A 72,089-nucleotide genomic window follows, 5' to 3' on the forward strand; every position below is an offset into this window, starting at 1 on the left:
AAGACGAGACCACGGCGATGGTAGAGGAGATTGAAGACAGGCAACGTATTATTCAGTGAACTAAATAGTGGGTTGACAAAGAAAGCCAAAACAGGTAGCTTGGGAGTGTGTCGCCGCTGCAGTGAACCAGGTGGGGCAGCAAGACAGACCTGTAGCTGATGTGAAAAAGAAATGGTCTGACCTTAAACTGCAAGGGAAAAGAAGAATAGCCGTACATAACCAGCAGGAAAATCACTCACGTCAGGTCGAGACTTGGCATAGAGATACGATAATTTCCACGTATTTGGGCTGCAATCGGTGGTGCAGTTAACTCTAATGAATTTATCCTCTGCAGCAGAGGTAACTCTGGGTCTTCCTTTCCTGTGGCGGTCCTCATGAGAGCCAGTTTCCTCATAGCGCTTGATGGTTTTTGCGACTGCGCTTTCAAAGTTCTTGAAATGTTCCAGATTGACTGACCTTCATGTCTTACTCTAATGATGGACTGTCATTTCTCTTTGCTTATTTGAGCTGTTCTCGCCATAATATGGACTTGGTCTATGGACCATAATATGGACTCAGAAGTACAACATTCATTTGTTTCTATTTGTTTTTGTTACTTTTTTTATATTGATGAGTCTTATTTTTGTATATATTTTTTATATTTATATAATTTTAAATGTTGTGATTATTTATTTTCGTTGTTCCAAATGTCTGAATAAAAATGATAGTTAGTGCAGAATGGTCCCAAATTTCTCCCTTGTTGCCAGTGTAGTGGAAGATGTGTCCATAGCTTCTCTTCCGGTACTCATCTAGAAGGACATAGAGCATGACAATAGTCAAAAGTGGGCATGCAGGTTGGACAGAATAAGATAGGCCAGTACAAAGTGTGCGAAATGTCAATTGATGGATGCTGATTGCTCACCTGTGAGTAGGTACCGCTGCTCATAGGTGCCATTGCCCATGCTGTTGTAGTGGTCCAGTATTTGGGGAAAGTATTTATCTTTAAATTGGGGTTTTGGGTCAGTGCTGTGCTCAGGATTCTTGACCTAATAAGCATGAGATGTTCGGGGGAACAAACCCGATGTCTTACCTGAAAACGCCTGTACGTGAAAACGCCTGTACGTGAAAACGCCTGTACCTGAAAACGCCTGTACGTGAAAACGCCTGTACCTGAAAACGCCTGTACGTGAAAACGCCTGTACGTGAAAACGCCTGTACCTGAAAACGCCTGTACCTGAAAACGCCTGTACCTGAAAACGGCCCTTGCGTCTTGGAGTAGAGGGAGAGCAAAACAATAATGCTAATTAAACAGAGTTGGCATCTTGAAAGGCCTGTTGGTGAAAGCCTCAGCAAATAACTGTTTTTATGAAATGTTCATTGTCTGAATCATACAACATAGAGGTCAATTAACAAACCTGAACCCAGGCAACATATTGGACCCTATGCATAGTGGGAGTTGTAGTTCTTTCAATCGACTCAGGTGTGAAGTCCTAAAAGGCACTATCACAAGAGAAACACTACTAAATATTGCCCCACTAAGGTATCCCATTATGGCAGCTACAGCATCCGCCTCATGCGGGAATACATTACTTTTCAATACCTGACTAATTTGTCCAGACACTGTCAATAGATATCAATGAGATGTGAATGTTGGTGGGGAAAAAAGTATAGTTTCTGAAGACAATGTGAAAATCTCTGTCAATGAATAAAAAATGTAATTCATTAGAGATTACTGTTGAGTGTGAAAACTCTACTAATAACATTAAGTATCAATTTGGAGAGGTACACGCACTCTCGCTCACTGTCACTTTCTCTGTATCAGTATTATCAATCGAGTTTGATTGTGCTTGCATGGTTGCCGAGTCCATATCGGTAAACTACAGCAGGCTGGGTTTAGTAGACCAACGTTTCTATATTGAGATGAACTGAAAGACATGATATACTTTACAAGGAGGATTTATTACCTCCAGTCAATTGATTTTCTGAACGCAAAGATCAAAGACGCAATGATGTCTTTTATCATACGATTTTTTTGTATTTATTTTATTTTTTAAATCAGAGGAAGAAAAATACTTTTTATGCAAATTACAACTTTGCAGGAAGGTAACATTTTATTGCAGATACTACAGCCTAGGATTTGAATGAATAACATTGAGAACGTATACCATTCAGAGTGTCTCACAAATTATCAGGGAAGGACACACAATAGAAACAGGACACCTCAGTCTTCCTTTTTACATAGAGTAAAAATTCATCCAACATTCGTCCAAATAGTCATTCTGTGAATTATTTTGTATCACAGAAACAGTCAATAAATAATCATTTCATAAGTCCTCAATATTTCTGTTATTCTTTATCTGTAAGGGCTTAGAATATCTATATTTATTTTGTTTGCATTCATCTTTCAGACTTCTTTTCCTCAGTGATACTGAGTAAAATATATGCTCTGTATGTATATATATTTTTTAATTACTGTGGATCATTGTGAAACCTCTTATCCGAATGGCATGCTTAAGATTTTTGAAACAAAATCCTGCTTATAAGGGAAATGCATATTCATATTTACATTGAAACACCCGGCCACAGGCTCAAACAGTTGGAAGGCGATAGGTAAGTTCATTTGCAAATGTTCCCTCAGAATAACATCTGAAACATTTTGACAACCCGGCCATTTGTTGAACAACTAAAAGTAACAAGGGACACAGACTTACAGAGACTCGAGCCCAGTCTATTAACTGCCCATCTCAAAGCTTGGGTTATGCTGTACATTACCCCCACCCTACTCCCTAACCCCAACACATACACGCTCCACACACATACAAACAATCAAATCAAGAGGCTTAGCACCTAATTTAGCTGATTCTCGGTTTTGTTCAGATGACCTGTTTGAAATGTTAACATGGAAACCAGCTCATGTAGTATATATAATATTCATACATACTGCATCCCTGACCACAGATGGGAAAAATAAGCCTGACTTTTATGAATGTCGACAAATAAATGCAGTTCTTGAATTCGCTAGAGTATTTAACAAAACTCAAAACACATTGAAATAACACTGGATTTAAGAATGTGCTCTACAGAATGACTTAAATCACGGTTTGTTTTTACAAGATTATACCTGTTTTCTTTTAAATTCAACTATAAACAAGATTTTGATGAAAGATAATATGAAAATTAAAAAGGCAAAATTTCTACAAAAATAAATACCCAGTGTACGTCGGAATAACTTGGTATACTGCAGACATAAGCACTACATAAAGAAAATAAGCAAAGCTACAGTATGCCTATAAGTTTCACTTTCCCCTGACTATGGCCTGACACCTTGGATCCAACATTTCTGTAAGCACATGAAAACAAAAGTATAAATAAGACATGAATAAATAAAAACAGAATGAATAAAACATAGGCAATTCTTACTGTTAGTATAAAAGCATTTAAAAAGATCCTTCGGTCAAATCAGTTCATAGCTCTGTCTTTTTGTTCTGTTTTCTCAAGAGTGCCTTTTCATACAAAAATATCAAAATCAGTCCATCTTGTCATAACTCTCTACTTGAACTGGTCAGGGATATGTCCGATCTGAGACTGCATGCTGCTGGTTGGTGGACTCGAGATGCCCTCTGACCAGTCGGACATGTTAGAATGCGGGGAGGAGCTAGACCATTGGTCGGGAGACCCGGGGGAGGGGGTTAGAAAGGGGTGGTCCGGGACCTGTAGCTGGTGGTTCGGGGTGTTGTCCATGGGGCCGGAGTAGCTGTGCTGGGAGGGAGGGGTGAGGTACTGGGTGCTGGGCAGGTTCTGGCTCATGATCTGGGTCTCCTGGGGTAGGATGGTGTGGATAGGCATGGAGCCCTGGTTCCCTGTGCCCTGCTGGAGCTCTGAGCCACTCAGCTCGCTGCTGATGAAGTTCTGGCTGATGGAATGGCCACTAGTGCCAGTGTTAGAGTTCTGGTGCTGCAGCTGGATGCTCTGTTGCTGCTGCTGCTGGAGCTGCTGCTGCAGGTTCTGTTGGTGCTGCATCTGCTGCTGCATCTGCTGCTGGGCCTGCTGCAGAAGGTGGGGCTGCGAAGCCAGCCGGGTGTTCTGCAGGCCCTGGTAGCTCATCATCTGGGACAGGCTGGTGGTGGGGAGCCCGTTGTGGAGAGAGGTCATCATGCCTTGCTGCCCGCCCCCCTGGTGCAGACCGCCCTGCCCACCGACAGGACCAACCCTCATGGGATTGAACTGGCTGGGCTGGCCCATGCTGGCGTGCATCCTGGAGAGCCAATCACACTGGCCATTCATGCCCCCTGAGCCGTTGGAGCCTGACACAGGAAGGTGGGTGAGACGGGGCGGGAGTGGGTCGAACTGCATGTGTGCCAGCTCCTGCTTGTTGGGCATGCCCATGTGGTTGACCCCCATGTGGGGGTCGGACATCCCCTGGAGGTGGTTGAGCGACATGGACGGGGACTGCTGGAAGGGGGATGTCATCATGGGAGGAGACGCCACGTCAGAGATATAACCGTGTGGAGACTCCAGGGAGTCCACCGGGGACAGAACAGCTGAGCTATCCAGCACACTCCCTCCCTTCCCATCCTGGGAGGCTTTCTTCTTGTTCTTCATGTCCTTGCCGTCTTTGCAGCCGATGCCCTTGGCGCTGGGCTTGCGGGCCTTCTTGCCCTGGACCTTCATGCTGCCCAGGTAGCCATTGGGGGAGCAAAGGGGGGGGGACAAGGTCGTGCCCATGGAGCCTCCATGGCCATGGCTGTGCACGGGTGCACTGCGGACCAGGTTGTACTCATCCATGAGACGGACAATGTCGTGGTGCATCCTCTCTTGCGCAATGTCTCGGGGCAGCCGGTCCATGTGATCAGTTATCTCGCGGTTAGCAAAGTGCTCCAGCAGAACCTTGGCGGTCTCGTAGCTTCCTTCCCTGGCAGCAAGGAACAGCGGGGTCTCCTCCTGAGGAAGACACACAGTGAAAAACATGTTTACAGTGGGCCACAGACAGACAGCTCTCTCTTGCAAAATTGATTGTATCTCAGTAACCATGTTTATATCCTTAGTTTTTATGCGAAGTCACCATATTTTTAAGAAATCACGACAGCTGTGATGGAAGTTTCGGTACAATTTGATAAACGCTGACAGATAATTTATTTGTTCGACATGGTGGGAAGTTTTCGTGTCGTCAAAAGTAATTATGCGAGAAATGGCGGTGGAAACGCCATAATATCCATCATATAGAAGTAAACTAGGAGTCACGGGATGATATGGTTTATGGTCCTCCCACTACAACCCGGGAAAGCCTGCAGTTTATTGGGCTACAGATGAAATAAGTTCTGATGAACTTCACAGGGTGGTGAACGTGCACGGTGATGAGCTTGATGCTCCTTTCCAATATATATCCAGGATCTTATTTTAGTGACATGATTATTGATGCTTGACTGCCGTTTGATAAATACAAATATTCTCGCTGTAATCCATAATAATGTCGTCATGTAGACTAGCCTACTCACACTGTATCTGTGAGCTGTTGGCTAGAGCCCATGTGTCAAAACCAGATGAGGCACACTTGCTATTTAACGCAACAGCTTTTGTGACAGAACTATCGGTAGAGTTGAAAATGCGATGGAAACACACTGAACTTCCGATTTTTATTCGGTCGATGAAAAAGTACTGTACATTTGTGTGCACTACGGCATCACGCACAGATTTGGAAGCACACCCCTGGTGGGAAAACGCTCACCCTTTTTTTTTTAGCTAATTTTTTAATATTTGCATGAAAATGTCACCAATTGGATGGGAACCGAGCTACTGAGATTAACCTGCATGAATAAAGGTTCAATAAAAAGAACAACGTAGCTTATGGAGGCAGCTTCTTCTATGGTGTCTTATCAGGCAGAAGAGATGCCTTACCTTGTTGTTCTGCATGTCCTTGTTGGCGCCGTTCTTCAGTAGTACGATAGCTGCTTCCACGTTGTTCACTGCTGCTGCCCAGTGCAGAGCAGATTTGCCTTTGTGAAAGAGAGCGGGAGAGACAAACGTTCAGTTCACATTAAGCCATGCCTGTCTGAAACATGACTATCATTTCTTTCCAAACCCCACATTATTTCAACATTTTGTAAAAGAACATTTTTTTATTTTATTCTGCCCATTTCTAATGACAAATGTAACGTTTGATGGATCGAAAGTGCTCCACTATAGCTCTGGTTGAAAGAGTACGATGAGGCCAAGGAGCCGATATCGACACAACAGTGACATAAGAGCCCTACCGAAGTCATCGATAGCGTTGACGTCAGCATGGCAGTTAATGAGCTCCTCCACCATGCCCTCCACTGCCAGGCGGGCTGCCAGGATCAGAGGGGTGGTGCCATCGTGCATGCGGGCATCTAGGTCTGTGGCACGATTCCTGATCAAAATCTACAGGAAGACACGAGCTGGTTAACCTTGCATGAGATTATCTATAGAGATACTAAGGAAGAAAGGTCACATTGCCAATCCAATACAGTAGATCTCTTTGCTACTCAAAACCACAAATGAGTCTGCATTTGACCCTAACCTGGAAGACACCCTGAGCGTCGGCAGCCACGGCAGCATGTAGCGGGGTCTTGCCCATGTTGTCCTGGATGTTGGCATCTGCACTGGCCTCCAGCAGACGCTTGGCAGCGTCGGAGCGGGCGTAGCGGGCAGCGAGATGGAGGGCGGTCTCCCCCGTGCGGTCCGTCTGACTGTGGAGTTTGGCACCCTGGTAGATGAAATCACTGATCACGTTGGCAGAGGCGTCTTCCTCCTCCTCGCTGTTGCCGGTTTCCAGACCTCCACCACTGCAGGAGGCGATCATCAGGGGGGTGAAGCCATCTGGGCAGAGGGAGGGAGAGACCATACTTTAGGACCAGGGGAGTTGACTATATCTCAGCATTGGCAGTCAGTGCACTAGTGCAGGGTCAGCATGAGACGGAGCCCAGTTCCTGGTACAAACGGTAAGAGTCAGTACTTCAAAGCACAAGGAAGATCAAAACAAAGCAACAAACAAATCGAATGTGGATTTGATGCGTTTGCCTGTGTGTATCATCACCGCTCTTTTCGATAACGGATTCTGATCAAGCCCGACGTTGGGGAGCTTGGGGAAACGGGCCAGGCTATGTGAAACCTAGGCAGCTGGAAAACTGAGCATTATCATCTCTGAGGGGAGGCTCAGCCAGTCGACCTGGATGGGTTTCTCCTCTTCAAAAGAATAGCGAGCCCCAGATCTCACAGATTCAATTCGGGCTCATTGATCGGTTAGGGAGAGAAAACGCGTGTGTGCTGTGCTTTAGTTCGAGGAGCATGTTACTGTTGATTTTCTTAAAATACTCTTCAGGGGGCTTGACACTTAATAAAAGGGTGTTCTTGTATTTTGGCCCGTTATTGGTTTTATTAATAAAGCATATGAAGAAATAGGCCTATTAGTGGTCCGATGATGAATGTAAGCAGGAAGGGAGTTTTCCCCTGGGCTCAGGGCTTCTAGCCGCATGCTTTGATCTGGATCCCCGTACCCCTGAGGACACAGGGCTTTAGCTACTCCTACACACACACACACACACACACACACACACACACACACACACACACACACACACACACACACACACACACACACACACACACACACACACACACACACACACACACACACACACACACACACACACACACACACACAATCTTGCCATTGCTCACTCAGTCAGAGGTGTAAATCAATCAACTAATAACTGAGGCAGAAAAATACCTTAAAATATGACCATAAGTTTAGTTTGACGTCTATACAAAGCAAGATGTTAAGGTAATATAATTCAATTGAATAGGAATACATTTTTTGTGAGTAATACAAATTATTAGAATGATCATATTTAAATACTTTTTTTTTATATTTGTTTCCACATCTTTCCTGACACTTCTGATGACATAATTATGAAGACCTCTCATCTCTCCTTTTCTAACTCTACACCAGTACTGACAACTGAAATGTGACCCCCAAAAAATACTTGGTACATGACCTCTGCACCGTAAATATAAAAGTAGCTGGGGAAAAATACAACATTTCCATACAACAGTATTACTGAAGTCCTACACACCTGATACACACCGAATTAAATACATACATTCTATATTCACCAAAAATAATAAAATTTCATGAAATGTAATAATCAACTCAATCCTTGTCAGTAGACATTGAGGTAAAAAAAAAGCTCCCCAAAATCAGTCAAATTCACAGCTAAAATCTGTCTTAATTTCCCTAACGATGAAAAGAGTGGCTGTAAACACACCTGGTCCCCGTACGTTGACGTCCATGCAGTCGTTCTCGATCTCCCCCTGAGGTGGTGTGGGGGCGATGGAGGGGATTCGGAGATCAGCCGCGTCCAGGTGCTGCTGGGTCCACTGGCGGTGGTCGGTCTGGTCGTCCAGGTCCAGCATCGCCTGCTCCTCAAACTGCTGGAAATAAACCCGAGGGGTGGACGGACAATCAATTAGCTCACACCGCATCCAAAGCCTTTCATCTCAAACCTAGTTGAAAACTAAGGTTTAATTAACCGACTTGTATATATTCAAATGCTGACAGTCTGGAAAATAAAAACAAAAACCAACACAAAGGAGACTCTACATGTTCAATATCTTAATATTAAATTAAAGCAAATTCAATTCAATAGCCTATGTAAATGTATACATCTTGAAACTAAACTGGAATCAAGTGATATTTGAAGGCTATTATCAGTGATGAAGAAGAGAAAATCCCTGACTGAAGATATTTTCTTCATATATTTCTTTAGGTATTTCTTATGAAGTCCATGTTCTACTCTTATTCCTGTCTTTCCCTCCAACAGTAGGTCCCAATGCCAGTATGTGGTGTCCTTAGACTCCTCACCCTAAAGCGCTTGGCGTCTGAAGGCTCCTCTTCTCCCCATTCATTCTGGTTGTTGTCCATCAGTGATATGTCCAAGGAATTTTTCAGTGGCCTGTGGTCAGACAGAAATCCCATTGAAAATCCGGATGCAGCACGTGAGCTAGCCAACTATCCCAGCTGAGCCCTCTTCCTCAGTGGCAGTGCACCAACACCGAAACAAAAGCATTGATTGAGCCCCCCCATCCTGTCTCGTCCCACCACTATCGCCCAGACAAGTCAATTAATGCACCCGTTACCTAAACCTGCTGCAACATTATCATTAATGATCCGAACCGTTCCCCCCTCTTTCTAATCGCCAACTACACCCCTCAGCCCCAAAAACTCTCGTTACCACTCCACACCCTGCTACGACCAAATCCACGAAAAAACAAACTGTGACCCATGGTGGGAAAACAATGTGGTGCCGCATGGAAACCCGGGAAACTTACTTCAATCCCACCGAATCCTCCCCGACGGGCTCCCTCCTCTTCTTCTTGTTGGGCTCACTGGTCTTGAAGCCCTCCGGCAACCACAATTGGCCGTGCTCGCGACGACGCTTCCGTGAGGCGACCATCCCCACGCCTGCGAAGGCCAGGAGAGCCAGTCCGGCTAGGACCACGTAGATGGGATAGAGCTCCGACGGAAGCTGGGGGTCAACCTCACCTGGAGGGGAAAGGGACAACATGGTAAGGCGGACAGCAGCGGAGCCTGAGAACCCAGATAGGCAGGCAGGCAGGCACGCGTTGGGTTGGTCGCAGGAATACTAGTCCTCCTCTAGTCTAGTGAAACCCTCTCCTGGAGCCTGGTCCTAGTTGTCCATGGCCAGAGCTATAAGGGGAAGGAGGAGCGCCGTTTGTAAAACAAGGTTGGTCCTATTCTGTAATCATCAGAATTGCTAACCACTTCTCATCAAATAGAGCTAGAGATAAAATAAAATATACAAAAAAACACCTCCTCTCCCCTCTCAGCCCAGGGTGCCAGGAGACAACTCTACCATTTCTTCTTTAAGGGGAAAAAAGGGAGGGATTAATGAACTTCAAATTACTGCACGCGCTTTAAGCTGTAAAGACGAAGGATTTATTAGGATTTTCAAGATAACAAAGACTCCCAACTTCTAGCACACTCCCGATCAATTTTTCCCCTTCGCTTTTTTCCACTAACGATTTTGAAATGATAAACTCTCCCAACCCAAACCCTTAGAGATGCATTAAGTCCTGGTATTACATTCAGCGAGGTGAAGGTTGCAGCAGCCTCACACTGTGGGATGAAGTGTGTGTGTGTGTGTGTGTGTGTGTGTGTGTGTGTGTGTGTGTGTGTGTGTGTGTGTGTGTGTGTGTGTGTGTGTGTGTGTGTGTGTGTGTGTGTGTGTGTGTGTGTGTGTGTGTGTGTGTGTGTGTGCGCTAGAATGGCATGTGGATGGGGTAGGGGGGTGGATGAGTTGATTTACGGCAATTAACCAGTTTGGAGCCTGAAGCCATTGGATTTAAACACAGACTTCTGCATTGATTGTTTAGTACATGTGATTCAAAAGTACATTTGTTTCATTGTTGAATATCAAATACACAATCAAAGAACACCCCATCGTCACAGTGTGGTGTTGGAGGGTTAAGACCTAGGGGAGAAAACCTTCACTGTGTGTGTGTGGTGTCTGTCTGTCTGTCTGTCTGTCTGTCTGTCTGTCTGTCTGTGTGTGTGTGGGGGGGGTGTATGAGTAGGGGTACAGTTAGGGGTTAGGGGTACAGTCCCCGGCTGTTTCAGCAGTACTCTTGGCCTGGTGACTGTTAGAATGGAAGGAGATAGAAACTCACTGTGAACCGCCTCTATGATGTAGGGAACGTTGAGGTTCCCACTGGAGGCCAGGGCCCCTAGGAAGGCTGCTACGTCAGTGGCACTCTGGAAGCACTCCGTGGACTGCTGGACGCACTGGCGGTTGTCAATCTCCAGGTACACTATGGAGCTGTGGAGGACAGAGTCATGTGACACACGTTAGACCTGATCTAAAAACCTCAGAGAGAAGAAAGGACAGCTCAGTGGTTCCTGTTCAGGGAACTAGCAGCAGTTCTTCAAAAGACAGACACCAGTTTTCCAATGGATGATTATACAACACATCGCTACCAAATACGTGGAAGGGCAGTTCACACAGAAACTCGCTCGACTTCCACGTAAATGGGAGGTTCGCATGAAAATTCCATTGAAATCCAGATTCCAAATGACGATTGTTCCCGAACATTTGTCTCACCCTTTGATCTGCATGGGGTCCAGCTCCCTGCGTCTGCGGCTGCTTCCATTGGCTATAGTATACATGCTGTTCTTCATGGAGCTGAGAACAGTGTCAGGGATCTCTGTCCAGCCCACCGAGCGCTTCATGTTGTGTTTCTTCAGCTCCTGCTCACTGCCGTAGTACGGGTAGATCATCGTCTGTCCCTTAGCGTCCTGCTGGAACACCACATTGGTGTGGATCACGCGGCTCAGCTCGCGCAGGAAGCCAAGCGAGTTGTTCCGGAGCTGGTCGGGCATGATGTGGACCACGATGACCAGGCGGCCCACCGCCAGCTTCTCTGGCATGTTGTTGGCACAGTCCAGACCGTCCCACTCACACTCAGCGTTGTTGCAGCCCTGGTCACAGTGGCCGTCTGCATAGTGGTCTTTACAGTACTGGTCGTACAGAGGACTGGAGGGACAAGAGGAAATAGTATTATTCAGTATGGCTTTTAATGGGATGCGTATTATTTCAAAAGAAAGCTCAGACTGTTGTTCAGGCCTTGAACTGCTACTCAGATTTGATGCATTAGCTGAATCAGGTGAGTTATAGTAGGTCTGGAGCAGAACCCTGCATAGCCAGTAGGTCTCAAGGTGGATTGGCCTCCCCTTATCGAGTATTGTATTCAGCCCTGGATGGCAAGCGTCTCACTCACTTGCACTGGCCCTCCAGGTTCTGACAGTCAAAGCCGTCGTAGAGACACCCGGCGTTGTTGCACTGCTCGTCACACTTCCCGTCGTTGAAGTAGCGCCAGCACTGCAGGGACGACGTGCAGTTCTTCCACGGGTCGTTGAAGTTGAGCGAGCAGTCGCCCCCGTCCCAGCCACACGCGTGGTTGTTACACAACATATCACAGAACTTGTTCCCCTGCGTTTCCTCACACTGGGGGATCTCACAGCTCACCTCCACCTCCGGCGGGGGGGTGATGTCACGGCCGAACCCGCCCAGGAAGCTGTAGTCCAGGATGTGACATAGCAGGCCGTTGAAGTTGGTGGGGCAGACGCAGTGGTAGTACGGAGCCTCTGAGCTGTACTCACAGGTTCCCCCGTTGTAGCAAAGGTTGGTATTACAAGGGTTGTCTGTGGGGTATTCACACTCTGGCCCCGTGAACGAGGAGGTACAGAGACACTTTGGGTTCTTGTGTCCGGAGACGCAGGTGCCACCGTTACGACAGTGAAGATTGCCACAAGAGTGGGCATCGTACTCACAGGTGGAGCCAGTGTAGCCCTGTAGAGGGGAAGGAGAGGAAACGTGTCAATGTAGTAATACTATTTATGAAATGCATTACAGCATGTTGAATGAATGAAAACGGTGCAACACATCTGCTGGATGTCTCTTATACGGTGTCTTTGGCAGAACTATGGCAGCAGCCGTGGTTGTGTGGGAACTTACAGGTGGACACTTGCAGATGAAGCCGTGAGGAGTGTTGCTGGCTACGGCACATGTCCCTCCGTTACGACAGGGTTTGCTCTTACAGCCGTCAAACACCGTGTCACAATGCTCTCCTGTAGGGTCACAGAGAGAGATGGTTACAGCAAGGACATGAAACGTTCCTTTATCAATAAGACAATCACAGGTTAACGTTTAATGCCATGGAGCAGGAGTCTCCAACCCTGTTCCTGGAGAGTTACCCTCCTGTAGGTTTTCACTCCAACCCTGTTCCTGGAGAGTTACCCTCCTGTAGGTTTTCACTCCAACCCTGTTCCTGGAGAGTTACCCTCCTGTAGGTTTTCACTCCAACCCTGTTCCTGGAGAGTTACCCTCCTGTAGGTTTTCACTCCAACCCTGTTCCTGGAGAGTTACCCTCCTGTAGGTTTTCACTCCAACCCTGTTCCTGGAGAGTTACCCTCCTGTAGGTTTTCACTCCAACCCCAGGTGTAACTAAGGCAATTCAGCTTATCAACCAGTTAATTATTGGAATCAGGTTTGCTAGAGTAGGGTTGGAGCGAAAACCTACAGGAAGGTAGCTTTCCAGTAACAGCGTTAGAGAGTCCTGCCATATGGGGTAAATACTTATCATTTGGGACTATATACTACAGAACAAATGATAAGGTCATTTTTTTGTTGTTGACATTTCTCATGCAAGTCCAAGGTGATTCGTCTCGAAAAAGACTAGTCTTTGCTTTCCCATACTCAACCCCATGAAATAACTGTAATTAACATGAAACTAAACCCTGCGCTGCAGTCACTCTCCAGCCTGGTCCATCACATCACCCTCCTGCACGTTAAATGTTACCTGTGTATCCAGTACGGCAATCGCAGCGGTAGTTGTTGGTGAGCTGGACGCAGTTGTGTGTCCCGCGGGGGTCACATGGGTTGGACAGGCACTCGTTGACGTCCCCCTCACAGCGCTCCCCTACGTAGCCGGCGGGACAGATACAGTGGTAACCTCCCACCCTGTCAACACACTTCCCCTTGTTGAAGCACTTGGGCTCGTTGGTGACTTGGTCTGTGAAGGGGTTGCAGTCGTCTATGTTGATCTCACAGTGAACGCCTGAGAGGTGGAGGTCAGGAGGGAGGGAGGAAGGAAGAGGGGAGGAACAGTCAGCCTAAACACAACCTAAATCCTACGACCTGCAATGGTGCAATACACATTTGAATGTACAGTTTTGTGGTGTTTTCTCTTGTTTGCTCCCTATGTAACCACACTTTTTGGGGGGCAACATTCATTTCAACAGTACTTCAGCTGACCTACAAGAAACACACCCTTTATGTCCAGGAGATAAATCAATCCTGCATTTGACGGGGAGGAGAGTTTCAGACATGTGCTGGACACTGTTAAGCCCTAATTAATGAAGTGTGGTGGATTTGAGAGAGGTAGGTAGAGAGAGAGAGACAAAGAGTGGGAGTACGGAGAGGAACAGAGGAGACCAGAGGAGTGAGGGATAGAGAGTAAGAGAGAGTGGGAGGGTGGAGAAAAGCAGAGGAGAGGAGAGAGGTTTAGAGAAAGAGGGAGAAGAGACCAGAGGAGAGGATGGAGGGAAGAAGGAGGGAGATGGTGTGTGTGGAGGTGGGTGGCGGGGCTCTGACCTTGGGTTCCCCTGGGACAGGAGCATTTGTAGGTATTGATCAGGTCAATGCAGGTGCCCCCGTTCTGGCACGGCTGGGAGAAACACTCATTGATCTCGTTGGAGCAATTCGTCCCGACGTATCCTGCCACGCACTGAGAGAGGAGAGAAAAAGCCAAACCAAACGACTGACATGAAACAAGGCCGTTTCTGTTTACCTGGCTGTTTTTTGCCAGTTTTCCACACAGGTCAGCAAATTCTCCTTCCTCAGAGATCTCCACAAATGAGCAGTGTGTTGGTCTGTTAATAAACAGCCTTCACCAGTCTAGGTTTAATAGGGAGAATCACTTAGAAAGGACACCAACACACTTATTTACACGACCCAAAAACGTGACGATCATTTCAAATAGTGAGAATGTCTGACAATGTTTCAGACCAGGAAACACTTTAAAAGAAACATTTCTGGAGGCGTAGAATCCCTGTTCAGCCTAGATATCGGTTTACCATTAGGTCACATTTGTGATGCGTTTCACCCAGGGCCTGAGAAATAAGTGGAGAGTGCTGTGTTCCCCGTGAGCAGCCTACCTTGCAGGAGTACCCTCCTAGGAAGTCAGTGCAGGTGGCTCCGTTCTGACAGGGGTTGGGGGTGCACTCATCCACCTGCTCCTCACAGTAGCTGCCTGTGTAACCCGCCTGGCAGTGGCAGTAGTGGGTGTTCCCCGCGTCCAGACACTGGCCTGAGTTACGACACAGAGCAACTACCTCCACACCTGGAGGCGGGAGGGCAGAGAGAGGGAGAACATGTAGCCACGTGTTTATGTTACAGGTGTGAGATTGATACTAACACAACAACAACGAAAACACATCCAAACTCATACATGCATGCGTTCACGCACACACACACACCCTCCTTCACACTCGCAGTGTTACCTCTCTGTTTGGCAGCCACCTCGCAGGAGACGCTTGGCACATCGCAGTAGAGCCCTGTCCAGCCGGTCTGGCACTCACAGCTGTAAGTGGTGCCAGTCTGCCAACAGGTGCCCCCGTTCTTACAGGGAGACGAGTCACACCAGCGTACCAGATTCTGCGGAGAAACAGACACACCATAGACACAGTTAGTCACTAGGTGAGTAGATAGGTGAAAGTGACTGGAAATGTACACGGTTGTTTCACAGCTACAAACATTATTATAGCTGACGTTTGTAGTGCGCGTTAACTTAAACGTATTCATACCACCTCTGTTCAGCCAAGTATTTGATTCCTAAAAGCACATGTTATTTGACAATAGCAACATGGTATATTGCCTACAGCAAGTATAAAGTCACATTTTTACTGGGCCTACACTGTACCTGGCAGTTGAGTCCAATGTAGCCCTGGGGACAAGTACACTTGTAGGTGCCATAGCTGTCCTGGCAGGTGCCTCCGTTCAGGCAGGGCCTGGAGTCACACTCGTTGATGTCGTGTTGGCAGTAGCTGCCAGTGAAGCCAGGTGGGCACAGGCAGGTGTAGGTGTTGATGCCGTCCAGACACGTCCCACCGTTGAAACAAGAGCTGGGGATAAAAGACCGTCAAAACATCAATCTAGCAATACCAGGCGTATCATGTGAAAGCCGGATTCAATGTTTTTATTCGTCCAAATTAGTAAAGTGACTTAGTAAGTGTGAACTTCTTGGGCTATAACAGGATAGTCATTTAGTGTTATTCAACTTTCTGCCACAGGGGGCAGAAGTGGACAGGAGAACAAAAAAGAGGTAGGTCAAAGCGATATTCATCGTTTGTGACAGAGACGCAACAGGCCATGTGACGAAGATAAAACAGAAAGAAACAGGAGTCCGAGCTCTCTTCACCTCTCAGTGCAGTCAGGTGTGTTGTTCTCACAGTGTATCCCACTGAAGCCAGAAGGACAGGTGCAGGTGTAGCTGTTGACACAGTCTGTACAGTTGGCTCCATTCTTACATGGGTTACTGTCACACTCATTGATGTCCTCCTCACACTTAGTGCCACGGAAACCAGGCAGGCAGGTGCACACAAAGTTGTCCACTTCGTCCCGGCAGAAACCTCCATTGCTGCAGGGATCTAAGGACGAGAGCAAGGAGGGAGAAAAGTTAGCTGATAGCTTAGCACACTGGCTGCGGCTCAATAGTCTCGATTAGCTTCCTTTCTTGTATTTTTTTTCTCCCCCCCACTGATCACAAGGCAGATGTTATAGAGATATTTTAGAGGCCTATCTAGTTTTTTAAAAACTTATCAGTCATAAATAAAAGAGCCAAGGAGAGGGAACAAATTTAGAGTATTGAGACATGGCCACTGTCTCATATCCACCTGTTTTCATGAGGAAGTCATGAAGATGAGAGGAAAGGAGACTTACTGGGCTTGCAGTCGTCAATGTTGGTCTCGCAGTTGCGGCCAGCGTAGCCGGCCTTGCAGCCACAGCGGTAGTTGCCTTTGGTGTTCTCGCAGGTGGCCCCATTGAGACAGGGGTTCTTCACACACTCGTTAATGTCCACCTCACAGGTCTGGCCTATAGAGGGTAGGGAAGAGGAGGGAGGGGCGAGGCTTACTACACATACATCACTGAGATTTGCCCATTTTTTAAAAGATATTTTGTCTATTTTCATATGTGTATATAAATGCATAAGAATGACACAATCTACTATTAAGATATTGCTCACTCACCTTGCCAGCCCTCTGGACACACACAGGAGAAGTTCTCGTAGTCCTCAGACTCCTGACACACACCTGCGTTCTTGCAGGGTTTGGTGCTGCAGGGTGCCAGCAGGGTCTCACAGTTCTCACCTATCACACACACACACGCGCGCACGCACGCACGCACGCACACACACACACACACACACACACACACACACACACACACACACACACACACACACACACACACACACACACACACACACACACACACACACACACACACACACACACACACACACACACACACACACACACACACACACACACACAAACTGTTAGATAATGGACATAAACTATGCTCAATATTAAAATTCTCATATTATTATCATGTCTAATACTATTGTTTGCCGGAACCAGAGTATCGTGACAAGAAGTAGTGGGTGTCTGGATAGACTGCCCTACGTAGATAATGCTTTCATTGGACATTTAAACACTTCATTCAGGAGGATATCAGGAGGCTTCTTGCCCACAGTGTAAAGCTCTGTGAGTGTTCGAGAGCAGAGCTGTTTGGGCCTGCTGAGACAATTCCCTTTCTGTTTTCACGGTACCCGGCGTGGACAGGAAGTAGGCTGACGTTTCCTGCTATTGTCAAGGCATTTGCTGTTCTGTGAGACAGGAAGTCTGCAAACAGGAAATGTGTCAAGCAGCCGGGTCGTTCGTTCCCAACCCCTATTATTTCAGGTCCCAACGCTGTGTGAATTTTTCCAAAAAGACGGGGAATAAATAACAAATGTGCCCAAAGGCAGTCCATCATTATCTGTTTTTTCAAATAATACAACAAGGGAGGAAAGGAAAGGACGTGAGGACTGCTGAAAAATATTGTGTTATCAGGGACACTTGCGAAGTTGTCATGGCGGGCCAACGTCAACACACCAGACGCTGGAGTCTTTTAGCCAAGAGGAAGGATTGCTGCTGAACTTTCATCGACAGCTTGCTCTTCCAGAGCATGTTTTTCCTGTATGTCCAATGCCGTAGAGAAGCAACAACGTAGCGCCCCACAGGGAATAGAAAACAGCACACTTAGACAGACAGACACTCAGACAAATATTTCACAATAGACAAATATGTTCATACCGGTATATGGGAGTAGGCAGTTGCACTTGTAGCCAGCGACATCATCGATGCAGGTTCCTTGGTTCAGACAGGGATTGGAGGCACATTCGTTGATGTTCGTCTGACAACTTGGACCTGGAATCAAAAGGTCAAGAAGATATGTAGCACATGAGTTGGAGTCTAGACGACCACACACACAAAGACACACACACACACACACTAACTCACCAGTGAAGCCCACTCTACATGAGCAGACGTATCCGCTGGTCATATCCTTGCAGGTGCCTCCGTTCATGCAGGGGTTGGACTCGCACTCGTTATTGTTGATGTCACAGTTCTTGCCACTCCAGCCATTGTCACACAGACAGTTGTAACTAAGGATAAGATGGAAACGCTCAGTATTAGAGAAACATACATTATATTTCACTTTGATACTGTATATTCATAGTTCCATACCATACATGTAGGGAAGATTTGTAGATGTAAATTAAACACAACTATGTAATTTCCTTCAGAGGAGGAGCCATGGAGACAGATGAAAGAGGCAGACTCACCCGTTGACCTTGTCTTGACAGTGGCCATGGATACAGGGGTTGCTAAGGCACTCGTTGACCTGGAAGAAGCAGGTGGTGTCATGGTAACCCTCCGGGCACAAACAGGTGAAGCTGTTGATGCCATCGATGCAGGTGCCACCATTGTGACACGGGTTGAGGTCACACTCATCAATGTTGATGTTGCACATGGTCCCTGTGAAGCAGAACCCATGAACATGTTTACTTCTCTGACCCCTCGTATGGTAGCGTCTCAACTTTATACCACTAGGAACATTTATGGTTTACAAGCGCATGAAATTGGTTTAACAAAAATGATACAAATGAATAATGCTTTATGGTTAGACCTAGCATAATATTATGTTGTAGTCTTTGGAGTTTGGACTTTGGTTAGATTTTTATGAAGATAACATTTTGAAGTAAAACACAAGGCACAACCCATACGACACCAGACAATGGACCACACAATGGGCTCTATGTCCCCAAAGTAAATGCATCCATCTCGAGAAACATGGGGTTTTTAAGTCTGCTTTTGTCGGCCAATTGAAGCACCGCAGCCATTCAGCATAGACCAACTTCTCCCCTTTTAAAAGATCAACTTTCAGGACTCTTTCAGGGGATCTTTTCTCCTGTGAAAATCCCCGGTGGGTGTTGGTCCTTTCGGGGCCTGGCGAGAGAGGCCAGCTTGTGTGTCTCGGCAGCAGGTTGGGGACAGGGAGGGGCTGGAAAGTGACACCGCCACGGAAGGCCTCAAAAGGAGTGCGTTCGCTCGCCATCTGTTACCCCTCCCTCTCTTCCATCCCTTCATGCTGCCCCCTACGCCCTTGTTGTCCTCCCCTCGCCTGAGGTCTGAATAGGAGACTAAAACATGCACGGCGGTAGGAGTACCCCCTTCAAGTCTCCACCTGGGTTGCCACAGTCGGACAAACTGGTCCCCTACAGTATCTACTCACCACTGTAGCCGGGCTCACAGGCACACTCGTAGCCGTTGATCTTGTCGAGGCATGTCCCGTAGTCACATGGCTTGCTCTTGCAGTCGTCCAGGTTGACTTCACAGTTTATACCTAAGGGGCAAAGAAATTTGCATCAAAGTTTCTATAATTACATTTTCACAGATGAAAGTACATCTGGATGATTTTATTGTGAAGGCCAATTTTGAGTTAAGAGGAGGAGTATTTTAGTGTGTGTGTGTGTGTGTGTGTGTGTGTGTGTGTGTGTGTGTGTGTGTCTGACCTGTGGTGCCCTTGGGGCAGGTGCAGATATAAGAGTTCTCGCGGTCCTGGCAGATGCCCCCATTCCGACAGGGCTGACTCAGACACTCATTAATGTTGGTCTCGCACAACCGGCCCATGTAACCAGGGCGACAGTAACAGGTGAAGGAGGCCAGGCCGTCTTTACAGGTACCATAGTGACAGGGGGCTGAGAAACACTCATTGATGTCAGTCTCACAGTGTTGCCCCGTGTAACCTGGTGGAAAGAGAAGAAGTTGGTCACTGTCTCATTTCTCCCCATTTTATTGAGGATGCATAAAATATTCAATCAGTGTTGGTAGATTTAAAAAAAATCTTTATTGTTGCTTTGTTGCTGCTTTGTATACCTTCAGTGCAATCACAGGTGTACTTGTTGGGGCCGTCCGTGCATTTGGCGCCATTCTTGCAAGGCGTGCTGGAGCACTCGTCAATATCTATCTGGCAGAGATTCCCAGCAAAGCCTAGAAAAACAAGAAGGGTGGGGGTGAGTTTGTGTGTGTGTGTGTGTGTGTGTGTGTGTGTGGGGGGGGGGGGGGTGATCTCACCAAGCCCAAACTATTCCCACTCTTGCCCTGGAACATACATTATGCCCGCAACGACAGAGGTGGCTGCATATTAATCAACAACTCTGCCGTACTGCAAGCTTTCTGTTTTCTTTTATTTCTACTCCTTTTCACCACTTCTCCCCCCAAAAAATGCATCTGAGAAAGGGGGGTATAAAAAGAAGGGGCGAAAAACTTCCAAGGCCTCATGACCAGGGGTGAGAGACAAAGGGGGGACTGTCTGCTCAATGCAACGCGATGCCGAGCCGGTTGCCTCTTTTGTCCCCCAAAACTTTTCCATCACAATGTGCATTCTCCCGTCTTGCCCCCCTCCCTGCCCGCCGCGCCCAAAAGGGCCAGCTTGACCTCTGAACTCAGCTATTCAAATCCATCGTCATTCAAAAAAATCAACCAGCAGGCTCCCATTTTTCTCTAGTTATTCTAATCTGTTTTAGTTTGTTTCTTCTTACAATTTCTGTTGCTGGAGCACATTTACATTCTAAGCGGAAAGAAGATGGATTCTGTTTGATAAAGAGATTAAGAGACCCCCCCCCCCCTATTGGAACACAGGGGGGTCTAAGCCAAGCAGCCAGCCAGACATCCCAGTGGTCACTAACCCAGATAGGAAGTGGCTACATGTCTAGCTGTTTGCTCTGCTCCCAGTGGATTTTCCCATTCACAACACAGAGTCCCTTTTGCTTTAGACTGCCCATGCTAACGTTACCTCACACACATCCCAGAGAGGAGATTTAGCCCAGGCTCCTGGAATCAGACATTTCAAACCGCCCCAGTGGGGTTTCCATGGAGATGGTGTGTACAGAAATGAAAGGAGAGGACCCTACCCTACCCCAGCCTGGGCTTACACAGGAACAAATTTACATCTCAAGAAGGCAATTCCCCTCTCTCCCCCCTTTAGAGCATAACCGTCTATGTGTCTCAGTCCCCTCCAGTACCCCAACACCGCCTCCTACCCCTTCCACTTTCACCACTGTCTCATTCAGGCCTCTCTCCTGCCCTGTCCCATATACATGGGGGGGCTTTTCTTGTGTTCTCTGCTGTACCTCCCTACAATTAATTCCTCAGCTTCCTAACTGCACTTTCTCAACACAAGGAGCCTCCTGCCTTTCTCTCTGAACGGTCTTTGATCCGAACCGACTGAGAACTGCACTATTTTGTTCCAGAAATACTTCCAGCCCAGTAGCTCTGGTGAAAGAATGAAAACAAAAACACATTTTAGAGGGTGAGAAACCTTCCTCTGTGTCGGTTGGCCTCGCGTTTATCCATCAGAGCATTCCTCTGCTCACAAAACCCTCAATGTCTCTTGTCACATAGTCTAACCCCACTGGAACCCCTGGAGAAATACCTCATAAAATTATCTAAATTCAAAACTTTACTACACACAAAACTGAAAGCAGCTGCTCCAACTATACAGAAATTCAATACGTGGAAACACAACACTATTTCAGCTGATATTCTTAGTCCTTCTTTCCTTAGTTGTCAATTAACGTACTTGTAGCTAGCTACATCCAAACCAAGTTGAACTGCACACTCATCAGAGTTGAGAGTAAAAACTTGTTCAAAGTGTCAACTTCCTCATGGATTTTCCTCCTCGTCGGGAGCTGGCCTGGTAAAGCCTGCCTGAGGCAAGGATTAGAGTCTGCCTCCCGCGCCCGTCCTGTCCGGGGGAGGGGGGGTGATCGACCCCCCTCCTCCCGCTACGACGCACCGGGGCTCACCTGTGGGGCACTGGCAGTGGAAGGTGTTGATCTTGTCGATACACTTCCCATTGTTTAGGCAGGGGTTGTTGGCGCACTCGTCCGTATTGATCTGGCAGAACAGTCCCTCGTAGCCTTTAACCAATTAGCAAGGGAAAGTTAGTCAGTGTACAGTAACATTGCCAAATTTCCTGACTTTACAGCTATTATGTTTAGAGTGTGGTCACCCTTTTGATTAAAAAGGTGTCTTTAAACTTGCCAGTAAGAAGAACTTATACTGATGTTGGTAATTAACTGTGTGTGTGTGTGTGTTACCTGGCATACAGATGCAGTGGAAACCTCCTATCTGGTCGAGGCAGGTGGCTTCGTTCTGGCAGGGGTTGGAGAGGCACTCGTTGATATCGTGTTCACAGCGAGCCCCAGAGAAGCCGGGCTGACACTTACACTGGAACGATCCCTTGGTGTTCAGGCACTTCCCTCCATGCTCACAGGGGTTACCACCTAGACACAGAGCGAGAGAGAGAGACACGGAGTGTACCTTAACAAACACATTGCAGGGCGTGCTCCTTCGTGCTGCTCTGTGGTGGTTGCTACCTGTCTGTGTCTCTGCCCTTGAGCGATTCACATTTCCAGTTCAAACTAACCAAACCTATTCCTGTAGTGATCTAATGTGTGTTCAGATCAAATCACATTTTATTGGTCACAGACACATGGCTAGCAGATGTTAATGCGAGTGTAGCGAAATGCTTGTGCTTCTCGTTCCGACCGTTCATCAATATCTAACAAGTAATCTAACAGTTTCACAACAACTACCTAATACACACAAATGTAAATAGATGGTATAAGATACAGTATATACATATGAGATGAGTGATGTAAGATATACGTAAACATTATTAAAGTAGCATTTTTTTAAAGTGACTACAGATCCATGTATTAACATGGCCAATGATTTGAGTCTGTGTGTAGGCAGCAGCCTCTCTGCGTTAGTGGTGGCTGTTTAACAGTCTGATGGCCTTGAGATAGAAGCTTTTTATGAAAAGCATCCGTCACTGGTCTGAGTCTACTTACCCAGCGAGCACTCGTCAACATCCTGGTCACAGGCGGCGCCAAAGTAGCCCAGGGGACAGGTGCAGATGGCCTTTCCGTTGACGGGGTTGGTGTCACAATTGGAGCCTTTCTGACATGGGTTACTGATACAGGCGTCATCCAGGTGACACAGCAGACCTGGCACAGCAAAAGAACAACAGGAGACGCTGATTGGTTTAGTCGTTGCAGTTATTTACTTCGTTAAAAGTTATTTATGTAGCTGTTGCTTTTCAACCGTGTAGTAACTATCTGTGCTGTCGGCACTGGACGAGGAAACGCTACCTATTTAGTATCACTAGTGACCACAAGAGATTTTGCATTAAGTAGTAGATATGGGGCGGCAGGGGTAGCCTAGTGGTTAGAGCGTTGGACTAGTAACCGGTTGTGAGTTCAAACCCCCGAGCTGACAAGGTACAAATCTGTACAAATCTGCCCCTGAACAGGCAGTTAACCCACTGTTCCCAGGCAGTCATTGAAAATAAGAATGTGTTCTTAAAACCTATTGATGCTATGGGGGCGCTATTTCATTTTTGGATAAAAAGACGTGCCCGTTTTAAGCGCAATATTTTGTCACAAAAAGATGCTCGACTATGCATATAATTGGTAGCTTTGGAAAGAAAACACTCTGACGTTTCCAGAACTGCAAAGATATTCTCTGTGCGTGCCCTAGAACGTGAGCTACAGAACCAAAACCAAGATGAAACGGCATCCAGGAAATGAGCAGGATTTTTTAGGCTCTGTTTTCCATTGTCTCCTTATATGGCTGTGAATGCGAGAGGAATGAGCCTGCCCTTTCTGTCGTTTCCCCAAGGTGTCTGCAGCATTGTGACGTATTTGTAGGCATATCATTGGAAGATTGACCATAAGAGACCACATTTACCAGGTGTCCGCCCGGTGTCCTGCGCCGAAATTGGTGCGCAAACCTCAGCTGCAAGTATTTTTCCATGGAATTCAGAGAAGAAAGCAGGCTTCCACGAACGATATATCAATGAAGAGATATGTGAAAAAACACCTTGAGGATTGATTCCAAACAACGTTTGCCATGTTTCGGTCGATATTATGGAGTTAATTCGGAAAAAGTTTGACGTTGTTGGTGACTGAATTTTCGGTTCGTTTCGGGCAGCCGAATGTGATGTACAAAACGGAGCGATTTCTCCTACACAAAGATTCTTTCAGGAAAAACTGAACATTTGCTATGTAACTGAGAGTCTCCTCATTGAAAACATCCGAAGCTCTTCAAAGGTAAATGATTTTATTTATTTGGTTATCTGGTTTTTGTGAAAATGTTGCGTGCTAAATGCTACTCAAAATGCTAAGCTAGCTTTGCATATTCTTACACAAATTAGTGAATTGCTATGGTTCATAAGCATATTTTGAAAATCTGAGATGACAATGTTGTTAAGAAAAGGCTAAGCTTGAGAGCAGGCGCATTATTTTCATTTTATTTGTGATTTTCAGAAATCGTTAACGTTGCGTTATGCTAATGAGCCTGAGGCTTTATTCACGATCCCGGATCCGGGATGGGGAGTTTCAAGAGGTTTTAACTGACTTGCCTGGTTAAATAAAGGTAAAATAAATTTTTTGACAAATTTAAAAAATATATATATATATACAAGTGTGCAAAGCTCAGGGTCCGATAAATGGACAATCTATGAGAAATGAAGAAGATCACAAAGTCCATCGGCTCACCTGTGCGACCATGGGGACACTCGCAAAAGAAGGACGCCACACGGTCGTGGCAGACGGCCCCCTGATAGCAGGCCGCATTGGCACAGTCGTCAATATTCTCTCCACAGTCATCCCCCGTCCACCCGTTGACACACACACACTGGTAGGCACCGTAGATGTTGTGGCACGTTCCACCGTTCTGGCACGCGTTGGGCATCAGTTGACACTCGTCAACGTCCTCTGTACAGAACTGGCCTACAGGGGAGAACATGAGGTAAATGCACTTATCAACAAGCCACAGTGCACACACACAAGTCAAAAGAGTCAAAGAGAGACAAAGATGAGTGCTAATCATAAGAGTCAAGAGAAAGGAGGCTTCCATTATAGAGATCGGAGTAGGGTAAAAGTTACACCATAATCACTGATGCAAGGTCAGATATGTTTTTATTAGCCCAATGGTCTTGGTTAGGATTGAGGGTTAGTAATCTGATCCTAGATCTGTATTTATGACAAACTCCTACCGTGAGTGTAGAAATTAGGGGGGGGGTCTGTATAGTTACCTGTGAATTCAGGTTTGCATTGACAGTTATAGGTGTTAACTCCGTCCACACAGGTTCCTCCATTCTGACACTCGTGTCTTGGACAGTCATCAATGTTGGTGTCACAGTTCTGACCTGAGAAGCCTAGAGAACACAGGACATTATGTTAAGTACATACATATTACACACTGTAGTTTTTAAATAAGTCCCATCTCAACAGGAGGGGTCATGTTACACTTCCTTGGCTTCAAGTTCCTTGGTGTCCTCATCACTAAGGACCTATCATGGTCCAAACATACCAACACAGTCACTAAGAGGACACAACAACTCCTCTCATGAGGGTGAAAAGATGTGGCATGGGCCCTCAGATCCTCAAAAAGTTCTATAGGTGCACCATTGAGCATCTTGACTGGTTGCATCACCGCTCGGTACGGAAACTGCTCGGCATCCGACCGCAAGGCACAACAGAGGGTAGTATGTATAGCCCACAACATCACTGGGGCCAGGAAAGTCCTACAAATGGTCAAAGACTCCAGCTACCCAGGTCATAGACCGTTCTCTCTGCTACCGCACGGCAAGCGGTACCGGAGCACCAAGTCTAGGACCAAAGGGTTCTTTAAAAGCTATCCAAGTCATAGACCGTTCTCTCTGCTACCACACGGCAAGCGGTACCGGAGCACCAAGTCTAGGACCAAAGGGTTCTTTAAAAGCTATCCAAGTCATAGACCGTTCTCTCTGCTACCACACGGCAAGCGGTACCGGAGCACCAAGTCTAGGACCAAAGGGTTCTTTAAAAGCTATCCAAGTCATAGACCGTTCTCTCTGCTACCACACGGCAAGCGGTACTGGAGCACCAAGTCTAGGACCAAAGGGTTCTTTAAAAGCTACCCAAGTCATAGACCGTTCTCTCTGCTACCGCACGGCAAGCGGTACTGGAGCACCAAGTCTAGGACCAAAGGGTTCTTTAAAAGCTACCCAAGTCATAGACCGTTCTCTCTGCTACCACACGGCAAGCGGTACCAGAGCACCAAGTCTGGGACCAAAGGGTTCTTTAAAAGCTACCCAAGTCATAGACCGTTCTCTCTGCTACCACACGGCAAGCGGTACCAGAGCACCAAGTCTAGGACCAAAGGGTTCTTTAACAGCTATCCAAGTCATAGACCGTTCTCTCTGCTACCACACGGCAAGCGGTACCGGAGCACCAAGTCTAGGACCAAAGGGTTCTTTAACAGCTACCCAAGTCATAGACCGTTCTCTCTGCTACCACACGGCAAGCGGTACCGGAGCACCAAGTCTAGGACCAAAGGGTTCTTTAACAGCTTCTACCCCCAAGCCATAAGACTGCTGAACAGTTAATCAAATGGCTACCCGGACTATTTAAATTGACCCCCTTATTTTATTCTTATTTTTTGCTCGATGTACACTCACTGGACTCTTACCACACACACACACAAAGACACACACACACGGACACACACACACGGACACACGCATATTGACGCCAAACACACACACACACACACACACATTCCTTTGGAATTGCCTGGATTTCTGCATAAATTGGTCATCAAATTTGATGTGATCTTCATCTAAGTCACAACAATAGACAAACACAGTGTGCTTAAACTAATGACACACAAATTATTGTATTTTTCTTGTGTATATTGAATACACAATTTAAACATTCACAGTGTAGGTTGTAAAAAGTATGTGAACCCCGAGGCTAATGGCTTCTCCAAACCCTACTTGGAGTCAGGAGTCAGCTAACCTGGAGTTCAATCAATGAGACGAGATTGGAGATGTTGGTTAGAGCTGCCTTGCCCTATAAAAAACACTCACAAAATTTGAGTTTGCTCTTCACAAGAAGCTTTGCCTGATGTGAAACATGCCTCGAACAAAAGAGATCTCAGAAGACCTAAGATTAAGAATTGTTGACTTGCATAAAGCTGGAAAGGGTTACAAAAGTATCTCTAAAAGCTTTGATGTTCATCAGTCCACGGTAAGACAAACTGTCTATAAATGGAGAAAGTTCAGCGCTGTTGCTACTCTCCCTAGGAGTGGCTGTCCTGCAAAGATGACTGCAAGAGCACAGAGCAGAATGCTCAATGAGGTTAAGAAGAATCCTAGAGTGTCAGCTGAAGACTTACAGAAATCTCTGGAACATACTGACATCTCTGTTGACGAGTCTACAAGACATAAAACACTAAACCAGAATGGTGTTTATGGGAGGACACCATGGAACAAGCCACTGCTGTCCAAAAAAAACATTGCTGCACATCTGAAGTTTGCAAAAGTGCACCTGAATGTTACACAGCACTACTGGCAAAATATTCTGTAGACAGATGAAACTACAGTTGAGTTGTTTGGAAGGAACACACAACACTATGTGTGGAGAAAAAAAGGCACAGCACACCAACATCAAAACCTCATTCCCACTGTAAAGTATGGTAGAGGGAGCATCATGGTTTGGGCTGCTTTGCTGCCTCAGGGCCTGGACAGCTTGTTATCATTGATGGGAAAATGAATTCCCAAGTTTATCAAGACATTTTGCAGGAGAATGTTAGGCTGTCCGCCAACTGAAGCTCAACATAAGTTGGTTGATGCAACAGGACAACGACCCAAAACACAGAAGTAAATCAACAACAGAATGGCTTCAACAGAAGAAAATACGCCTTCTGGAGTGGCCTGACCTCAACCCGAATGAGATGCTGTGGCATGACCTCAACCCAAATGAGATGCTGTGGCATGACCTCAATCCGAATGAGATGCTGTGGCATGACCTCAATCCTATTGGGATGCTGTGGCATGACCTCAAGAGAACAGTTCACACCAGACATCCCAAGAATAATGTGGAACTGAAACAGTTTTGTAAAAAGGAATAGTCCAAAATTCCTCCTGACTGTTGTGCAGGTCTGATCCGCAAATACAGAAAACATTTGGTTGAGGTTACTGCTGCCAAAGGAGGGTCAACCAGTTATTAAATCCAAGGGTTCACATACTTTTTCCACTCTGCACTGTGAATGTTTACAATTTGATTTGATATCAAGGAAGTGTATTGTATATCTGAGTATATTTGTCCCTTTGCATCCCTCTCTCACACAGACCCGCCAAAATTGCTTCGTTTCAAAATTGCCTGGTTGGTTCCTTTCAAAACAAGGGGAAGCTCTTTTACAGTTGCAGCAGTTTCAACGGCCTCCTTTTTCAGAGGGGAATGAATGGCAGCGGTGGCAACCCTCCTCTGGTCTGTGTCAGTCAGAACAAACAGCCAGCCAGACCACAGCTTCCCATCATATAACAGAAACCATCGTGCTCTGGCATTACACAACACACCACCACAGTATTGTCTGGCACCCTGGCTGCATAAGAAAAGAAGAGGGACATTTAGGAGGTTATGCTGCCAATTTCACGTAGGTAGAATCTGAGCACCATTGGATTGTTGACAATTCTAGTACTTCTCTTGATTCACAATTATTTCTCTTCGGCAGTGGCGTTTCGGTAGAGCCATGTTTCACGGCCAAAACAGTGTTAGAGGCACAAGGAAAGTGGCGTGGTGCTTACTGGGAGCTCAGTGAAAGTCTAGCTCAGCCTGGCTTAGGAGCAGGGCAGGGTGGAAGTGGTGACCTGTGGGGAGTAGGGAGGGGACGCCCAGTCGCGGTAACCCTGTCTACAGGACTAGCAGGCTCTGTTCTGAGGGTGTTATCATTCAGCCATTTCCTCACGATAAGGCCCAATGCTATCCTGCTCCCCTTTGTTCACACAGCACACACATAATGCACTGTGGAGCCACTACACACAGCTCGCTAGGGCTGGGCGATATAACAAATCAATTTGAATATTTTTTTTGCGCGATATTCCGAATGACTGTATTGCAACAAAATATGTTTTATGGGCGTTTATGTCCACTTGCTCTCCTGTTGTCTTTTTGGTCTTGTCTCCTTCGTTCGTTCTGTACCGTGTCCAATGACTGTAGGCTGTGTGCACCTTCCTATTTACACACGCACACCAAGCCCCTACACCTGCCACTCAACACAACAAAGATGACAACTGCTTCCTCTCTGGCAAGGAGATTCAACTCGCTATTTGCATTTGAGGTTTGGTTCAACAGAATGGGACATATGGACACCGAAACACATCGAGACATTATTTTACTGTCATAAAAGAGACGTTAACCCTTCTAACGACAACTTTTTGTGTTACAACTCTTCAAATTGCGCGCAGAGCAGACACTACTAAAACAGGACAATCAATGAACGTTGATTCTGGAAAATGGATCTTCAGTTTGTTGCGTGTGGCATTGCAGTACCATGTACCGCTAGCAGTATTTTAGCCAAGGACTGTTACCGAGCTGTCTAGTCTGTGTTTTATAAATGTGCAATAAGCCGAAAACACAATTACATAAGGAATTTGCAACCCATTCCTATTCTGAGAAATAAGGTAGGCCACTTGATTTCAACACCATAACAAAGTGGACAGGCTAGCATGCTGTTCAAACAGCTGGAGATTCAATTCAACTGTTCTACCTTTGCCAATAGATCCAAGTTGGCTAAACTTGAAATATAAAGATTAGCTGGCTAGTCACTAGCATGTGGGCTTGTACTTGAGAGAGAGTTTATGAGACCTGTGTTCATCTTCTATAATACCCATTATAAGAAGTTGGTCATTATTAGTGAATGTGCATTAAGCTTCTCGTTCTGGTTAAATTTGTAACAAAAAGGGCATTTTCATAGACAGACTTGAAAGCCAGATCAGTGATTATAGCAAAAAAGACGGTTAAACTATTTTGATACAATAATACTTGACCTTTAATTGTACAACAAAGCTTATTTAGAGAAAACATATATTGTGAATCGATAGTAAGTTTAAAAAGAAAAGAAAAGATATGACTTTTAGGCCATATCGCCCTACAGCTCTCTCTCTCACACACACACACACACACACACACACACACACACACACACACACACACACACACACACACACACACACACACACACACACACACACACACACACACACACACACACACACACACACACACACACACACACACACACACACACACACACACACACACACACACACACACACACACACACAGAGCACTGTGGAGCCACTACGCACAGCTTCCTCCACAAGTCATCCTGACCAGCCACTAGACAACAGTGCTGCTAGTTCATTTCACAGCTGTTTTAGATGTTAGACTTGAGAGGATAGACTGGTGGACAAAACACTTAAGCAGCCCCTAAGTGGAAATGGATTCTACAACTTGAAAGTTCATACTGGGTCAAACTTAAAATATAAAATATCACACATGGCCTGATTGTTAATAATTCTGGACACAATCCTCAGCTTAATGACTAAAACGTAATGTACAGTGCCTTCAGAAAGTATCCTTGACTTATTCCAAATGTTGTTGTGTTTCAACCTGAATTCAAAATGTATTAAATATATGTGTTTTCTCACCCATCTACACACAATACCCCATAATGACTATGTGAAAACATGTTGACAATTAAATACAGAAATATCTCATTTGCACAAGTATTCACACCCCTGAGTCAATACTTTGTAGAAGCACCTTAGTCAGCGATTACAGCTGTGAGGGTAAGTCTTTCCACATCTGGATTGTGCAACATTTGCCCATTATTCTTTTCAACATCCTCAAGCTCTGTCAAATTGGTTGTTGATCATCGCTAGACAACTAGTTGCAGGTCTTGCCATAGATTTTCAAGTAGATTTAAGTCGAGAAAAAAGAAGAAACCCACACACTGCTCTTGCTACTACGACTGTTCTTTAATTATCTTTACGTATCGGCCTCAAGGCCTTCCTCAAGCTCTGACGAAGGCCTTGAGGTCGATACGTAAAGCTAATTAAAGAACAGTGATACTAGCAAGAGCAGGGTGTGGTATCTTCTTTTTTCTCATCTTATTTAACTGTTACCATGCACCTGCAACAAAGATAGCTCAGATGTGCGAGTGCCTTTTGAATTTTGAAGTAAATTTAAGTCAAAACTATAACTCGGCCACTCCGGAACATTCACTGTCTTCTTGGTAAGCAACTCCAGTGTAGATTTGGTCTTGTGTTTTAGGTTATTGTGCTGCTAAAAGGTGAATTCATCTCTCAGTGTCTGGTGGAAAGCAGACTGAACCAGATTTTCCTCTAGGATTTTGCCTGTGCTCCATTCAGTTTCTTTTTTATTCTGAAAAACTCCCCAGTCCTTAACGATTACAAGCAAACACATAACATGATCGCAGCCACCACTATGCTTGGAAATATTGAGAGTGCTACTCAGTAGTGTGTCGTATTGTATTTGCCCCAAACACAACACTGTATTCAGGACAAAAAGTAAATTGTTTTGCCACATGTTTTGCAGCATTACTTTAGTGCCTTGTTGCAAACAGGGTGCTTGTTTTGGAATATTTTTGATTCTTTACAGGCTTCCTTCTTTTAACTCTGTCATTTAGGTTAGTAACTACAATGTTGTCCATCCATCCTTAGTTTTCTCCTATCACAGCCATTCAACTCTGTAACTGTTTTAAAGTCACCATTGGTGAAATCCCTAGGCGGTTTCCTTCCTCTCCGGCAACTGTGTTAGGAGGGGCGCCTGCATCTTTGTAGTGACTGGGTATATTGATACACCATCCAAAGTGTAATTAATAACTTCACCATGCTCAAAGTGATATTCAATGTCTGTTTTTTTTATTTGTACCCATCTACCAATAGGTGCCCTTCTTTGTGAGGCATTGGAAAACCTCCCTGGTCTTTGTGGTTCAATGTGTGGGGTAGCCATTCAAAAATCATGTTAAATACTATTATTGCACACAGAGTGAGTCCATGCAACTTATTACTCAAAAAAACATCAGCTTTTCATTTTTAATTCAACATAAATCCACTCTGACATTATGGGGCATTGTGTTTAGGCCAGTGACCAAAAATCTCAATTTAATCCATTTTAAATTCAGGCTGTAAAATAACATTTTGAAAAGGGGTATAAATACTTTCTGAAGTAAATGTAGGCTTGGGCCCATAGGGGATGAGATGGGACAACATTAACAGAGCAGTACCTGGCACACAGGAGCATTCGTAGGTGGTGTCTCCCTTCTGGACGCAGGTGGCCCCGTTGTGGCAGGGGGAGGGGTTGCACGGTAGGTAGCGGGTATCGCAGTGCTTGCCCGTATACTCCTGTGGACACTGGCAGCGGTAGGTGCCCACCTCGTTCACACACACACCTCCATTCTTGCAGGGTGAGGGGTTTTGTGCACACTCATTGACGTCCTGCTTGCAGGTCTGGCCGTAGAAGAAGGGGGTGCAGGAGCAGATGTAGTGGGACTCGAAGGGGGTGCACTGCCCGCCGTTGGCACAGGGGTTAGAGGCACAGGGGTCTGCCTGCTGGCACTGCTTACCTGAAAGAGACAGACACACATCTTGTAAATAAAATCAGGATTTTGATCTTTATTTACATACGTAGCACCTTGTTTCTTTTCATGTGCTACAACTAGTTGTAACCATGGTCAGTTTGAATATTTGAAAGAACATAAGACCGGTTAGTAATGTTATTTATTACTACTAGACTGTGCAGCTTTCCCCTCAAGTATTCTGACTACAGTGTGAGTAGTAAATATGACCGTGTTTACCAGACCAGCCAGGAGGACATCTGCACTTGTACTCTTTGAGGTTGACCAGGTCGCAAGTGCCACCGTTCCGGCAGGGTAAACTGAGACAGGCGTTGTCGATGGGCGTCAGACATAGGCGGTCCGTGAAGCCTGGCCGGCAGAAACACGTGAATTCCACTGAATTCCCACGGGGCACCATGCGACACGAGCCGCCATTTTTACATGAAGAGTAGGTGCAGGGGTCTTGATGCTGACACCTGTTCCCCACGTATCCATCCCGACATCTGGAAAGAGAGAGAGAGAGAGAAGAGAGAGAGAGGCGGGTTGAGTCAGAAAGATAATAATAAGCACTAAGGGTTGAGGAAAAGTTGTATTCAACAGGTGTGGACTGGCAACAAAAGCCACTGACTAAATTTGTTTGTTTTTTAAGTTAACGAGTCAAGCATGTCTGGCCAGTACAATGCAACCTGTCTTTGTCTTGTTTTAATAGACGGACGATATGGGAACACAGCAAGAGTGAAAGCAAACACCCACTAGTTGTCATCCACTTTCTTACTTTCACCTCTGATGTTTTCAGAGGTCAGTGCAAACAAGGAGAGGAAGCCACTGAGATGTTCCTATTGTGTGCTCATCAATATAGACCTTCAGCAGCCTGGGAAACAGGCTCAGCCTGACACTAACTAAGTAACTAACTATTCCCTGCTCCCAGTGAAAGACGCTCTGAGGGCTCAGCCAAGGATGTTCTCTCTGTCCTGCCCACTGTTTTTACTACACGGCAACGCAGCCATGAGAAACTATGCAGCTGAACAGCACATTTCCCTTGTCACTGTTGTCCTTTCAGACAACGTGTTTTAGGGCATAAAACCCTGACTGCAGGATATGGGGGGCAAGGGGGTGGGACAGGGGGCATCATCCACCCCTGTGATGTTTCTCACAGGTCCTCTTAGAGTCATAAAGTGGCCCCCAGCAAACGGTTCCCAGAGATAATGAGAGAAGTGAAACTCCACAGTGTGACATCACAGCAGCAAGATGTGTGACCTGTTGCCACAAGAAAACGGGCAACCAGTTGAAGAACAAACACCATTGTAAACACAACCCATATTTATGTTTATTTATTTCCCCTTTTGTACTATTTGCACACTAATATAACATTTGAAATGTCTATTCTTTTCAAACTTTTTTGAGTGTAATGTTTACTGTTCCTTTCTGATTGTTAATTTCACTTTTGTTTCTTATCTATTTATAACTTGCTTTGGGAATGTAAACATACGTTTCCTACGCCAACGAAGCCCTTCGAATCGAAATTGAATTGAGAGGGAACGAGAGAAGGAGAGAGGAAGAGAGCGGGGATGGATTCGCACATTTACTATGACAATGACAGGGCTGGGAGAGTCCCCCGAGGCAACACAAGGTCAACTCCCAGCAAAGAGCCACACACACACACACACACACACACACACACACACACACACACACACACACACACACACACACACACACACACACACACACACACACACACACACACACACACACACACACACACACACACACACACACACACAGAGAGAGAGAGAGGTGGTCAGGGTCTGTGGAAAGAGATAACCCACCACTCTATCTAGGACCTCACTGCTACCAAATGCTCCCCTTTTGTCATCCAGGGGGTTTCTGTACTGTTTTCCACATGTTTGGATGGTGAGGGTCGTTGGTCAATGTGGATAGACTGACTCCATTCATCAACACTACACAACAACATTGAGCTGAACTCTGATGAGCTGACTGAATTCTTGTACATAATCCGGTCTCATTTTTGACAAAGGTAGCCCCATGGCCCACATCAACAGCTCTTAGCAAGAAATATGCTCCACTCCACTCCTTTTTTTTTCAGCGCTCATTCATTCAAAGGACAAGGCCGTGTCTATGCCCGTCTTTGAACTCAGAGCTAACATTATGGAGAGTTCAAAGCAGTGTTCCTCCACCTCAATGACCTGTATTCTTCTACTGTATAGAGTCTTTCTCTCTCTCGCTCTCTGACAGCCAGAGACAAGGGATATAGAGAGATAGCAAACTCTAGAGCCCCACAGACACTTTTGGTATCAGTTATCCTCCTAGTGAAACGTTCGCTAATTCATTGTCAATTCCCCCAGGGCAAAACATAAAGACACATTTAACACAAAAAACAACGTTTTAAGTGAGAAGTCGGGATTGGTCTGAAGCCGAAAAATGAAGGAAATTCACATGAAAGACAATACAGAAAAGAGCTGATTCCTTTCCATTGGAGGCTGTTGTTTTTTTCGTTCTCCAGTTGCAACTAGTATTGTATTCATTTACATCATTAATAGTTGTTGATTATAGCTACTGTGTCTCATTCTGGGGGATTCCATAATGTAACAATGTCTCAGCAACCTTTAAATACCGTTAAAAGTTCTGTCACTCCAAAATAATATCACATAGTTGTCTATAAGTCTATTACTATTGGCCCGAAGGGGGCTAACTAAATCACCTCCCCAAACATTCCCAGGGGGCCGTTGGTTGTGTGAGCAGGGCTGGGGGCCAGGGGCCAAGCAGAGGCCCCCTGTGGGGACAGACGTGTGTTTAGACAGGGTCTCTCTCTCACGGGATTAGGGTGGCCAGGGAAAGAAAACATAACATGCTCGGCTGGGCACTAGCTACACAAACATGAAGGGCCTGATGGCATGTCACGCTGCTTTAATGCTAGGCTAGGCTACCTCTGGTTTCCAATCACTGGGAAATACTAGAGAATCATCCATCTTGGGTTACAGGGAGCATGCTTGGCAGGATGTTTTTTTCTAGAGAGATATAGAGTGCGAAGGAGGAGAAAAGGCCATCTACCAAAATCCCAACATTGCCATATGCTATTTGAGGACTATTCTAAATCTAAACATGATCAAATGTATTTTCCTGTGGTGAGAAGAACACATGCTCTGTTCATCCTTGTTCTCCAGAGTTTCACTACAAGCCCTTCAATTGTTCAGATAATTCGCTATCTTTTTTAATTATGACAGAGATGTAGAAGCATTCTGCCAGCTAGCATTCATAGCAATGCAGTTCTGAAATAGTGGGGGTCTATAAGCCAACCCAGGTCACCCAGAGAGGGACACAGAGCAGACATAGCGGGAGCCTGGTGCTGGGGTCGTGAGGCGGGGCATGCGTCACACTCTGAGCCATCGTTCCCAAAAGGCTGCAGCGACGGAGCAGGTGCGCATGTAAATGAGGGGACGGCAGCTGCTGCCTGGCCAGCCCCCCCCCCCCCCTTCAGCAGTGGAGGGGGTAGGATGAGTGGCTCCATTGTTTCTCCTACCCATTCAGATCTAACCACAGGCAGGCCAGGCCGGGAGCCTCCAAGCTGAGAGTGTGCATTCAGCTGGTAAACCTTCTCCTCTCTGTTCCTTCTCTGTCCACAAACAAGTTTTTCCTCTCTCTCCATCGGGCTCATCCATGACCTCTCTCTCTCTCTCTCTCTCCATCAGACTCATCCCTGGTCTCTCTCTCTCTCTCTCCATCAGACTCATCCCTGGCCTCTCTCTCTCTCCATCGGGCTCATCCCTGGCCTCTCTCTCTCTCCATCAGACTCATCCCTGGCCTCTCTCTCTCTCCATCGGGCTCATCCCTGGCCTTTCTCTCTCTCTCCATCAGACTCATCCCTGGTCTCTTTCTCTCTCTCTCTCTCCATCAAGCTCATCTTGGCCTCTCTCTCTCTCTCTCCATCGGGCTCATCCATGACCTCTCTCTCTCTCTCCATCAGACTCATCCCTGGCCTCTCTCTCTCTCCCATCGGGCTCATCCCTGGCCTCTCTCTCTCTCCATCGGGCTCATCCCTGGCCTCTCTCTCTCTCCATCGGGCTCATCCATGGCCTCTCTCTCTCTCTCTCCATCAGACTCATCCCTGGTCTCTCTCTCTCTCTCCATCGGGCTCATCCCTGGCCTTTCTCTCTCTCTCCATCAGACTCATCCCTGGTCTCTTTCTCTCTCTCTCTCCATCAAGCTCATCTTGGCCTCTCTCTCTCTCTCTCCATCGGGCTCATCCATGACCTCTCTCTCTCTCTCCATCAGACTCATCCCTGGCCTCTCTCTCTCTCTCCATCGGGCTCATCCCTGGCCTCTCTCTCTCTCCATCGGGCTCATCCCTGGCCTCTCTCTCTCTCCATCGGGCTCATCCATGGCCTCTCTCTCTCTCTCTCCATCAGACTCATCCCTGGTCTCTCTCTCTCTCTCTCCATCGGGCTCATCCCTGGCCTTTCTCTCTCTCTCCATTGGGCTCATCCCTGGCCTCTCTCTCTCTCTCTCTCCATCAAGCTCATCTTGGCCTCTCTCTCTCTCTCTCTCCATCAGGCTCATCCCTGGCCTCTCTCTCTCCATCGGGCTCATCCCTGGCCTCTCTCTCTCTCCATCGGGCTCATCCCTGGCCTCTCTCTCTCTCCATCGGGCTCATCCATGACCTCTCTCTCTCTCTCCATCAGACTCATCCCTGGCCTCTCTCTCTCTCTCCATCAGGCTCATCCCTGGCCTCTCTCTCTCTCCATCGGGCTCATCCATGACCTCTCTCTCTCTCTCCATCAGACTCATCCCTGGCCTCTCTCTCTCTCCATCGGGCTCATCCATGACCTCTCTCTCTCTCTCCATCAGACTCATCCCTGGCCTCTCTCTCTCTCTCCATCAGGCTCATCCCTGGCCTCTCTCTCTCTCCATCGGGCTCCTCCCTGGCCTCTCTCTCTCTCTCCATCGGGCTCATCCCTGGCCTCTCTCTCTCTCTCCATCGGGCTCATCCCTGGCCTCTCTCTCGCTCTCTCCATCGGGCTCATCCCTGGCCTCTCTCTCTCTCTCTCCATCAAGCTCATCTTGGCCTCTCTCTCTCTCTCTCTCCATCAAGCTCATCCCTGGCCTCTCTCTCTCTCTCCATCAAGCTCATCTTGGCCTCTCTCTCTCTCTCTCTCCATCAAGCTCATCCCTGGCCTCTCTCTCTCTCTCCATCAGGCTCCTCCCTGGCCTCTCTCTCTCTCCATCGGGCTCATCCCTGGCCTCTCTCTCTCTCTCCATCGGGCTCATCCCTGGCCTCTCTCTCTCTCTCTCCATCAAGCTCATCTTGGCCTCTCTCTCTCTCTCTCTCCATCAGGCTCATCCCTGGCCTCTCTCTCTCTCCATCGGGCTCATCCCTGGCCTCTCTCTCTCCACCGGGCTCCTCCCTGGCCTCTCTCTCTCTCCATCGGGCTCCTCCCTGGCCTCTCTCTCTCTCCATCAAGCTCATCTTGGCCTCTCTCTCTCTCTCTCTCCATCAGACTCATCCCTGGCCTCTCTCTCTCTCTCCATCAGACTCATCCCTGGCCTCTCTCTCTCCACCGGGCTCCTCCCTGGCCTCTCTCTCTCTCCATCGGGCTCCTCCCTGGCCTCTCTCTCTCTCCATCAAGCTCATCTTGGCCTCTCTCTCTCTCTCTCCATCAGACTCATCCCTGGCCTCTCTCTCTCTCCCATCAGGCTCATCCCTGGCCTCTCTCTCTCCACCGGGCTCCTCCCTGGCCTCTCTCTCTCTCCATCGGGCTCCTCCCTGGCCTCTCTCTCTCTCCATCAAGCTCATCTTGGCCTCTCTCTCTCTCTCTCCATCAGACTCATCCCTGGCCTCTCTCTCTCTCCATCAGGCTCCTCCCTGGCCTCTCTCTCTCCATCGGGCTCCTCCCTGGCCTCTCTCTCTCTCTCCATCAGGCTCATCCCTGGCCTCTCTCTCTCCATCGGGCTCATCCCTGGCCTCTCTCTCTCTCTCCATCGGGCTCATCCCTGGCCTCTCTCTCTCCATCGGGCTCATCCCTGGCCTCTCTCTCTCTCTCCATCAGACTCATCCCTGGCCTCTCTCTCTCTCTCCATCAGGCTCATCCCTGGCCTCTCTCTCTCTCCATCAAGCTCATCTTGGCCTCTCTCTCTCTCTCTCTCCATCGGGCTCATCCCTGGCCTCTCTCTCGCTCTCTCCATCGGGCTCATCCCTGGCCTCCCTCTCTCTCTTTTTGGTCCTTCATTCGGTCTTCTTTTCACTTCCTCCTTATGGAGCCTTCGTACGGCTGACCGTCCTTTTACTCCCCCCTCCTCAATATACCTTCTTTCGCTCTAGTTCCGGCTAATTGTTTTCCCCCACTCTCTCTTTTCATGGCTTCCATAGGGTTGTCTGCTTTTGTAAGCTACCATATTAGGATTTATGACTCTCTCTCGACTGGGCCTTGGCTCCAAAAACCTCAAAGTCTGGGCCTGGGTGTTACTTTTCACTGGTCAACCCAAGCATACTTAAACGATGCAGAGAGAGACAAACAAAAGCTGTCTGAAAGCAAGGAAATTGAACTGGTTTTGGAGAAGGGGGTGGGATGGAGAGTTAGTGGGAAGCCAGTGAACAGAGGAGGTTGCTAGTTTGGAAGGAATGTTGGTGTTTACTCTTAAACCCCCCCCCCCCCCCAGTCTCCTGTTCCTATCCCTGAACCACAGTCCTCAATGGAGGCTCTTGGCAGCCTCACTTTACAGGGCTATGCAAAAACTCACACCAGCTTTTTAAACCAGGCCCAGACCTGCCTGTTCATCACAAACAGCCCAATGTCTCACACTGGGGCCTCAAAGACAAATACATAAAGCACCCACTCCTCTGCCTCGGTCCACGTGGCCCCGCTGCTCAAACACACTCTGGCCCTGGCGTTTGAACAGAGTCAACCTCAGCAGGCGCTAGCCAAGAATGCTAACCGTTTGCTCTTTAACTTGGCGAGAGGTCGACGAATAGGCCGTCAGCACAAAATCCGTCTTACAGGAGACACACGGCTACCCGTCTTAAATGGCTCGCACAGACTATAAAAGGGGAAAACAAAAAGACACACAACTACTCCTGTAATTTGAACCGCTCAAAACAAACAGTGAAAGGCAGCTGCTACAACAGACTCCTGGCCACGTCATCCAGAGTACGCTAATCTTGGCAGCAGGTACACTATCTGCTAGAAAGTTAAATAAAGAACAGCTGAAAAGAGGAGAAGAATCAGAAGCTGTTCAAATATCAGGTGTGCAGCAGGCCCGGAGTGATGTTGTATAACAGGGGAACCTCTGTCATCAGGCTGATACTGTTATTGTCATCCTGTGACTGTCGTCCCTCCCTGCCTGCCCCAGTAGCCTCCACTGTCCTGCTGAGATTGCTTTTCTTCCTGGCCACCAGTAGCCCGTGGCAAAGGGTCTGTGTGTGTGCTCATGTGTGTGTTTGTGTGCGTCTGTGCTGCAGTGTGCAGCGGGCGGCTGAGGATCAGCCCAGGCGGAGAGCAGATGTTGTCATGACACCTGACCTCGGGAGCAGACACCACTCTGGGGGGTTTCTCCACTGTTGGGCCAATCTGCCATCTGTCACTCTCGGAGGTCACCATGCACAGAAAGGCACTGTGCTTTGAAGACACCCTGGCATGCAGACGTAGACATGAACACACACACGCATATATAGATGCACACACACACACGCACAGAGACGTACAGGCTCCACTCTTCAATACCAGCCTACGACAGCCATGCAGCCTACCTATGTTCACCATTTACCTACAGTATTGTAGTGTAGTTTCTCTAAAAGGGTCAGACACACAGTGCTGACTAACTGTAATTAGCACAGTGGCCGTCCTATCGCATCTGACCACTGAACATCAGCCGTCCTTTTCTATTAATTTCCTGACGATTCGGGGAATGTTGAATCGCAACACTCGGCAGATAACTGCAGACGGGGGATGTTTAGGTTGGTCTGTCTGCGCTATAAGACAAAAAGAACACTTGACTGTTCCAATGAAATGTTCACCACGACACCATGAAGATTTTGAGAATTTAACCTCAACACAGAATCGAGAAAGTGACAAACCTGACCATTTTGGGCCTGGAGCTAATTCAGTTTTTTTTTTCACAGTCCATCTCTCTTTTACTTGCCTCCTACCACCTCTCTCTAAACTGCCTCAGCCTGGAGTCAAACTCCAACTCAACAGCCTGGAGTCAAACTCTACTAGGAACACTTTTTTCCCCTGCCTTGTTTTTCTCCACTCTCATTTCCTGGCTGTTTGGTGTCTGTGTCTCTGCTAAGTATCCTTTAGTCTGGTCTGATCTGTCTGAAAGCACCCCCCCCCCCCCCCCCGGGGCTGTGGTGCTGTGCCTCAGCCCCCCTCTCTCTCTCTACTCGTAGCTTCCCAGCCCACATCTGGTAGTGTTCATTAGAGGCCTGTTTATTTGGCCCTATTACTGACAGAGCCCATGGGAAAGGAACCACTCCCCCAGAGACACAACACAGAACAAGGGGCAGGAGGAGAGGCAGGGGATGCAGGCAGAGGCAGAAGGGAGATAGGAGGTGCAGGGGAGTTATGGCGAGACAGGAACAGGGACAGGGAAGGAGGCTGCCTGGGGGATTTCTGACTCATGCTGCCTTCTCCTAATGACTGGTGGTGGTGTTGCTACTGCCTAGCCTGCTGCTTTACGAGACTGGGATCCTCTTAAGTGATTAAATGTGGCTGAAGGTGTGTGACACGGAAGCAGACCCTGACGGAGTAGTTACTGTACAGAGCTCAGTGTTGTGTTTGGTTGAGGTCTACCTATGAGAACATTTTATGAAGTTTAGGTGACTCAAACAGATGCTATTGGCTTTAGTTTAGACATAATTTCAGACCAATTTAAAAACGTTTTTTAAAGGACCTCCTTATCACTCCATCCAGAAGAAAGCCATTCACTTATGTTTTGTGTTGTCTTTGTGAGGAGTATCCTGTGTGAATTTGTGTGTGTGAAAGTTCATAGAACACCTGCCGCTGTGAGGCAGTCTTCTGTTTGGAGTTGAATGCGAAAACCACAAGTAATCATGGGTATTATGGAGTGTGCTGCCTTGTGGGTAATGCAAGCCCCTTTTAGTTGTTCAGTTATGATCCACAGACAGACAGGTGGTCGGGCACAAATTCATCAAATGAGGAAATGCTCCTCTATTGTTGTTTTCTCCCATGCCTCGCTGCACACGCGCACACACACAGATGGCCTCGCTGCCAGTCATATTAGCCGGTGATCAAAATGTATGTGATTTTTCTTTGTTACGTGTCACCCTTCAGACTCAAATATCTCTAATCCACAGCGCTGAAGTTCCCCAACGTCAAGTCGCTTCAATCAGTCAGAACAGAACAGTCAGCGGCTCAGTTCAGCCCCTCCTTTGCTCCACTGAGGTTTGTGCCAAAGGGAAGCCGACCCGGGCCCGGCAGCCCATGAAAGCCCAGGGCCCTGTGTGATGATATGATCACATACAATACAGCACCTTTTCTTCCCCCGGTCCTTCGAGGCTGTTTCCTGCGTCTGAATGAAAGGATGGGAGTGGGGGGGGGGGGGGGTGGACTAAAATGCAGGGATTCATCTGCCTCGTAGCAAACAGAGGTTGCATTGAAGCATCACTGGCCAGGACAAGGGCTGGCTTTCATTCATGAGTTTCAAGTTCTTATGGTGTCCACATCACCAACGAACTATCATGGTCCAAACACACCAAGACAGAAGATGCACGACAACACCTTTCCCCCTCAGGAGACTGAAAAGATTTTGCATGGATCCCCTGATCCCCCAAAAGTTCTACAGCTGCCCCCATCGAGAGCATTCTGACCGGTTGCATCACCGCCTGGTATGGCAACTGCTTGGCATCTGACCGTAAGGCGCTACAGAGGGTAGTGTGTGCGGCCCAGTACACCACTGGGGCCAAGCTTCCTGCCATCTAGGACCTCTATAATAAGCGGTGTCGAAGGAAGGTCCAAAAAACTGTCAAAGACTCCAGACTGTTCTCCCTGTTACTGCACGGCAAGCGGTACCGTAGCGCCAAGTCTAGGACCAAAAGGCTCCTTAACAGCTTCTACCCCCAAGCCATAAGACTGCTGAACAATTAATGAAATGGCCAGCCGGACTACCGAGTACCGGTCACTACCACACCACACATGCCAGGGAATGAATGGGTCTGCTTCTTATTTCACTTCAGTCAGAGAGTTTTAACACACACGTAGCTAGGCCATCTAGCTAGCTATCCAAAGGGGATTTCGTTAAAGCTTGGACAAACACTTGAGAGAATAATTATCCGAGGTTATATCAGTTCCAGCTCTTTGAATACAGTGCCTGCAGATTAGAACCTGTCATGGAAACCTTCGTCTCAGGTGCTAACTGGGCTATTTATGTCTTTCTGAAGGAGGGGAGACTGGCTGTTACTTCAGAAGACTTATTTCTCCAGGCAAGCAGGCTCGCAGACTGGCAGCACAGGGGACATCTATGCTAAGGTGTGACTCCCCAAATACTGAGGCCTCAACTCAGCATGCATCATCACATCAAGGACTTCTCATCAGGCAAAATGTATGCACTGGACACAACCTGAGTATAGGACAGGTTGATGAGTGACAGACAGACAGCAATATTGCTCAAAATACCCTGGCTCAGTCTCATCCATACCACATCACCTCCAAATCTCCCTTCTCCAGTGGGGGACTAAGCCCTCCTCTGAAGCACAAGAGGTCACGTGACTCACTGTATCAATTGCCGGTCCCCAAAAAAATACAGATATTTTGAGGAGTCTCTTCTGTTTTCCTGCCGACTGAGGCACAGTATGTGAAGCCCTCTCCAGACAGTGCATCTCTCATCTCCCTGGCTGAGGATCTGAAGCTAAGCCCCTTGATTCTAGCCATCCTAGAGTGTGGATCATATCTCTCTCTCTTGGGTTCTTATTGGCCCTACACTGCACTGCTTTCTGTTACTGTCATGTCAGCTTAGTAGATGAGAGGCCTCCTTCAGATAAACTACCCTGGCCTGCCCTGATCCTAGTAGCTCTCATTCACCAGTCCAGATATGAGGGAGGACCTCAGTATTCATGGCTTGGAATGTAAAGTAGGCAACCTACAGTACTACACTGAACAAAAATATAACCGCAACATGCAACCATTTCAACGATTTTACTGAGTTACAGTTCATATAAGAAAATCTGTCAATTGAAATAAATGAATTAGGCCCTAATCTATGGATTTCACATTACTGGGAATACAGATATGCATCTGTTGGTCACAGATACCTTTAAAAAAAGGTGTGACGACCATTTGCCTCATGCAGCGCGACACATGTCCTTCACATAGAGTTGATCAGGCTGTTGATTGTGCCCATGTGGAATGTTGTCCCACACCTGTGTAATGATGTGTAATGATCATTACACACCTGTGTAATGATCATGTTGGCAATCAGCTTCTTGATATGCCACAACTGCCAGGTAGATGGATGATCTTGGCAAATGAGAAATGCTCACTAACAGAGTTGTGTATGTGCACAAAAGTTCCATAGAAATACATTTGTTAAGCTTGTTTTTATTTCAGCTCATGAAACATGGGACCAACACTTCACATGTTGTGTTTATATTTTTGTTCAGTGGAAATAAAACTGAAGCATTGGATGCCACTGTACCTGGGACTACCACTTGTCTTGACTTCAGAGCGGCATTGTTTTAATTGAGGTGAAGGAAGGCCGAGATCCTGTCAGGAATGGGAACATGGCCGTGGAAATACACTTTCTGTATGCTCAGGGAAGGAATTTCATGGAGAGCATCAAAACATATAACGTAGCCTATATTATTCAGACAGGCTGCCACACAGACCGACGCCACCAGACCTCACCAACCTGCTCTCTTCTGCTCTCTCTCTCTCTCTCTCTCTCAATCTAAAGGGATTTATTGGCAAGGGAAACATATTTTTACATTGCCAAAGCAAGTTAAATAGATATTAAACAAAAGTGAAATAAACAATCCAAAACTAAACAGTAAACATTACACTCAAAATATCCAAAGGAATAGAGACATTTCAAATGTCTTAATATGGCTATATACAGTGCTGTAACAATGTGCAAATACTTCAAGTACAAAAGGGAAAATAAACATAAATATGGGCTGTATTTACAGTGTTGTTTGTTCTTCACTCGTTGCCCTTTTCTTGTTGCAACAGGTCACAAATCTTGCTGCTGTGATTGCAGACTGTGTTATTTCACCAAATAGATATGGGAGTTTATCAAAATTGGATGTGTTCTAGAATATTTTGTGGGTCTGTGTAATCTAAAGGAAATATGTGTCTCTAATATGGTCATACACTTGGTGGGAGGTTAGGAAGTGCAGCTCAGTTTCCACTAGAGGTCGACCGATTAATCGGAATTTCAAGTTTTCATAACAATCGGAAATCTGTATTTTTGGACACCGATTTGGCCCCCCAAAAATATCTATATTTTTTAGACGTTTATTTAACTAGTCAAGTCAGTTAAGAACACATTCTTATTTTCAATGGCGGCCTAGGAACGGTGGGTTAACTGCCTTGTTCAGGGGCAGAACGACAGATTATTACCTTGTCAGCTCGGGGATTCAATCTTGCAACCTTACGGTTAACTAGTCCAACACTCTAACCACCTGCCTTACATTCCACTCCACGAGTAGCCTGCCTATTACGCGAATGCAGTAAGAAGCCAAGGTAAGTTGCTAGCTAGCATTAAACTTATCTCATAAAAAACAAAATCAATCAATCATAATCACTAGTTAACTACACATGGTTGCATATAATCGATGCGGTGCGCATTCACAAAAAAGGACTGTCGTTGCTCCAACGTGTACCTAACCATAAACATCAATGCCTTTCTTAAAATCAATACACAAGTATATATTTTTAAACCTGCATATTTAGCTAAAAGAAATCCAGGTTAGTAGGCAATATTAACCAGGTGAAATTGTGTCACTTCTCTTGCGTTCATTGCAAGCAGAGTCAGGTATATGCAACAGTTTGGGCCGCCTGGCTCGTTGCGAACTAATTTGCCAGAATTTTACGTAATTATGACATAACATTGAAGGTTGTGCAATGTAACAGGAATATTTAGACTAATGGATGCCACCCGTTAGATAAAATACAGAACGGTTCCGTATTTCACTGAAAGAATAAACGTTTTGTTTTCAAGATGATAGTTTTCGGATTCGACCATATTAATGACCTAAGGCTCGTATTTCTGTGTGTTATTATGTTCTAATTAAGTCTATGATTTGATAGAGCAGTCTGACTGAGCGATGGTAGGCACCAGCAGGCTCGTAAGCATTCATTCAAACAGCACTTTCGTGCGTTTTGCCAGCAGCTCTTTGCAATGCTTCAAGCATTGTGCTGTTTATGACAACTCTCAAGTTTAGGCTGGTGTAACCGATTTGAAATGGCTAGCTAGTTAGCGGGGTGCGCGCTAATAGCGTTTCAAATGTCACTCGCTCTGAGACTTGGAGTAGTTGTTCCCCTTGCTCTGCGCTGCTTCGAGGGTGGCTGTTGTCGATGTGTTCCTGGTTTGAGCCCAGGTAGGAGCGAGGAGAGGGACGGAAGCTTTACACTGGCAATACTAAGGTGCCTATAAGAACATCCAATAGTCAAAGGTATATGAAATACAAATTGTATAGAGAGAAATAGTCTTATAATTCCTATTCCTATTCCTAACTACAACCTAAAACTTCTTACCTGGGAATATTGAAGACTCATGTTAAAAGGAACCACCAGCTTTCATAAGTTATCATGTTCTGAGCAAGGAACTTAAACGTTAGCTTTCTTACATGGCACACATTGCACTTCTCCGACACTTTGTTTTTGCATTATTTAAACCAAATTGAACATGTTTCATTATTTATTTGAGGCTAAATTCATTTTATTGATGCATTATATTAAGTTAAAATAAGTGTTCATTCAGTATTGTTGTAATTGTCATTATTACAAATAAATAAATAAAATAAATCAGCCGATTAATCGGTATCGGCGTTGAAAAATCATAATTGGTCGACATCTAGTTTCCACCTCATTTTGTGGCGGTGTGCACATAGCCTGTCTTCTCTTGAGAGTTAGGTCTCCCTCTCTCAGTAGCAATGCTCACTGAGTCTGTATCTCTCTCATCAAACCTCCAATATGAGGCCTTGGGGCTACTGTATCTTATGGGTTCATGTGTCTTCATTAGGCCTAACTTATAACCTGAAAAGACTGAAGAGATCATGCCAATTAACCCACCTGGATGTGGTTAGTCCTCCAGGCATTAACTTATGCTGTCAACAATTCAGTAGGACCTGCCACACAATTCTTTGATTTTGAAAAGACAAAGCAAGCCAGTTTAGCCTACATGGTGAGAAACGCTTGAACATTCAGTGGAAGATTGTGGAAAGAAACTAGCAGCGCTGTTGACATTAAGCCACGGTATTAGAATTGGATTAATCTGATAGGGTGCACTTTGCTTGCTCTGCTGAATGTTCCTATTTTAGTCATCATTTTTCACATCACAGCACTGTTTACAGTTTGTCCAAACATACTGTATACCCATAAACAAACATTTCCAGCATTGAACACTAGAGAAGACACAACACAACCTCTGACCTCTGCCTGTACATTCCAGACACATTGTGGGATTGTTAACTCTCGTTACCGTGGGATAATACAAAAAATGAAGGCATAGTAAAAGACACACAAAAGGAAGGCATAGTAAAAAATAAAAATATCAGCTCTCTCCAAAAAAATGTGGCACTCCAGTCTAGCAGGCCACTAATCACAATCTCCATGTTTAATTAGGAGAGTCTGAGGACAGTGGCAGGCACAATGATGGCTTTGTGGCCCAACAAGGGGGGTGAAACACTGCCAGACACAATTAAGATGTGGCCCAGAGCCAAAATGACTGCCTGGGCCTGCAGGAGCCAAGAGCCGACCTGCCCTGATTCATCGTCCAGTTTCATCCCACTCCACTACAGCTCAGTAAGGCAACACTGGCACTCAAATAACAGGCTGGAAACAGAGCCAATGTTCAGGTAGCCTTTGTGCAACAGGGCTAAGAGTGGTCAGGGGACAATAGAAGTTCTACATGTCGTTGATGTAGAAGAGCTACTGAACGCTTTGTATTGACCTGCTCATTTCACTTTAAAAATGGAGAACAACAACAACCTCAGATATGCATTACAACTTGTTTACTAATTTACAGTCTCTTTATGTATCTGTTCACAATTATGAAACCATCCAGTCTAATTACCCTCTACTTCCATCTGTCCTTCAGATGAAAATCTCTCAAGAGAGAGAAAGCCCATTCAACAATCAACAGGGGGACAAAACCCTTGAGCAGGGGGAGCGGGGGAAGGACAGGGGCTGCAGCCAGAACTCACTGGGAAGCATCACCCAGATTAGTCACACAGAATTCATCTGACTGGAGAACAATGGCCGCCAAGCTTCTGGCAAAGCCCAGCTGTCGCTCCGTGAAAGAAAAGAGAAACAAGATTTAGGACTAAGAGTGAGTGTCTCCAACAGAGACTTCTGCTGGAGAGAGGGGAGAGGTAACCTGCATTCAGTAGCAGTGGGCTGGGCTGAGCAGGCTGGGCTGAGCAGGCTGCGAGACACACAGACACAGCGACCCCCCCGGTGCAGTCCTCTTCAAAACCCACACATCTCATTCATTCGCTGGCCCAGGCCTAGGTTGGAATTGTCTTCCAAGAATAGGCATGTGCTCCTCTCTTAGACAACTGAAAATGCCTTCAGAGGCCCAAGCTCGGCCTCAACTCAACATGATACAATTAAACAACTTTCATGTTCTTGGATATGTCATTTGCTCTCTGGAATGTATAATGTGTATTTTATGCAGGGTTTTTCTGTGCATATTTACCTCATGTAAAGGGATTTGAAACTTACTTGCACTCTCCATTTCCGTCAGCCGTGGCCTCACACCTCCCCAGGTTCAAACACGACTCGGTGGACATAGAGCATCTTAGGCCTGCAAACAGAATGAGTCAATACAACATACACACACACCACACACACACACACAACCTCTTAATTATTTTCACAATTGAAGAGAAGATTTTGATATACAGTCATCAATGGATGGTTTTGGAAAAGCAACAAGACGTGAACAAAATAACATCCAAATGCTTGAGTATTAAACAACAGAAATATCCTTCATGATGATGATTGTAAGGACTAGGTGTGACTACTGCCACCTTGAAGTGCAGTTTGTGGTGAATGGGACTTGACACACTGGTAGGCGCATTCTTCCTTTTGCAGCTGTCCCAAAGAATGTACAATATTTGGGGAGTAACATAGCGCTGCAAAATGATTCTGTGTAACTCGACTCAAACCTGCCTCAATGGTTAAGGCTTGAATTGTCATATTCCTAGGCTGAACAGTGAACTTTCTTGCAAACGCAGAGTGAATGGCGCAAGCAGCATCTGTGAGCCGAGGGCACAACGGTTAGTGTTATCCAGGATCCTATGATGACAATACAATGTCCTGCCTGGCTATCTGTAAATACAAAATAAATGTGAAGGTGCAATATGCAGAAATCGCTCCACCATTTCCTGGTAGCAAAAATTCTAATTGTTTGCCTAATTTCAGTTTATGTGACAAGACAAGAATGTATAGTGTAGAAAATTGTACCATCTAAAGCGCTGTGAAATATATTTTCAATAACCAAAAATATTTTATTTTCAGCTGTTTGAAGCTGGTGTACAAAACCGAAAGTAAAACGTAAAAACGGAACTTAAGAACTGTAAGCATAGAATAGATCTACTGCTTCTTAGACTTGATTTCAATGAGAATGACAGATCTATAACTCACATTTCTATGTCAATTTGGTGGGGTCACCCACAAAGTCACATATCCTCCTGAGATCCATAATTTTTGTCCTCCAGTGGATATCAGATCTTGGTCCGTACCTGAGGCCATACAAGCCACTTTATTGAGTCCTGTTGTCCCCTTGAGAGGACATCCTTGCCAATTTTATCTTCCTGGTTCTAAAAATAATGTCTGCTTCACATTTTATGGAAATGTAAAAAGTGTGTATAATTATAAATTATTATTTTTGTGAGTTTGATATTTAAATTGTTTCTAGGAAGTGAACATCTCAGGAATAATTCAGTGAGTAGTCAGGACTGTGTCACGTTAAATAATAGTCAAATAAGAGCAGGACATGTCCTCTGTAGTGGACACCAGGATACCGCAACTATGTTTTTCACCTACTGTACCCATTGACTGTAATGTAAATGTTATCATATTTACGTCCTTATGACCAATAAAGAGGACAATTTTGCACTTCAAATAACTGATAAACAACATTTAAAAATAATAATAATCTTGGTGACATGTTTTCATTCTTCACCCCAAACACTTATTTTATGTAAAAAAATATTAACATGTATATACAGTACCAGTCAAAGGTTTGGACACACCTACTTATTCATGGGTTTTTCTTTATTAAGACATCAAAACCATGAAATAACACATAGGGAATCATGTTGTATCCAAAGAAAAGTGTTAAACAAATCAAAATATATTTTAGATTCTTCAAAGTTGCCGCCCATTGCCTTGATGACAGCTTTGCACGCTCTTGGTATTCTCTCAACCAGCTTCATGAGGAATGCTTTTCCAACTGTCTTGAATGAGTTCCCACATATGCTGAGCACTTCTTGGCTGCGTTTCCTTCACTCCGCGTTCAAACTCATCCCTAATCATCTCAATTGGGTTGAAGTCGGGTGATTGTGGAGGCCAGGTCATCTGATGCAGCACTCCATCACTCTCCTTCTTGGTCAAATAGCTCTTACACAACCTGGAGGTGTATTGGGTCATTGTCCTGTTGAAAAACAAATTATAGTCCCACTAAGCACAAACCAGATGGGTTGGCGAATTACTGCAAAATGCTGTGGTAGCCATGCTGGTTAAGTGTGCCTTGAATTATAAATAAATCACTGGCAGTGTCACCAGCAAAAGCACCCTCACACCTCCTCCTCCATGCTTCACGGTGGGAACTACACATGCGGATATCATCCGTTCACCTACTCTGCGTTCACAAAGACACGGCGGTTGGAACCAAAAATTTTACATTTGGACTCATCAGACCAAAGGACAGATTTCCACCGGTCTAATGTCCATTGCTCGTGTTTCTTAGCCCAAGCAAGTCTCTTCTTATTATTGATGTCCTTTAGTAGTGTTTTTTTTAACCAATTAAACCATGAAGGTCTGATTCATGCAGTCTCTGAACAGCTGATGTTGAGATGTGTCTGTTATTTATTTGGGCTGCAATCTGAGGTGCAGTTAACTCTAATGAACGTATTGCCTGCAGCAGAGGTAACTCTGGGTCTTCCTTTCCTGTGGCGGTCCTCATGAGAGCCAGTTTCATCATAGCACTTGATGGTTTTTGTGAATGCATTTGAAGAAACTTCAAAGTTCTCGAAATGTTCAGGATTGACTGACCTTCATCTCTTAAAGTAATGACGGACTGTCATTTCTCTTTGCTTATTTGAGCTGTTCTTGCCATAATATGACCACCCCTGCCTTGTCACAACAAAACTGATTGGCTCAAATGCATTACAAAGGAAAGAAATTCCACAAATGAACTTATAACAAGGCACAATTGTCAATTGAAACGCATTCCAGGTGACTACCTCATGAAGCTGGTTGTGAGAAGGCCAAGAGTGTGCAAAGCTGTCATCAAGGCAAAGGGTGGCTACTTTGAAGAATCTCAAATATAATATATATTTTGATTTGTTTAACACTTTTTGGTTACTACTTGATTCCATATGTGTTATTTCATAGTTTAGTGTTGATGTCTTCACTATTATTCTACAATGTAGAAAATAGTATATATGAAGAAAAACCCTTGAACGAGTAGTTGTGTCCAAACTTTTGACTGGTACTGGTATATATATATATCAGTACCATGCAGTTGAAGTCGGAAGTTTACATACACTTAGGTTAGAGTCATTAAAACTCGTTTTTCAACCAATCCACAAATTTCTTGTTAACAAACTATAGATTTTCCAAGTCGGTCAGGACATCTACTTTGTGCATGACACAAGTCATTTTTCCAACAATTGTTTACAGACAGATTATTTCACTTATAATTCACTGTATCACAATTCCAGTGGGTCAGAAGTTTACATACACTAAGTTGACTGTGCGTTTAAACAGAGATTAATGCATTTGGTGCAGAGATTAATTAATTTGGTGCGAAACGTGCAGATCAATCTCAGAACAATAGCAAAGGACCTTGTGAAGATGCTGGAGGAAACTGGTAGAAAAGTATCTATATCCACAGTAAAACGAGTTCTATATCGACATAACCTGAAAGGCCCCTCAGCATGGAAGAAGCCACTGCTCCAAAACCGCCATAAAAAAAGCCAGACTACAGTTTGCAACTGCACATGGGGACAAATATCGTAGTTTTTGGAGAAATGTCCTCTGGTCTGATGGAAAAAAATAGAACTGCTTGGCCATAATGACCATCGTTATGTTTGGAGGAAAAAGAGGGAAGTTTGCAAGTCGAAGAACACCATCTCAACTGTGAAGCACGGGAGTGGCAGCATCATGTTGTGTGGGTGCTTTGCTGCAGGAGGGACTGGTGCACTTCACCAAATAGATGACTTCATGAGGCAGGAAAATTGTGTGGATATATTGAAGCAACATCTCAAGATGTTAAAGCTTGGTCACAAAGGGGTGTTCCAAATGGACAATGACCCCAAGCATACTTCCAAAGTTGTGGCAAAATGGCATAAGGACAACAAAGTCAAGGTATTGGATTGGCCATCACAAAGCCCTGACCTCAATCCTATAGAAAATGTGTGGGCAGGCTACCCGAAACGTTTGACCCAAGTTAAACAGTTTAAAGTCAATGCTACCAAATACGAATTGAGTAATTTTCTCTACTATTATTCTGACATTTCACATTCTTAAAATGAAGTGGTGATGCTAACTGACCTAAAACTGGGAATTTTTACTAGGATTAAATGTCAGGAATTGTGAAAAACTGAGTTTAAATGTTTTTGGCTAAGGTGTATGTAAACTTCCGACTTCAGCTGTGATATCTATATCTGATGATATATATATATATATATATATTAGTGCACAGTAAATGCTGATATATATATAATCGGGTCTCATGAGCATATTGCAAAGAAAAAAAACTGATGCTGGAATATATTCTTAACTGTCACATTTTACGACGCAATTTTAAGTAATGCCCTCAAAAATAAGATGCCTTTGAAGTTCGAATGCAACAAGTGCAACATTCTGACATCGTTCTACAATCAATGTCACTTCTTCCCATTTGTTCTTCCCTGCACATCAGTATTTACTGTGCACTAATCTGATTTTATGAGTGAACTCATGGAAAACATCTACGTAATAAATGTACAATTTCACTTATTTTATGATTTTTTTATTCACTGTGTATCGAACAAAACACGGTTGACTATTGTTATTGCACTTACCTCGTGTTAGAGCAATAAGCGACAACAGGAAAGTTAGTTTCACAAAGAAATGATGCATTCCTTCTTTTCTGATTTAAAATTGATGTATAATTCCAATTGGGGTTATCATAGATCCTGTTAATTTTCCTCTTCGACAGTTTAAAAAAACGTCAAATTCATAATTTCATAGATCCAAAAAAGTAAACGTTTGCGGCGTGTCTCTAAACTTCATACATGCGATGTTTTCACTCCAGCTTCGGAGTTGTAAATGACTCAATTCCCGCAACCACATATAGGGGCGTTATGGTTCCGCGCCACTAGGTCTACTTCGCCCACGACAGCTATTCATTATTTTATTTAATCTATAAATTTTCTGAGGAGCAGTGGGAAAATACGCACACCCTGTAAAGCTATAAAAGTGGCACCTTTAAAAAAAATATATATATATATATATCCCAGGCGTTTCCCGTTGGTAGATTTATCACTGACAAAACAGATACTTTAAAGCGACAGTATGTAGAATTTCCAGTAAATCTAGGCTAATTTCTATTAATAAAAGTATAAATATAACAGAATGAATCCTCAATTAAACCAGGTTAAACAGTTAACCCTTAGTTTGGAAGAATATGTAGTTTGTGTTATGTATGTCTTATGTCATAACCAATTTATAACCAAATTAAGGACATGTTCCTACATTGTTTATATTTTTGTTGGTGGCCCACACTTTGATTGTATGCTCATTTTACAGTGTGGCTTTCACATCACTAAATTACAAATGTAGAAGCGTAGAATCTTATCTTTCAGCAGCCCAAGTGAAGGTGTTCTCTGGTTACTATCATTTTCACATACTCAACATACAGACAAAATCATTCTGTTTTGCTCTCAAAGTTGTGGGAAATGTGTTTGTTTTTCACAGAGGTATGCATGATTAAAATATGTTATCTAGCATGTGAGTCATGATAACAGATCTAATCCTCCATAGCTGGTAAGTAAATGCTGACAGTTGGCCTGAAACAGATAAATACATTCTGGTTGTGCTTAATCAGCAAACACAGAGCAGGTCAGATTTCAAATGTATTCCATCCAATGGCACGTTGACGCAAAGTATTATATATATATTTTTAAATCCTTTGTTACGGATATGGGCTTTGCAATGCCTAAATATCATGGGTAAAAATCAAGAAGGCCCTTAATGAGAATGTTTTAGTCTTTTTATGGCGACTTTGGTTTCATAGGCTTGTATGTGTATCCTAAATGGGCAATCAGATCGTCAGTACAAATGTCAACTTCCATTCCCAAACAACATTCATTAATTTCGAAATTTTGCAATAATTCATTTGGAACTAATCATAAACAAAAAGAAAGGGAAATATTTGCAACTGGTGTTTTTTTATGCCTGCGGGGCTTAATTTGTTCAGTGGTGAATCCATATTTCTGTATGACATTTAAAGGAGCTGCATACGCAACAGGACCTCCAGGTTGAACACCAACCTGGAGTGTGGCATGAGGAAGACTGAAGCCAACTTTGTGGCCCTGGGGCCTGAGAATGGAGAGAAGGGTTGGAAGAGGAGAGAATGGAGAGAATAGTAAAGGAGTGAAGGGTTGTGGGAGAATATGATGGAGAGAAGGTAAAGTGGTTGAGGAGGTGGCGATGGTGACAAAAAACAGCAATAACAACCTGTTTTTCTAACTTTCACAGGAAAACATAGATAAAAGCAATGGAAATGATATAATCGGTTATGGCTTTATCTCCAATGTGTCACATTCCACGGCTGAGTTTTAACAGAATTTGTGTTGCCTTCCTTCTCATTGTGTTGACCTGGGCCATTTCAATTGCCTCCAGTCCAGTGGCTATTACAGATGCAGGACCATAATATTCCACTTTGAAAATGGTTTTATCCAAAGCAATTTACAGCTCAGCGAGTACACATATTTTTTATTTAAAGTTGAAATACGTAAATGGGGAAACAGTGCCACGGTTTGTTTTGTTGGTGAAACCGAGGAGAGTAGTGACCGGCAGCATAAAAAAAACAAACGAATCGCAGTACATGTTCTGCTTTTCGATCGCATGTGTAATGATGTCCGAGGAGGGAACAAAACACTGTTTGAAGTAGCTTCTTTGTTGTTATAATATCCCAAACAGACATGGCATTTACACCAAGTATGGATTCCATCTTGAAGTATATGTGATCCCTACGGGGATTGAAACCACTACCTTGAGCTTTCTAGAGCCACTCTCTTGCCAACTATTAACTCAAGCCACTGAAAACAGGCTACTGTACAGTACAGTGTAGAATCTCACAATTTTGAACACTCCCTGGAAATGAATTGTGTTTTTCTACCTGTTTGTGCCTGTCCTGTCTTGACGTGCCTAGTTAAATAAAGGTTAAATAAAAAAATATATATAAAAATTGGCTTTGTTAGCACTCCAAGTTGAGTTTATCACTGTTGGGAGAGGCACTAATTTCAGTTTGTTTCAGGTTGAGATTGACTATTACTGAGTTAATCTCAGAGCAATCACTGCTTGACTAAACATTGACATGGTTTATCTAAACATATCTAAACAACGTGGTCTCAGGGCAAATAGTTTATTCTGTAATTAAATCTGTGGCACTAGGTTACATTATGAATGGAAGCGGTCATGCATAGAATATTATCCAAACTACAGAATGTATAGTATCATACGTCTTGGTAGCAGAAACAACACTTTAGGTTTAGTGTCTTGCTTAGCAGTCATTCAATCTTCTCAGTGCAACAGTTGGGATAATGGGACAATTTGGAGTACAAAGCACTTCTCATCCCTGGATTGAGGTATGTTTCAGAACCTTATCTCGCGGCAGCTCTGTGGTGTCTTACTTTAAGCAAACATCCTCTCCGACCCAGTAGTACAGCTTTAAGCAAGCCTAAGGTGTCGGATCTGCTGGGTAACATCTTGGAGGATGTATATTATTCTACAAATTTCTCTGAGACCAGATTGCTTGTGGCACCATAACAACAAAGGAGAATTATGGGGAGAATTTACGTTGGCGGATAATTTACATAGAAAGTTAGAAGAAGTAAAACGAGAAAGGGCAGGTGAATTCACGTAGCAGGTTAGGTGAATTTGGTTATTTTTAGAATAAGGGGAAGGGTTATCTAAAATGTTACAGTTGTCACCCGACCTGACTCGAACATGCAAACTTTGGATCGCCAGACAATCATCAACAATTACACCCACCCATCCATATTACACCCACCCATCCTCACTGACCAATCTCCTTACTCTTGTTTCTGTCAAAAGTAACTAGATCATTAGTAGGTATCATACATCATGGAGGTGCTGAGAAATACACTACATGACCAAAGGTGGACACCATTTTGTCAAACATCTCATTCCAAAATCATGGGCATTCATTTGGGGTTGGTTCCCCCTTTGCTATTATAACAGCCTCCGATCTCAACAAACCATTTCTGTATGGACCTCGCTTTGTGCTTTGGGATCATGAGTGGTGCAGCGGTCTAAAGCACTGCATCGCAGTGCTAGAGGCATCACTAAAGACTCAGGTTCAATCCTGGGCTGTATCACAACCAACAGGGTTGGTAGTCCCATTGGGCAATGCACAATTGGCCTAGCATCATTAGGGGAGGGTTTGGCCGGGGTAGGCCGACAATACTGACTTACCTGGTTAAATAAAAACAGGGCATTGTCATTCCCCAAACTGTTGCCACAAAGCACAGAATTGCTTTGTGATTTCCCTTCAATGGAATTAAGGAATGGTACCACCGAGTGCAGAAGCACGTAACGTGTAAAAATTGTCTGTCTGAGGTTGCAACACTCACTATCCAGTTCCAAACTGCAACTTGAAGCAACATCAGCACAAGAACTCTTCGTCGGGAGCTTCATGGAATGGGTTTCCGCACACAAGCCTAATATCACCATACACAGTGCCAAGTGACGGCTGGAGTGGTGTAAAGCTCACTGCCATTGGAATGAGATGTTCGACGAGCAGGTGTCCACATACTTTTAGACATGTAGTGTATGTACGATGTACAATACCAGTCAAAAGTTTGGACACACCTACTCCTTCAAGGGTTTTTCTATATTTTTAATATATTCTACATTGTAGAATAATAGTGAAGACATCAAAAGTATGAAATAACACATTAATTCATTTATTTTTGAAATTGAACGTTTAAAGAGGAGCTGGTTTGGAGAGACCTATGTTGCCATCTACTGTAGTAACAACAGATCCTGATAAATAAGAATACACCATTTTCCCATTTATCTCAGCACATGGACCAAGAAGGCCATTTTCGAATGTTGAATTGTACTGTAACTTACATGGTGAAAAATACACATTGATTCCCTTGTATATCCCACCAGGGTTGTTTTAGACTGACTTCAAGCTTTATGAGCTCAAATCCAGACAGGAGCCATTATTTTTACAAAAAGATGTTCATATGATAGCGAAGATATTCAAAACCTTGCAGAGTGCCTATCCAACTGACAATCTCTTAGAAAAAATAAACGGTTGGAATCAAGACTTAACCAAGACTTAAGACTTAAGAACTCAAATGTACGCTTACTCCAGTGTACTGTAAACGAATGTTTAGAATTTATTATACAAGAGACAAAATTCACAAAGTCTACAGCACAATTGCAGTCTTGTCTTAAGTGTAAAACTAATAATGACTCAATAATCCATGCTTTCTTTTTTATAAAAGATCAAATAAATGTTTGTATTTTTTATTATTTGTTTTCCGCCATTATAAAAGCTTCAAGTCTTTCTCTCGCTCTCTCATTACGTGTTACTTAGATAAATTTGTCTTTTCCGAAAACCAGAGTGCCATCCATTCCAATTCAACAATCCTAAACTGGTCCAATATGATCCATGTCTCTAGATCTACTGTTGTTGAGATGAAGTGTGCAGTAAGTCCAACCCACCCAGACCATACGGCACTTTGAGCTGCAGAGAAACATACAGTGATTGTTTCTGCGTATTGAAAACCAAAACCATCTCTCCTCACCCCTCCACATGCCCATGGAAGGAGTGGTCAGAAGTGAGTTTTTGGGCCTGAATGCCAAAACATTCAGGAGATAAAGGTGCTTAAAGTTGACCCATTTTGCAAACACCACCATACCATGAGACATCCATGTCTTCATCACTGGGAAATATAAACGGTTGAGTTTGATATTATCTAAAAGCTTAAAAAGTGTCTTCAAACTATTTGATTATTTATTGAAAAAAAATCTAAAATCTAAAAAGAACCTTTAAACGTCGATGATCGAAAAACTCGTAAACTCTAATATTTTTTCATATTCACATATGTTGTGTCAATTTCACACGTCATTTTGTATTGTGCCCACGATCTGTTGAAACACAACATGCTCTGGAATTTCAATCATAAAAATAGAATTCATAGAATGGACCTACCCCAGCTGGCACATTTGGTTCCTTGGAAGTACAGTACCTGTATTTGGTTCTGTGAATGAAGCCATTTTCCTGACTTTAAACATTCTGAGATTGGAAGTGAAAATTTTGCCTGTTTTAGGAACGTACCATTTTTGGTTCCAGCGAGGTTCTGAGAACTTTTTAATATGGTTCCCTGAATGCTCTCTTGGGAGGTTATATTGACGTTCTGAGGTTATATTGACAGAAAATGTAGGTTATTTGAAGGTTTTTTAATGACTCCCCTAAAACTTTCACTGAAAGTTTCAATAAGATTTTTTAAAAGATTTTTCAACACTTCTAGCTTATTTAAATGTAATTCCCATTTTAGAACATTTATCAGCCAGAACATGACACCCACCCTGTATTCAAGAACGTGCTGTGTCTTATCCAACGGCGGGCACAATACTAAAACCTTAGAGGACGTAAAATAGAATCTATGCTATAGTTTTAAGGTAATTGACGATAAAAAGGTTTAAAAAAAAACACTTTATTCCCATGAATGATCAAATAGTTTGACAACCCTGTTTGTAAGCTTTTAAATGATAAATCTCAACCCATTATATTTTCCAGTGATGAAGACATGGACGTCTCATGTCTTAATTTCTTGTCATTTTTTAAAATGTCGGTTAATGTGTATATTGTTGTTGTATTGCTAGATATTGCTGCACCGTTGGAGCTAGAAACATAAGCATTTCGCTGCACCTGTGATAACATCTATATAACTGTGTACATGACCAATAAACAAAACAAAAAAAATATTCTTGTATAGTGGGGTATGCAATATGGGTCAACTTTGAGAACCTGTATCTCTTGAATGTTTTGGCATGCAGGTCCAAAAAGTAACTTTCTGAGAATTTCTACAATGAACAAAGGTTTTGTTCAAATCAATAGGGTTACTGTCAAAACGTGATTGAAATCAAATGCATTTAACCGTTTGATTTACTGTACATGTCATTGGTTCCAGTGTTGACTCATGGCACTCCACTGGATTATATAGCAATGTGGTGAAGTGTGAACAACAGAGCAACTAGCAAAGTTTGCCGAAGTGTGAAAAACAAAACAACTTTCTCTCCTGCTACTCTCCTCTCCTCATCTTCGTCCATTACACACACACACGCACGCACACACACACACACACACACACACACACACACACACACACACACACACACACACACACACACACACACACACACACACACACACACACACACACACACACACACACACACACACACACACACACACACACACACACACACACACACACACACACACACACACACACACACACACACACACACACACACACAGGTGTGAGTATTAATTTTACACTATTTGTTGAAGCACCCTCTGTGTAGCAATGCTTGTGCAAGGAACACAAGCATTTTGCTACACCCACAATAACATCTTCTAAATATGTTTATACAACCAATACAGTTTGATTTGATGTGATGTGTCACATTTCCCATTGACAGTAAAATGAATCTAAAAGGCAACTGATCTATCGAATCCTTTGAACGATCAACTGATCCGTTTCCTCTTGGGACCATGGGTGCTGATATCCACACCAGTCGTGTTGTGTCAACTTCTCTGACCTGTTTGTATCTGAGCTGCCCTGTCACACCAAGAGGAAACGCTTAGGCTGTGGGGGCAGGGAGGGCCAGGAGACTCTGTCACCTCGGTTACACCACACAAAGTGCAAAACCTTCCAACCCAAACACCCAACTCCCCACAGAACACATCAAAGGGCTCCAAGGGATCCAATGAGTCTGTTTCAGGAGTTGTTTGGTTTGGCGGTTCCCACCTAATGACAGCCCTTCCAACTTTTTGTCCTGCTTCTTGTCTTGGGGACAAGCCTGGCAATTACCATGTTGAGTGCACATCAACCTCCTGTAAAAGGCTATAGGATCTAATCAAATCAAATCAAACTTTATTTATCATATGCTCCGAATTCATCAAGTGTAGACTTCACCTGTGAAACAAGTGTAGACTTTACCTGTGAAATGCTTACTTACAAGCCCTTAACCAACAGTGCAGTTCAAGAAGAAGAAAATATTTACCAAGTAGACTAAAATAAAAAGTAGTAATAAGAGGTAACACAACAAGAATAACAATAACGAGGCTATATACAGGAGGCACTGGTACCGAGTCAGTGTGCAGGGGTACAGGTTAGTTGAGGTAATTTGTGTATGTGGGTGGGGGTGATATGACTATGCATAGATAATAAACGGTGAATGTAAATTGTCCGGTGGCAATTTTATTAATTGTTCAGCAGTATTAAGGCTTGGGGGTAGAAGCTGTTGAGGAGCCTTTTAATCCTAGACTTGGCGCTCCGGTACCGCTTGCTGTGCGGTAAGCAGAGAAAACAGTCCATAACTTGGGTGACTGCAGTCTTTGACAATTTTATGGGCTTTGCTCTGACACCGCCTATTGTATAGGTCCTGGATGGCAGGAAGCTTGACCCCAGTGATGTACTGGGCCGTTCACACTACCCTCTATAGCGCCTTATGGTCAGATGCCGAGTAGTTGCCATACCAGGCTGTGATGCAACCAGTCAGGATGCTCTCGATGGTGCAGCTGTAGAACCGTTTGAGGATCTGGGGACCCATGCCAAATCTTTTCAGTCTCCTGAGGGGGAAAAGGTTTTGTCGTGCATCTTCACGACTGTCTTGATATGTTTGGAACATGATAGTTTGTTGGTGATGTGGACACCAAGGAACTTGAAACTCTCAACCCGCTTCTCTACAGCCCCGTCAATGTTAATGGGGGCCTGTTCGGCCCTCCTTTTCCTGTAGTCCACGATCAGCTCCTTTGTCTCACATTGAGGGAGAGGTTGTTGTCCTGGCACCATACTGCCAGTTCTCTGACCTCCTCTCTATAGGCCGCCTCATCTATTCTCAGTGATCAGGCCTACCACTGTCGTGTCGTCAGCAAACTTAATGATGGTTTTGTTATATCAGCACATATAGGATAGTGGACCCTACGTGGTCTTGTCAAGGGGTGTGAAGCATCAGAAGTCCTATGGAATCAGGTGATAAATTGTGGTATTTACAGGTGGAGAAGGTAAGCTGAAACTTTGGAATATGGAACTATCGAATAAGAAGTGGACGAACACGAACATGAACATTCAAAATAATAAACAATAATGTAAGTGGCCAATTCACTGAACCTAGCTGCTTCTAAGGCAGATTGCCTTCAAACTAGGCAGATTGCCTTCAAACTAGGCAGAGCGCCAATAACTTAGACAGTGTCAATAATTCATCACACAGCTGAGGTTAAGAGAGCCCTGGGACAATATGTCACTCCTGCCTAAGCTCTCCTGGAATGAACAACCTGAACAGGTTAAATGCCCAACCCCTAACACTGGGATAATCCAAAATGCACCTTCCCAGTAAACAATTCTTGGGAGAGAAATTGTTTTTGTAATTTTACCCGTAAGGTTCCCCTGGTGTTTGAGTGTCCAGTTTTCCTTTAGTTATAGGAACATGACATGTATGTCAGCAAAAACCTCCTGAGAACCTATTTAGCATGTTTTGGCGTTCGAGTCAAGAGAACATTCCTTCAATGTCAAACAGAACGAACCCAGAACGTGGTTACCATGTTCTCAGAATAGCCCATATTAGTGTTCTAGACACGTTTCATGTGGCATTGCAAGAACATGAATGTGTCGAATGATGTTTAAAACACAGGAAGATGTGTCATGGTCCCCTGGAGGTTTTTTCAATTAGCGAAGGTACATAAAAAGGGCGTTCTCCATGTGCATAAAACAAATGTCTTGTTTGCTAAGTTATCTAACTGTATTGTACATTGCTCTTTGTTACCTTTTAAAAAAATATCTCCATTAGCAAAGTATACATTATCCCAACTGTTTACAACAAATCCCATTGTTAGGGCAGAGACATTCTTTTTATAATTGTTTTATAATTATAGATTTTTTCTATTGTGTTGACTGTACAATTGTTTATTCCATGTGTTACTCTGTGTTGTTGTTTATGTCTCACTGCTTTGCTTTATCTTGGCCAGGTCGCAGTTGTAAATGAGAACTTGTTCTCAAATAAAATATATAGATATTTTTTCAAGTGTCCATTGTCAGGACCCGGTTACGAACCCAGGTCTCTGGAGTGAGAAACAGTCACTTAACCAACTGAGCCAAGAATAGTCAGCAGAACCCAGAAGATGAGGCAGACACAGCAGTACTTGAGACGGTGTATTTAATAAAGTAAAAAGTGAAGTCCTTCAGGAAAACATGTAACTCCACAAGCTCAAAAGGAATTCCACAAGAACAAGGTAATCCACAAGGTAATCCTCCAAGACAAAAAGGTAAATCCACAAGGTGGTAGGTAAAGCATAAAAAGCCTCAAAAGATACTCAAAAATAAATAAACAAGAACAAAAAACAGAATTCCACAAGAGCGTCCACCGGGATCAACAAGAGTACACAGAATACTAGGGCTGGGTGCTAACATACAAACACAGAGCAAAGAACTGAGGGAAACTAAGGGTTTAAATACAATCAGGGGAAACGAGGCACAGGGGCAAATAATAATGGGGATCAAGGGAAAGCAAAAGGTCAAAAAGCACAATGGGGGCATCTAGTGACCAAAAACCGGAACAACCCTGGCCAAATCCTGACAGTCCATCCCATCTAATACCTCCCACACCGAGACAACACTACAAGCAGTCTTCAACTGGGGATATTTAGCCTACCTGAAAACAGGAAAAAATACACCATTGTATTGCAGTCTCATTATTTGTGTATCAACCATAGATTAATGTATCCTACCCCTCTAGTATTGTTCTTATGAATGGCTGCAGGATATGGTTTACAAACAGTATTGTTGGATTACAGGTTATACTGTCAAATGGGAGGAAATGCTGGCCTGGGTCCTTGGCTGCTGCTCTCCTGAGGAGATTGCGTTGGGAGGGGGTGACAATAAGAAGTGTGATTTTGGGTTGAATATACCAACTGATTGAGTATACCAACTGGTTGAATATACCAACTGGTTGAGTATACCAACTGATTGAGTATACCAACTGCTGATATTAGGCAATGGTTCACAAACGTGTTTGGCACCATGATCCATCTAAAGCCTTTTGAGCTGTCTGGTGACTAGCCAGTATTTCTAGTCAATTTATATTTAGCCAACCCAGTCCAGATCGACTGCCACCCACCAACATTCACATTACTGTAAGGGACTGAACAAGACACTTAAAGTGGTTAACGTGGTGGCTAAAATCTCCAACACCGAATCACAACTAATTAGGTTAATATCGGGTTAACATGTCATGAGATGCGTAAACACACATTTATCACTTTTATGTTGGCCACTGCAGCCACTTCCCAGTATTGTGTCCTTGGCGCTCCAGCTACTGTAGGGGGGACAACAGGCTCACCAAGGGTTAATAGTAGTACCTACCTCAGTGCTGTGGAACCGTGGGAGTTCAGACTCCTATAGCTGCTCTGGTTCTGTTTTGGGCTGCGCAATCACATAAAGGAAGTTAGTGGGAGCCAGTCACATGGGACAGCTTCCTTCTTTTGTTTACTGGAAGATTGTATCAACCTTTGTGGCTCCTGGATGCTGTCCTGTCACACCATGCCTGCTGCCCCATATTGTGCCCTGCATTTCTCTATCCATCGTCACCCTCTGTCCCTCTCCCTAAGCTCTCATAAGACTCCTCTCCCTTCACACTGCATTCTTGGTCCCAGCACTTCTCCATGTCAACGCTAATGAATTTATATTTTCAGTTGCTCATGTCTGAAATACAAGCTTGGTTGAGGTTGAGGTTAATGTTGCTATATGGTTGTTTCATCATGAACAATATGAACATGTAGAGTGTGGTATCAAAGGGAGTCACTGCTAAGTGAGAAAGCTGATTTCTCTTTCATCCGAGAAATGTGTCAGAGTAAGGACACTAATAAGCAGAAGAGTGCCTCTCCCACTGACCATGGTTCCCATGAAGTGAGAGCACCATTCCCTTTGTTACCTCAATTAAGTGATAATGCTTGAGAAGCCAGTGTTTGGAGGATATATTGGCACGGGTGTTGTTAGGTCCGAGACGAAGTTGAAGGCCAGCAAACCGTGCCAATATATCATCCAAACACCGGCTTCGAGGATATTATCACTTTTATACAATGGGTTACCAATAAAATAGAATGGGTTACCAACATATTCAAATAATTGTCATTATAAACGTTATTTTGATTTATTCACACTATTTCATCCTTCCACAAGATATAGTCCCGGCACAAGTCTAGGGTTGCTTCCCAAGCCGGCTGGTCGTTCTATCCGTTCGGTTGCCAGAGACGCGACCCAGACGTTCAGTCTTTTTGTGCTGAATCTGTGGACACGACCCAGTTGTTCGTTCTAAATGTTCCATTTCCGTATTGGCTGGCAATGTTTTTATCCCTTGGTTGCTAGTTAGCCAACTACGGCTAATTTACAGTCACATCAAACAGTGCAGCCAGAAAAACAACAGTAGTGGCATTTGCATTTGTTTAAGCTGTTTTCTAGTGACATAAATCTGGTTACATCCGTAACAATGAACTAATGATGCGCGATTTCGCCTTGCATAGAAAATGTGCTCTCTCATTAGGACACTGTTGTTCAGAGGAGCTAGCCAACAACACAGCTAACACAATCACTTCAAACTTAAGCAGGAAAGACTGCATTCAAGCTGCACTTCGTTTAGTTTGACCTTTTTTCAATTGATATTTCTTTGTATATATCCATAAAAATGATGCCAGTTGATAAACACTACCTGCCTGTCTGTTCATCCCGACTCCCGACTCATTACTATAGGACAGCTGGAGATCGAATTTGAATATTGAAACAATGTTGCAAATGTCGGAGAGACAGACAGCAGGGTTTGTACAAATCTCCGCTGTTGAAAACTAAATCTTAGTCGAAAAGAAATCTGAGATAATGTCCAGATACTTTTTATTGTGGAGATCAACTTAATAAATTGCCTGGCTAGGCTGATGAGACAGTGGATTGCACAGTCAGATGGAACAGAGTAAAAAAGCATTTTAAAGTCATATATTTAGCCGGTGGTAACTTGTGGTATAGACACGGGTTGGAAAGCAGATTTAACCAATCAGCATTCAGGATTAGAAACATCCGTTGTATAACAGTCAATAATTACTGGGATTTTATTCTCACAGTTCTCACCTCACGATACCAGCATTTTACCTGTGTGTTCTTTCAACTGCCAGGGTGGCAGGGTAGCCTAGTGGTTAGCATCACAAACTAGTGGTTAGAGTGTAGGACTAGTAACCAAAAGGTTGCAAGTTCAAATCCCCAAGCTGACAAGGTACAAATCTATCATTCTGCCCCTGAACAGGCAGTTAACCCACTGCTCTTAGGCCATCATTAAAAATGAGAATTTGTTCTTACCTAGTTAAATAAAGGTTAAAAAAAATGTAAATTACAGCATCTCAAAACATGACAAGTTAAAACAACAAAAATGTGTTCAAGTCATTTTGCCGACTGTCTCTATGAAATCAGATTATATAAAAAGTTTTTCAGATTTAGGTTTATTTCATTTTCATTGCACATACTGTATAAAATAAATCTGCTGAGGAAGGATTCTGTATTTGCTGAAGTGTTCTCAAGGTTTTGACTTTCCCTGTGTTGGTCGGATGCGCTCTGTCCGAGACTCTAAATCCCCTCCCTTGAGCCCCAGATAACAGATATATTTCATAGGGTAAATGTTGGCTTCCCAACATCCCATTAAAGCCACTGTGTGAGGTGCAGCCAGGAAAAATTGGCGAATTTATTGAGTTTGGGAAATATGTGGCCTTTTCTTCAAAAGGATATCCCCTAGGACATGGTTTCTCCCCAGTACTTTATCCTTCCTTCCTTGTCTATCTAGTTCTCTCTTTCACTTCCTCTCTCACCATCTCTCTTTCTCTCACTTATCCTTTACTTCCCTGCTTGCTGAGCCTTGCTCCCCCAGTCTCTATCTAGCATATATATATATATATACAGTTGAAATCGGAAGTTTACATACACATTGGCCAATTCCTGACATTGAATCCTAGTAAAAAGTCCCTGTCTTAGGTCAGTTAGGATCACCACTTTATTTTAAGAATGTGAAATGCCAGAATAATAGTTGAGAGAATGATTTATTTCAGCTTTTATTTATTTCATCACATTTCCAGTGGGTCAGTAGTTTACATACACTCAATTAGTACTTGCTAGCATTGCATTTAAATCGTTTAACTTGGTTCAAACGTTTCGGGAATCCTTCCACAAGCTTCCCACAATAAGTTGGGTGAATTTTGGCCCATTCCTCCTGACAGAGCTGATGTAACTGAGTCAGGTTTGTAGGCCTCCTTGCTCGCACATGCTTTTCCAGTTATGCCCACACATTTTATATAGGATTGAGGTCAGGGCTCACTCCAATACCTTGACTTTGTTATCCTTAAGCCATTTTGCCACAACTTTGGAAGTATGCTTGGGGTCATTGTCCATTTAGAAGACCCATTTGCGACCAAGCTTTAACTTTCTGACTGATGTCTTGAGATTGTTATGTACTTGAGTGAAGACCCAAAAGCGGTTTTAACAGAAAACAGAGTTCTTTAATGAAAAACAGGAATGGCATAAATCCTCTTCCAACGTAGTCAATGGAACAAAAAGAACGTTAGTATAATGCAGGATGCACCTGCCAGGCAGACTCCGACAGGATAGGACAAGGTGGAAGCAAACGGGACGACAGCTTGCTTCTGGCATCAAAAACACAAACAAGAATCAGACCCTGAAAGTAGCAGGAACAGAGAGAGAAATAGAGACCTAATCAGAGGGGGAAGAGAGAACAGGTGGGGAAAGAGTGAATGAGCTAGTTAGGGGAGATGTAGAACAGCTGAAGAATGAGAGACAGAGAAGGTAACCTAAAAAGACCAGCAGAGAGAGACAGAGTGAAGAGAAAGGACAGGAACAGACATAACAAGACATGACAGAGATGTTGCTTCAATATATCCACATAATTTTCCTCCCTCATCGTGCCATCTATTTTGTGAATTGCACCAGTCCCTCCTGCAGCAAAGCACCCCCACAACAGGATGCTGCCACCACCGTGCTTCACGGTTGGGATGGTGTTCTTCGGCTTGCAAGCCTCCCCTTTTTCCTCCAAAAACATAACGATGGTCATTATGGCAGAACCGTTCTATTTTTTGTTTCATCAGACCAGAGGACATTTCTCCAAAAAGTATGATGTTTGTCCCCATGTGCAGTTGCAACCCGTAGTATGGCTTTTTTATGGCGGTTTTGGAGCAGTGGCTTCTTCCTTGCTGAGCTGCTTTTCAGGTTATGTCGATATAGGACTCATTTTACTGTGGATATAAATACTTTTGTACCTGATTTCTCCAGCATCTTCACAAGGTCCTTTGCAGTTGTTCTGGGATTGATTTGCAATTTTCTCACCAAAGTATGTTAATCTCTAGGAGACAGAATGCGTCTCTTTCCTGAGTGGTATGACGGCGGCGTGGTCCCATGGTGTGTATAGTTGCGTACTATTGTTTGTACAAACAAACGTGGTACCTTCAGGTGTTTGAAAATTTCTCCCAAGGATGAACCAGACTTGCTTGGGGCCATTTTACTGTTGGAAGGGGAACCTCCTCCCCAGTCTGAGGTCCTGAGTGCTCTGAAGCAGGTGTTCATCAAGGATCTCGCTGTACTTGGCTTCATTCATCTTTCCCTCGATCCTGACTAGTCTCCCAGTCCCTGCGGCTGAAAAACATCCCCACAGCATGATGCTGCCACCACCATGCCTCACCGTAGGGATGCTGCCAGGTTTCCTCCAGACGCGACCCTTGGCATTCAGGCCAAAGAGTTCAATATTGGTTTCATCAGACGAGAGAATCTTGTTTTTTCATGGTCTGAGAGTCCTTTAGGTGCCTTTTGGCAAACTCCAAGTGCTGTCCTCCCTTTTCCTGAGGAGTGGCTTCGGTCTGTCCACTCTACCATAAAGGCCTGATTGGTTGAGTGCTGCAGAGATGGGTGTCCTTCTGAAAGGTTCTCCCATCTCCACAGAGGAACTCTGGAGGTCTGTCAGAGTGACCATTGGGTTCTTGGTCACCTCCCTGACCAATATCCTTCTCCCCCGATTGCTCAGTTTGGCCGGGTGGCCAGCTATAGGAAGAGTCTTGGTGGTTCCAAACTTCTTCCATTTTAGAAGGATGGAGGCCACTGTGTTCTTGGGGACCTTCAACGCTGCAGAAGTACTTTGGTACCCTTCCCCGATCTGTGACTCGTCACGATCCTCTCTCGGAGCTCTACAGATTATTCCTTCGACCTCATGGCTTGGTTTTTGCTCTGACATGCACTGTCAACTGTGGGACCTTATATAGACAAGTGTGTGCCTTTCCAAATCATGTCCAATCATTTGAATTTACCACAGGTGGACTCCAATCCAGTTGTAGAAACATCTCAAGGATGATAAATGGAAACAGAATGCACCTGAGTCTCATAGCAAAGGGTCTGAATACTTATGTAAATAAGGTATTTCTAAAAACCTGTTTTTGCTTTGTCATTATGGGATGTTGTGTGTAAATTGCTGAGGACATGTTTGTATTAAATCCATTTTAGAATAAGGCTGTAACGTAACAGAATGTGGAAAAAGTCAAGGGGTCTGAATACTTTCAAAAGGCACTGTATATTATCGCCTGTCCTCCTCTGCTGTAGGTCTACAATATCAGGCAGAAATGTTATGTTCCACACCCATTTCTTGAGCCATGACTCAAGAGGTCCTCCCAGATTTTTCTTTTACTACTTTACTTCCCATAAAATGTAAAAATAGATTGAGCTCACATCCATCTCAAAATATGTACTTTCTCAACACTAAATGATACTTTGCACTGGTGACACTAGAGGAACTTTCTCTCAAACATAACTCATCTCCCTGAAGATTATCCAAAGATCTCCCATAAGGTTACCCAAATTTGAAAATGAGTGCACCATTTTCACATTATGGTCCCTGAGGTGTTGTTTACCAGCCAATGAGCAAAGAGAACTGGTGGTCCAGGAAACGGCTCAACAAAAGGCTTCCAGTGGTATGGGAGTATCTGTCTGCCCATGCAGCTCAGTATTCTGTGTCATGATGAGGTAATTCACCAAATTGACAATATTCTGACTTATTGCACCACCTCCTCCAGGCCAATCTGAATTCCAGTTAGGAGAGTCACCTTTTCCTAGAAACACTCCTCTATTCATTCTTTTCACTTTGGTGGCTTACTAATATCCTCCCTTTATGGGTATATGGCGGTGCATAGTGCAATCAAACATTTATCTTATCATTACTTCAGAATAAAATCCCGCATATATTTTCAACATCAACTTCTGCAATTTTTATACTAGAAGATGAGAGATCCCGAGTTTGATATTCCTTCATAGGGTATGCTGATGTAGTCACGATTAGAGTGTTGTGAAAGGCTAAGGATCACTGATCAGCAGGACAGACTGGCTCCATGCCCCATGGAATTCTGGGTAAAAATCTGCGGACCAGTCATGGGAATGAAATACATGTCAAGTCTCAGAGCGGGGACAGTAGCACTGGCACCAACACAGCAAGGCCACAACTGTGCCTCTGTGTGTGAGTGAGGGACTTTCCTTCTTTCTCTCTTTCTTTCATTCTTCCTTTTCCTTCTCTCTCAATATTTGCAGCAAAATAATCAACTTAAGACTGATGGACTCTAGTTGTTTAAGCAAAATATAGTGTTACATCAAGTGTTGTTTTTTTACAAGAAGAATAGTCGTGTATGCCTCAACTGTGTGTGTGTGTGTGTGTGTGTGTGTGTGTGTGTGTGTGTGTGTGTGTGTGTGTGTGTGTGTGTGTGTGTGTGTGTGTGTGTGTGTGTGTGTGTGTGTGTGTGTGTGTGTGTGTGTGTGTGTGTGTGTGTGTGTGTGTGATCTAATGTTTGTTTGGGGAGAGGGAAGGAAGGGTGAGGAAGATTAGTATTCTCCTATGAGCGCTGTGTAATGTCGGTATGTGAGCACTGAGTACTATGGTAGTAGATTGTGACACTCTGGTTTAGAAAGAGACTTGGAGATCAGTGTTGTGCTGGCTGGACAATGGACCACCAGAGGGTTTTTACTACACATTGAAGACAGCATGTACATATCTTCCTTTCTTCCATAGCCAGGTTCCTTCACTTCTTGTGCTAAAAGTCCCTGTTATCATGTGGTCCTATTCTGCAGCTCACATAGAGAGCCCAGATCAACAATATCCATATTTGACCTTACAAATGTTTTTTCTTACTGTCCTCTCTCTCTCTCCTTGCCCTCTCTCTCTAAACTTCCGCGAGGCAAAATGTTCCATATAATATGGTACCATCAACACTAAATCACCTTCAACTTCCTCCTCTCACTAACTTCAGAATTTCTTCTATGTGTCCTGAATGCCTAACATGTGAAAACTAAAACAGTTATTTAAGGCAAGTTTCAGCTCAAGCCCTCATGATTTTCACAGGGTTTTCAGATGTTCACCCCCTACTCTCTCCAAACAATGCCACATTTAAGAGTCAACACATTTCAGACCTATTTTGTTTGTATCTGGCACAAACTATTGTCCTATTCATGATATGACTACTTCTACATAGTGGGAAACACACAGAGTAACAGGTAGGAAATAATTCTGCAATGGCATCTGTGAGAAAGAAGGAGAAACAAAAGGTTGATTACACCTTGGGCGTTATACCGTGATCACACACAAATGGGACGATTGTAAAATATAATCAACAGCCTGATAAAGTGCACATCGGACAAGTGAAGTCTAAAGAGGCAATCAGCAGTTGAAACGAAAACAAAGCTTCTCTCCGCCATGGTTTCGAAAAAGAAGCTGAGGGATGGGGCTGGAGAAATGTAACCACTCTCAAATCATAGACAAAGCTAAGGACTGACCATGCATGATATCAAAATTACAGTTTCAACCATGTTTAGAGGCTATGTAATGTTTGTTTATTTTTTACTTTGTTTACTTGTTTGGATTAAAACAAGTTTATATTTGGGGTTATTATGACAGTTGAACTCAGCTCATGAGGCATTTATATGTTATATTGTATTCCAGAATCAATGGGTGCATATCATTAATTTATTAATTTAAAGTCCAAATATACATAGTAGCTACTGTATATGTCCCCTTTAAGGGCAGTTCTTTATGTTCGCTATGAATGCATAATAAAAGCAGTATTCTAAGGATTTTGATTGATGTGTGACAAACACTTTTTTTAACGATATCTGACGAAGATCTCAAATATGTCTCCCTGGTGTATGGGGGTTCTTTCATCTCTTCCTTAAAACTCAAACCTGGCACATTGCCATTTTAAAGGTCCAATGCAGCTATTTTATCTCAATGTCAAATCATTTCTGGGGAACAATTAAGTACCTTACTGTGATAAATAAACAAAAATAGCTTCTTAGCAAAGAGCAATTTCTCAAGCAAGAATTTTGCTATAACTGTCTGGGAGTGGTCTGATTGGGGAGAGGGAAACTGAAAACTAGCTGTTATTGGCAAAGAGGTTTGGAACTCTCTTT

The 72,089-nt window shown here is 44.4% G+C and overlaps 1 protein-coding gene across 2 annotated transcripts; it reads right to left on the minus strand.

Annotated features, from left to right (window-relative positions):
- Positions 1-2,001: 2,001 nt before the first annotated feature.
- Positions 2,002-53,376, minus strand: LOC135514250 (neurogenic locus notch homolog protein 1-like). 2 transcript variants are annotated; one of them, XM_064937597.1, is made up of 34 exons: positions 53,148-53,376; positions 48,577-48,658; positions 32,900-33,162; positions 32,330-32,668; positions 25,287-25,409; positions 24,748-24,981; positions 23,041-23,196; positions 22,285-22,470; positions 21,991-22,104; positions 20,060-20,173; positions 19,696-19,929; positions 19,416-19,526; positions 18,466-18,658; positions 18,140-18,285; positions 17,933-18,046; positions 16,823-16,942; positions 16,515-16,667; positions 15,994-16,222; positions 15,496-15,697; positions 15,077-15,230; positions 14,732-14,916; positions 14,169-14,301; positions 13,375-13,632; positions 12,531-12,643; positions 11,794-12,365; positions 11,118-11,549; positions 10,687-10,835; positions 9,328-9,541; positions 8,861-8,951; positions 8,265-8,427; positions 6,518-6,816; positions 6,231-6,378; positions 5,875-5,972; positions 2,002-4,920 (listed from the first exon to the last, which is right to left on the minus strand). In XM_064937597.1, the coding sequence occupies exons 1-34, from the start codon at positions 53,203-53,205 to the stop codon at positions 3,529-3,531; spliced, it is 7,572 nt and encodes a 2,523-aa protein (XP_064793669.1). In that variant the 5' UTR covers positions 53,206-53,376; the 3' UTR covers positions 2,002-3,528. The 2 variants fall into 2 exon arrangements, with proteins under 2 accessions (XP_064793669.1, XP_064793668.1); XM_064937596.1 differs by having other exon boundaries at positions 8,265-8,430.
- Positions 53,377-72,089: the final 18,713 nt, after the last annotated feature.

The sequence above is a fragment of the Oncorhynchus masou genome, chromosome 25, assembly GCF_036934945.1.
Source record: "Oncorhynchus masou masou isolate Uvic2021 chromosome 25, UVic_Omas_1.1, whole genome shotgun sequence".
Taxonomy (NCBI): Eukaryota; Metazoa; Chordata; class Actinopteri; order Salmoniformes; family Salmonidae; genus Oncorhynchus; species Oncorhynchus masou.

Coding starts and splice junctions, on each gene's coding strand:
- LOC135514250 (XM_064937596.1), bottom strand. CDS start 53,205: ATGCATCATTTCTTTGTGAAACTAACTTTCCTGTTGTCGCTTATTGCT. Junction 16,223..16,514: donor CATTGACGACTGCAAGCCCA/GTAAGTCTCCTT, acceptor TCTCGTCCTTAG/ATCCCTGCAGCAATGGAGGT. Junction 15,231..15,495: donor ACATTGGACTCAACTGCCAG/GTACAGTGTAGG, acceptor GTTTCTCCGCAG/AATCTGGTACGCTGGTGTGA.